Source organism: Hordeum vulgare, chromosome 3H (assembly GCF_904849725.1).
Source record: "Hordeum vulgare subsp. vulgare chromosome 3H, MorexV3_pseudomolecules_assembly, whole genome shotgun sequence".
Lineage (NCBI taxonomy): Eukaryota > Viridiplantae > Streptophyta > Magnoliopsida > Poales > Poaceae > Hordeum > Hordeum vulgare.
In genome coordinates, this window is record NC_058520.1 from 37,157,454 (window position 1) to 37,227,250 (window position 69,797).

General features: G+C 46.5%; 6 protein-coding genes and 1 non-coding gene across 14 annotated transcripts; 1 reads left to right on the forward strand and 6 right to left on the reverse strand.

Annotated features, from left to right (window-relative positions):
- Positions 1-1,205: 1,205 nt before the first annotated feature.
- On the reverse strand, positions 1,206-1,287 carry TRNAS-UGA. The gene has a single exon. It is a non-coding gene; the product is annotated as a tRNA-Ser (tRNA).
- Positions 1,288-12,793: 11,506 nt separating this feature from the next.
- Positions 12,794-13,806, forward strand: LOC123439448. Its single transcript, XM_045116159.1, has one exon. It carries the CDS (start codon positions 12,971-12,973, stop codon positions 13,616-13,618), a length of 648 nt encoding a protein of 215 aa, XP_044972094.1. The 5' UTR covers positions 12,794-12,970; the 3' UTR covers positions 13,619-13,806.
- A 5,907-nt stretch (positions 13,807-19,713) lies between these two features.
- LOC123442838 lies at positions 19,714-23,018 on the reverse strand. Of its 8 annotated transcripts, none has more exons than XM_045118999.1 (7): positions 22,801-23,015; positions 22,185-22,421; positions 21,796-21,880; positions 21,610-21,664; positions 21,144-21,282; positions 20,319-20,409; positions 19,714-20,183 (listed from the first exon to the last, which is right to left on the reverse strand). In XM_045118999.1, exons 2-7 carry the CDS (start codon positions 22,356-22,358, stop codon positions 20,068-20,070), a joined length of 660 nt encoding a protein of 219 aa, XP_044974934.1. In that variant the 5' UTR covers positions 22,359-22,421; positions 22,801-23,015; the 3' UTR covers positions 19,714-20,067. The 8 variants fall into 8 exon arrangements, 7 of the variants coding, with proteins under 7 accessions (XP_044974934.1, XP_044974930.1, XP_044974929.1 ...); XR_006630533.1 differs by having other exon boundaries at positions 20,091-20,183; positions 20,319-20,454; positions 22,801-23,017; XM_045118995.1 differs by having other exon boundaries at positions 19,714-20,409; positions 22,185-22,418; positions 22,801-23,018.
- Positions 23,019-23,088: 70 nt separating this feature from the next.
- On the reverse strand, positions 23,089-25,200 carry LOC123442837 (probable staphylococcal-like nuclease CAN1). Its single transcript, XM_045118993.1, has 7 exons — positions 25,036-25,200; positions 24,755-24,865; positions 24,483-24,670; positions 24,325-24,384; positions 24,062-24,221; positions 23,632-23,700; positions 23,089-23,499 (listed from the first exon to the last, which is right to left on the reverse strand). Exons 1-7 carry the CDS (start codon positions 25,183-25,185, stop codon positions 23,398-23,400), a joined length of 840 nt encoding a protein of 279 aa, XP_044974928.1. The 5' UTR covers positions 25,186-25,200; the 3' UTR covers positions 23,089-23,397.
- A 1,455-nt stretch (positions 25,201-26,655) lies between these two features.
- Positions 26,656-29,255, reverse strand: LOC123442835 (alpha-ketoglutarate-dependent dioxygenase alkB homolog 6). Its single transcript, XM_045118992.1, has 7 exons — positions 29,053-29,255; positions 28,868-28,928; positions 28,712-28,750; positions 27,710-27,822; positions 27,361-27,616; positions 27,207-27,253; positions 26,656-27,133 (listed from the first exon to the last, which is right to left on the reverse strand). Exons 1-7 carry the CDS (start codon positions 29,215-29,217, stop codon positions 26,957-26,959), a joined length of 858 nt encoding a protein of 285 aa, XP_044974927.1. The 5' UTR covers positions 29,218-29,255; the 3' UTR covers positions 26,656-26,956.
- Positions 29,256-32,070: 2,815 nt separating this feature from the next.
- LOC123442839 (probable staphylococcal-like nuclease CAN1) lies at positions 32,071-34,846 on the reverse strand. The gene is made up of 5 exons (XM_045119002.1): positions 34,338-34,846; positions 33,259-33,756; positions 33,007-33,166; positions 32,662-32,730; positions 32,071-32,508 (listed from the first exon to the last, which is right to left on the reverse strand). The coding sequence occupies exons 1-5, from the start codon at positions 34,811-34,813 to the stop codon at positions 32,407-32,409; spliced, it is 1,305 nt and encodes a 434-aa protein (XP_044974937.1). The 5' UTR covers positions 34,814-34,846; the 3' UTR covers positions 32,071-32,406.
- Positions 34,847-34,895: 49 nt separating this feature from the next.
- On the reverse strand, positions 34,896-38,654 carry LOC123441447. Its single transcript, XM_045117880.1, has 6 exons — positions 38,509-38,654; positions 38,297-38,358; positions 38,041-38,176; positions 37,866-37,938; positions 37,451-37,516; positions 34,896-35,123 (listed from the first exon to the last, which is right to left on the reverse strand). Exons 1-6 carry the CDS (start codon positions 38,652-38,654, stop codon positions 34,896-34,898), a joined length of 711 nt encoding a protein of 236 aa, XP_044973815.1.
- Between the last annotated feature and the right edge of the window lie 31,143 nt (positions 38,655-69,797).

Below are 69,797 nucleotides of genomic sequence, written 5' to 3' on the forward strand. Positions count from 1 at the left end.
CCTTGTTGATGGTCGACCACCGGGAGCGAAACGATCGTGCGGAGCGGTCAATTTCACTCACGTTGCGAAGATCAAAGTGTTCTTTCATCGGAGCCAATAAGCATCTCTACTTCGATCACCTCCAACGGATGGATCCCTCAACACATCCAACCAAGTATTGCATAGCACGTCATCTTCTTCGTCGGTGTAGTTGCCTCCTCTTCCTTTCGGTGCGTCGACAATGCCCTCACCATCCTCGTCCACCTCGAACTCATGGTCTTCGAAATGCATATCATTGGTTTGAGACCAATGCGAATTGTTCGAGCCAACACCCATAGTTGACATGTATGCAACGTCGTTGACACTACAAAGTATATAGAACAATGCAAATAAGCTATCTATATGTATGCATTCAAAAAATAACAAGAAAAAAAGTTAGGGAAATTTTCTACCTTTGGGGCATATCGTCGAACACATTGTGTGCGTCGGCCGCCGGCTCAACAAGTGAGCTCGTCGGCGCTTCAGTAGCCGCCTCGCCCCTCACACCCCGTGCAAGCTTCTTCCTCGACGCCTTCGAGGTGCTGGAGCCACCTGCCGCCTTATTCTTCTTCACGGATGTCTTGCCCTTCTTCGACCGCGCCGCATTTGGGAGCTTCGAGGGGGTGCATAGGGCTTCATCACGGCGGGCGCCCGCCGCCGAGGTCATCCGCGGCGGCATGAAGAGGCCGCGTGCGAGGCTGATGCTCGGAGGAGCTCCGGCGGAGGCCAGACCAACGCTCCGAGCGCTAGGGTTTGCGACGGCGGCGGCGGCGGAGGAGGAGGGTTCGCGGCTGTAGGATGGGGTGAGAGGGGAGCCGGCACGCGCGTCCATCAGGTCAGTTCGGGATGACGATTCGGACCGCCTGCTCAACTCTATATGCCGCGCGCGCGGTTATTGCGCGTCCACTGGAGACACTCTACCGATTGCGTGCGCTAAAATGGATAAATTTACGACGCGGCGTTTGTTTAACGCGGCTGTTGAAGGTGCTCTTATGCATCTTACACGAAGGGAACCTTGCAATTCTTCCTATTGAAAAATTGCTAACGAAAAAGAATCTCTTAATAACACCAACTTCGTGCTCTGTACACAGGAACTGCGCACACGCACCTAGCTAGCTGATATAAAAACTACTAGTGGAGATTGGGCAAACAGGAAGAAAAAAAAGGTTGGAAAAATAAAAAAGGAACGTCGACAGCAGGGTTCGAACCTGCGCGGGCGTAGCCCAACAGATTTCAAGTCTGTCTCCTTAACCACTCGGACATATCGACTGTTTTGCTTTCAAAATTGCAGCCTCACCTTAGAAATCACTGCACAGCACATCTCTGGGCCGGCCCATCTCAAACTGTAACACACCCAACCGCAAAATGGGCCTCAAGATGGAGGGGGAAGAATTTGCACATCTGGACGACACTACTGTACAACACTTGGGATATCGTACCTAATTTTCCAAAAAAAAAGTCTCTTCATCGGTATTCGTAAGGATAGGATGTATGTGTGCGTTTATACGAATATGTGTATGTACGTATATATGAACGCTTGATTTGCACTGTGTTAAAGAAAAAAAAAACTTGGGATATCGTAGATTGCCCGCGGAGGCGATCGTCCGAGTGCTGAACCAACATAGAAGCTAGGTACAAGATCATCATTTGCAGAAGAGCCCAAGCAATTTCGGATAGTAAAGTTTTTTTTTCTTTATCAACGACTAAGCTGAAATGACCGACTCGCCCTGTGTGTGGATGCTCTTTTTCCGCCGCGGCATGTATGATCCTTCCAGCGGGGCGAAAGCCTGTTTCAAGATGTATGGTCCTTCCACGGAATCATGGGTCGGTAATTTTTTGCAGCTTATAAGATATGTGTTCAATTTGTATTGATACTTTGAAAGTGAAGATACATGCGAATGTGCAGGGATGGCTCTTGCTATCCAACACACCACCCTTCCAGTTATTCTCCAATCAGACTCAATGGAGGCTCAGGGCATACGGGCATCTTGTGGCCAAGGCCAATATGAATGTGCTGATGTTAAACAAGGAGTTTATTCCCTACAAACTTAATAGAAATCAAAATAGAGTTATCGATTGTTTGACAAACTATAGTCGCATACTCGTATTGTGCACCACGACCGTATGATTTCTGCTAAGACGAGACAGAGGGTAGATGAAGAGTAAAGCTCTGCAGTAAACGATTACTCTACTGCCACTCCTCTATAGAAAAGGGAAAAGGAAAAGAAAATACTCCTAGAAGATCGCTCGCCTACTCATGGACAGCGTACAGCTACTCATAATCCCCTTCTCCTGCTTCTGGCATTCCCGAGGAGCAGGAGTGTATGGTTTGCAGACGCCATTGTTGTCCTGCCGTGCTAGCTATAGCCTTGCTTGGCCTCCACGCAGCCATGCCCATCGCCGGCTCCACGTACGTCGCCTTTCCATTGTTGTTACCGGACGCTACGTGCCGCTACTGGCTCATGCTACTGCCGCAGCATTCAATCCTTAACCAACCAACCGGCCGCCCGCCCAACTGCCGCCTGCGCCTGCCGGCCGCCGGGCCGGCCCTGCTGTTCCCGAGGCGATAGCTACAGATTCACGGCGGCGGCGGCAGATCGAGCGCAGGGCGGTGCGCCGGTGCGGCAACATGGGCAGGGAGAAGAACACCAGATAGTACGTGCGCGTGCCTAGTACTACTACAGGTTGGTTATACTCTGCTGCCGCAACTTGCATTCTGATCTCTAGCCACACATGTAGCAACAGTTAACGAGGATAGGTAAAAGTGAAACTGCTAATTCATTCCCATGTAAAACTAGTCCACACAAACCTCATCTAAGCATATTTTTTCACCTTCAAGTTGAAATAAAGGCCCAATCCGATGTATTCCCGAGCTTGTTGCTTCGGTGGATTGATTGACAGCTGAGTAGTGAATCCTTCAAGTGCACCGTCAGGCACACCCTAGGGGTATTGATTGACAGCTGAGTAGTAATGATCTGCTCCTAGCTTGGATGTGCGGAAGGTCATTAATGAACGGACGACCTAGATTTTTGCCATCCCCATGTCGAGCTACTCCTAGCTTAGCTTACTTGCATCAAGAATCGGGAACCCAGAAAGATTCACATTTTCGCGATGGATGGACCTATCCACAACAACGCAACACGAACCTATGCATGCATGGCACCGTCCGCGCATCAATGCAAGGTTGGCAGACCTAGGTTCAGACCCGATGTTCTATCCTCCTTTTGTTTGGCTCTTGTCTGCAAGTTGTAGAGACCTTCCGGTCTTATCTGTAACCAAGGACTGCCGTGTTTCTAATTTGTACTTTGTGCTTAAATAACACGCATGGGTGCACATTTCCCAGAAAGATGGTTAACGAGGGAGGGATAAAAGATGCTCAACCTTCAGACCTAGCCCATTCTGAATCCTCGGACAGTAGCTGTTCCAAGCCCGAGCTGTACTAATTGCAAACTGAGATCCCCCTTCCATTTCATTCCTGTTTTAGCAGGTTTACATGAGAGCGATTGGGCAGATCTGCTCTGCTATGCTCTGACCAAGTTAATTAATTAACTAATTAGTTAGTCCTACAATTACAAGCATTCTTAAGTGGGCGGTGTCGTGCCCTGACCCTGCAGGCATTGAAGGCCCAGCGAGCCGTTAGGTGAAAAGTCCAGCTAGGCGACGCTAATCGAGGCATAAACAAAAGATGGCCTTCTTTTAAGACCATCCGATGACAGTTCATCGGCCACAGTACTGCATTGATGCTCCATGCACGAGCGATCCATCGCTGTGCGGCAGCGTACGAAACCGAACCCCACTTCCATTAACAAGTTTACAAGACCATTAGGCTTTTTAATGGCGATCATTAGATTAGCTTCCCCAGATAAAGGAGGTCGAAAGCAACTCCATCCATCCATCCATCTGCAGGACCCTGCTGCAGCGTGCAGCTGGTAAGCTACGTACGTAGCCCTTTGAAATGCCTTTTTTTTTTTTTTGCTTCTGTTGCTTTTGTTGCGCAAATGATGTATGTTTTCTAAGAAAAGAAGAAGTGGGAAATATAATGGAGGACCCTTTTCTCTTCTCCTTTTTACAAAGGTTAGATTTGCCATAATGAAGGACCGGTGATGTTCTTTTGTTTATGAAAAAAAACTATGTTGTGATCTCAAAACGACAGAAATATATGATGAACGTTTGATCTCAGTATCTCTATTACTGAATTTGTGATTATATTCGTCTAGTTACATATGATTATACCGAGTACTGCGATAAGATAATTACCACATAATTATGTATATTTCTATTAAATAATCTCCGCGTAACTGTGATTTTGCCTGTTTTCATCAAGCTTTTTTTCCATGCCTTGATGGCCATTTTTCGGCATCGCATTTGTTGGAAATAACGGTTATTAGGCTAGCATTATCATAATTCTGAATTCACACAACCGCCAAGATGACAGGAGATAACAAATTCGGAACTGCAAGCTGAGCAGATAGAAAGCGAGTAGTGTCGTCTCCTCGAGCTACAAGGAGGCCGGCGAGGGAGCGCGACGGCATCGGTATGGTACTACGTATTTAATCGCTATGCTTATCATAGCAGCTGGGAGAATCCAAAACGGAGATCTATATATGTAACGTACGTCGTTGGCTAGGTCTATCCATCACCGAATTTAGTTGGAGCAAGCGATGGAGTACGCACCAGTACTACTAAATTTAGTGATAATGTCTGCTTCAGAGCTCCCCGGTGGTCCAAAATACGGAGCATTTAGGGCTGATGGGTGGTGTACTGGTGTGATGCAAGTAGAAAAAGAGGCTTCCGTCCCAGCTCAATTTACACATTAGTCCCGGTTTCATTACGAATCGGGACAAATGTTAGCATTAGTCCTGGTTCGAAAGGCAAGGGCGCCGGTCGGTCATTAGTCTCGGTTTAAAAGGGACCTTTAGCCCCGGTTCGTGTCTCGAACCGGGACTAAGGAGTTTGGAGGCTTTAGTCCTGGTTCGTGTCTTGAACCGGGACTAAAGGATAGACCTTTAGTCCCGGTTCGAGACACGAACCGGGACTAAAGGGGTTTTGCATTTTATTTTTTCCTGTTTTTAAATTTTATTTCTGTTTGTAGTTTCTGTTTTAAATTGCTTATATCTTTTAGGATATTTAAATTTTTTTTGAGTGATTCTTTTTGCATTAGATTCAAAATTTTGTCTAGTTTCTGTTTGTGCAATTAGTTTTTAAATTTGAATGGTTTAAATTTGAATTTGTTCAAATTTGCTTCAAACCCAAATTGTGAATAACTTGAGTTTACAAATAGTTTTTAATTTAATTCTTTTTTCTCCTAGTCATCTGTTAGATTGTTATCACAGTAAGATTTATTTGGTTATTTTTAGAATAATTTAAATTTGGGTTTTAATTAAAACAATATTGTTTTGCTTATATAGTTGTTTTAGTCATTTAATTGTTGTTTTTTATTATTTTCAGTTAGTACTTTCTGTAGATTTTAACATGTTATAGTATGGTGCATATTGAATGCATAAAAAGTCTGGAATTAAAATCATTTTAATAAAATATCTTTCTAGCATATGGGTTTTCGTCCGAAACCGTGATACTTCGAAGAAGATGGTCCAGTTTGTACGCGAAGTGCATCCAGTTTTTGTCGTAACCCTCTCAATTTTTTAGCACAAGTTATGTGGATGAAATGATGATACCATGTCAAGTTTCAATATTTTCAGAGTTCATTATAGTTCTTTTCAATTTCAGGGTCATTTAGCTCAACATAGCAAATAAAGTTAGAAAGGGTTAACTCTGGTTTGGTTAACCTTAGTTGTGATTCTGGCGGGGACGGTGCTAGCAAATGTAGTCGACGGGTATGATTGGACTCTTGGCTAAAGGGGGATTCTGAAATTTTCAAACTCTACCCTTCATGGACCGTCTTTTTTAGTTTTGTAGAAAATAAACAAAAATGCTAAAATCTTCAAAAAATAAAATCCTTTGAGATGTAGTTAGGTTTTACTACCTAGTTGGTATACAAATTTTGAGATGTGAATTTTGACTGTTTTTTCAAAAAAGGGGAAAATGTAAAACGGCCATAACTTTTGCATACGACGTCAAAAAAAGTGTTTAATATATCAAAAAAACTAGAGAAAATTGGGAATCGATTTCACCGGGGCTTGCCCGGTGAAGTTTTCTCACATGCTCAAAATTCCAAATGTAAAAAAATTTATGGCAAAAAGAAGTTTTTTCCACAAAAATAAGAAAAAATAATTTTATTTAAAATCTTTAGGTTGTTTTCATTGAAATTCACTATTATTATTACTTATTTTGTTTATTTTAATAATTGTTTGAATTCAAAAAATTAAATCATGTGACATGACATCAAACCCTATGTTGTTTAGGATTGATAGCTTACTATTGTCAGGAGAACAACAAGTGCAGACTTGGCAACTAGGGGCAATAGAACCAGGAAGTTAAGCGTGCTTGGGCTGAAGCAGTGAAAGAATAGGTGACCGGCCGAGAAGTTAGATGATTTGAAATGAGTAATCTACGCTAGAGCAGTGAGGATGGGTGATTAGAGATTAAATTGTCAAATAAATCAAAGATTTAAAAATTGAAATAAAACATAAAAACAAATCAAAGAAATATTCAAAAATAAAATTTGAAAAATAAATAAATAAGGTACCGTTTTGGGTCAAACAAACAAAAAAACAGACGGATCCTTTAGTCCTGGTCCGTGTTAAGACCCGGGACTAAAGGGCCTGCCCGTGAGGACGCTCCGAGGCGCCCACGTGGAGCACATTTGGTCCCGGCTTGGAACAAGGTCGGGAATAAAGGTTAGGCCTTTAGTCCCGCCTCTTTGGTCCCGGTTGGTGAACCGGGACTAAAGCCCAGTCCCCACTAGTGGCATGGGTGAGTTCTCACGCTCCACGTAGATGCACCACGCGGCAGGTCCATTTTTTTTCACAAGGTCCCATACACACTCCCTCTGTTTTGAAATACAAGTTTTTTGTAGAGATTTTACTATGAACTAGCAAAAGGGCCCGTGCGTTGCAACGGGAGAAAAAAATACCACACGCTTTTAATCTTTTTATAATCATTTTGATTTATTAGAATAATAAGCTAACTAACTAATGTAGTCAGTCCTATCCTATTTTGTTGAGAAATCAACCCGTCCATTGTTAATTCCACCATGATGAGAAATTGAGCGGGACAAGCAAAGCAAAACAAAGAGGCTAGTGAATTGATCAATGGACTGTTATCTTATTTTACTCATCGGGTAGAGAATGTGGGATCAGATGACAAACTGAAGGTGGTGTTCCATTCTCTCTCTCTACAACAATGCAATCTTACATTCAATACATTCATTCATCAGCAAACAAATTCCCACAAAACAAAATTTCTTGCCGGTGCTTGGCACACGGTTGGAGGCATGGGGAGGGGATCTCACCAGATGACGAGTTCTTGCCGGAGGAGGGGATACGATGAGGGAGCAAGGGTTAGGCGCCTCTATCTGGCCATAAGGAGTCGTCATTGCCGCGCCATACCTCGGAGTTCTCCGTGTGAGCCATGGAGGCCCGCCTTCACCTGCAAGTACTTCGTGCCGACATGCCTTATCCGCGCGTTGTCGCCTTTCTGCATCGAGCAGACGCATCATCCCAAGTCGTTGTAGCTGTCGCGTTGATTTGATCCAGAAGTTGTGCTCGAGCGCCGAAATGGGGGCAGCAAGCGGGCAGAGGTACGGCCGCGGAGGCGGGTGGGTTCAGATTGACAGCAGTGGTGGTTGAGGTCGGCCGGGGCGGCGAGTGGTGTGGCAGCGGCCTGGGCACATGCCAGGGTGGACCAGGGTCGATGCGATGCGCTCGAGCGCCGCAATGGGGGCAGTGAGCAGGGAGAGGTACAGCCGCGGAGGCGGGTGGGTTGAGATCGGCAGCGGTGGCGGTTGAGGTCGGCCGCGGCGGCAAGTGGTGTGGCGGCCGCCAGGGCACAGGCCAGGGTGGCCCAGAGTCGACGGGAGGAGGCGATGCGTACGGCTATAATTTTTGCAGCGAATCGTTTTTTCCTTTTGCGTTGCAGATAAATGATGAAGCGCAGGTTGAATAAAAAAATTACAGGGGCTTTTTTATAAAAATGATGTGGTGGGTTTTCCGATGGAAACAATGGCCGCTTTATTATTACGTATAGATTATTATGTATATATAGTCATATTTTAGAATATAGATACATTCATTTTGCCTTTAGTGAAATCATTAAAAAGACTTATATTTAAAAACGAAGGAAGTATTATTTAGGATGCAAAATTTAGCAACCGAACAACATCAACCTAGAGAAAAGCAAAAACGAAACCAAGTCCTCATGCCTCGCCACAATAACTCCATCCAAAAGACACTAACCCTATGATACAAAAGGGAATAAACAAAATACACTACTCCTAGCTACACCTTCAAGAAGACATTACCGCACGTGTGCTGATGATGACGAGCCTAACACAAGATTAAGCTTCGAATTCTCATCCCCAGGCCAAGTTTCAATCCACCACTTCAGCAAGGACACAGCGCAGGCGCGCGTCAACATAGCCTAAGTAGAGATCTTGTGTTTCCACGGGGTGCATAAAGTCATCGTTGAAGCCGTATGTACCACTATCCCTTATCCGGCCACCGACGCCTCAATAACCGAATACCTCTGGAGAAGACACCAGAAGACAGACGTCTCATACGATGTGCCTCTCGCCACTGTCGCTCCACCTTCTATCTAGCAACAACATGCTAGACATGAGGCCTCCGCCATAGCGACCATGCAGCACATGCTGGTAGCGGGCGTGACTTTATGCCCCTAACTGAGACGTCATGCGTAGCATCCGCCACAGGCTTCACCTGTCGGCGACAGGAACTGCCCGACTACTCCGAAAGAGAAGGACACACCCGTCGGTGGTCGTTACTCCTGGCGGGATCTAGACTGGCCCCATAGATTAATAGTAGTCTTTTCTGCGCCTTTTGTCCTTACTCATGCGCATTCGGGATCAACTTTTCGGTTGGTCACCCATTCTAGAAGTACTCCAAGCCAAGCACGCTTAACCTAGGAGTTCTGTTCGAACGGGCTCCCGAAAAAGAAGAAATTACTTATTGATACGAGTAGTCTGTCATCCTTAATATGCGAGGCTATCACATCACCACCCTAATTTCGGGCGATACAAGGAGCACACATCGCAACACCAGCCGCTGTTGTCGCCCAAACAACGGCAACCACAGCAGCAACCATCAAATTTGGGCACTAGATCCCAAATCTTTTGCGCACTGCCGCTGAACCAGAATAGATGTGTCGCCACATCGCCGCTTGGAAGATCCTGAGCAGCACCATCGCATCGGGGTCGTGCCGACGTGTCGGATCCACTACAAATCTTCACCACCGCCATGCGCCCGCTGCCCATCTCACGTCGTTCGGAGCACTAGAACGCCACTGGCACGAGCACACCACATCCATCGGAAGCACGTGTGGCCGTTGCACTCCTTCTCATGCTCGCCCCTAGACGACATAACACACCCGTCGTTGCACGCAGTGATGGACCCAGAAATTAAAGTTTCTGGGGCGATGTATGCTGATGAAGCTTCATTGTGTTGTGCCGAAGGTCGCTAGGCACGGGGGATACCCTGCTTTATCATCGGAGAGCCGGGGCGGCCACCCCAGCTCGCCCCAATGGTGGATCCGCCACTGGCTGCAGGATGCCCCAACGATCCGGGACCAGGGAATAGGCCAGCACCGTGGGCGCATGGCCGAACGCCCCATCCACCACCACCGACACTTTGTCGAGATCTGTCGTCGGACGCCAATGGCCACGCAAGGCCGGATCGCCGCCCATTCCCATCGGGATCCGCTCCCCCAGACACACGGGACTCTGCGAGGATCTGCCTTTGTTGGACACGCGAGCTTTGCCCTATGACATCCTACGACGATGATGTTGGGCGGGAGGGGAATGTCCGGCGGCGCGCAAGGACAACAGGGAATCGCCCCGAGTCGCCCTGAGCGAGAGCGACGGGGCCGGGTCCAAGATAGCATGTGTTCGAAATGTTTGATATTTTTAGATGAGTGCAACGAAGATGTGTATACATACCCACACGATCATCACACGAAGAAGATATGGTAGATTGACAACGTCACTATAGGTTGTTTTCAGAGGAAAGGGGCACAAGACATGGCTCAATTTCCATTGAAAATGAAACCACAAAGTTTAGATGAGCATCACCGGGAGAAAGCTTCTATACCAAGTCCAGAACAACTACAACTACACTATTACATCATCAACAACAACGACGACGACGACGACAAACTAATTGATGTTCTAATATTAAGAAACAAAATCAACAAAAACACCAAAGCCGAATATGAGATCTACATAGAAGACGGAAGCCAGCCATTTCACAACCGGTGCTCATGGCGCACCCCTGAGCCGACGCCATCGCTCAACAGCCCAGACGATAAGAATCGAGGATGCTTTTCCATTCCAACAATGATCGATTAATTGATTCCCATCCAGCAGCTAGTAGGCCAAATATCGCCGAGAGCTTCAACTATCTCTCTGTCAACCGAGCCATCTAGGTTTGTGTTTGGTTCAACCTTTTTCACCAACTTCTGCTTTAAAAAGCTAAAAGCTAACCAAAGGGGTAAATGTGCAAATCAACTTTTGAGAATCTATAGCTTCTTTCTAGTGTAAATATCAAAGCTGGGGTACCCCAACTTTTGATCTTCCAGCTTTTTCACAACATCTTTTTTAGGATCTGCAGCTTAACCAAACATAACCTAGGTCTGGCCAGAGCAAGGAGTGGTGTTCTTACCACCACCGAGAGTACACTTGTGATCTCCACGACGAGATTGCCCACTCAGAACATGCCAGAGGGGGTGTGGTGTGAATAGGACACTATTTTTAACTAAATTGTCAATTTTAGTGATATAATGGGTTCTCTAAATATGCAGCTAGATGAGAACAACCTATAAGATAAGGAAGCGAAGCAACAAGTTACTTAGCAACAAACAAGCATATAAAGCAATTAAAAGAGTGAGAATAGATTAACCACAAGTGAGTTGAGGATGTAGAATTTACCTTCAGGTTCAGACTCTTTTAGAGAGTGCCCATTAATGTTAGGGAGGTGTCAAAGACAACATTCTCGTCAACTAGGTGGTGCATGTGGTTAATTTCCTGTCAATCTAAAAAACAAGAAAAGGTGAAAGGCCATATATTAAATAGTAAAGACACTTACAAAACACCCTTTTGGGGAGAAAACTTCTGATCTACTGATCTTCAGTCATGACAGTACAACCAACATTAGAAATAATAAAAACTACATCTAAATTTATAGACCATCTAGCGACGACTACAACCAGTGAATCGAGCTGAAGGGGCCTCGTCGTCATCACCCTCCCTCGTCGAAACCAAGCAAAACTTGTTGTACGAGATAATAAAAAAGTCGTCGTGCTAATGCCTCATAGAACCAACGCAACAGAACAAAAACCGTCGTCGTTGAAGAGTAACGTAGATCGGAAGGATCTAACCTGAAGACACGCGAACATCGACAAATTACGACTAGATCCGAGCAAATCCACGAAAGACATATTCGTCGCAGGCTCGCCTCCACACACACACACCTACGATGCTAGAAGCACCAGTGGGACAACAGCTAGTGGCAGGGAGAACCTTATTTCATCTTCAGGGAGCCGTCGTCGTCTCGTCTTACTAAACAGGACACGAACCCTAACAAAACTCAAAGAAACATCTAAAAGTGAAGTCCTCCCGGCGGCAAGGGTCGTGATCTACGACGCCGCCTTGGCCTTAAGGCCACCTGAGACGAGGCATACCGACGACGGGGCCGACCAAAGGCAGAGGAACCGTAGGCTATTTCTCGGACGAGGAGGAGGAGGCCCGTTACAGGCATGGTTGCTTTGTCGGAAATTTTTCTTTTCTTTTTGCAAAACACCTTTACAGAAGTAAAAAAAATCCTCAGGGTACTCAAGTCTTCTTGTTCCTACATCCATCGATGACACGGTGTGAGTAATCTCGTTGCCGCCTGCGGGCCTCCATCTCAACAAAGTAAGTTTGTTGAAAGTCGAGAATTTAGAGCATACGCCCACGGACGCATTCGGTTAACGACCGGATAGAAGAGAAGAAAAGAAGTGACCAAACCGGACCCCCTTGTATCGTTCCTATATGTTCGGTCTGTCCGTAAACCTTCATATCCATCTTAAATATGGGGAGGATATCAGGGCTCGCGGACGCGCCCGGGTGTGTCCGGTCAATCCGTCACATAGGATGCAACCCCATTTCAGACTATATTATTTTTATTCATCATTTTCTTTCTATTTCTTCGTCTTCATCAATCACGTGTAAGTGACCGGACATATAAAATAAAAAATAAAAAATATGACTGCGCGATGGGATAAATAAGAAACACACCCAGTCAGTGACGAGGCGCTTTAAGAATGCGAATTTGCAAGTCGTGGATGTACAAGCAAACATCTGCCGTCTCAAAATTTCTCATCAGGACAGTGCATGCGTTCATTAGGGTGAATGACTGTCTGCGTATATGTACTTTGTGTTTAAAAATTCAAAGTAGTACTTGCAAAAAACGGAAAACAATGCGGTACTATGTTTGGCAACGGGTATAGAATATATACTAATCCTGGTTATTTGGATCCAAACAGTGTAAAAGTCAAGGGTCGTCTCTTCTTGGCGGAATCTTGGACAGCCGATCAGTAACAAAAGTAATCAGATCAAGATACTAGTACGTGCAAACGGCCATCCATCACCACACTTGTCATTATTAATAGTACAATTCACCCTCTCTCTCTCTCTCTCTCTCTGCTGCCGACGAGCATAAAACCCCACACTCGCTGCGCGTCTCAGTGATCACTTCCTCCTCCTCTCCAAGACTGCAATAACTCGCAAGGACACGGCCCCTCCGTCTCTCTGTGCCAGAGCAGAGACACGTCGGTCCATCCATCCATGGCGGCCACCGTCGGCAACGGCAAGGACAGGGAGGAGGCCGAGGTCCACCGGAACCAGAGGCAGGGGGGCAGGCTCCTCTCCAGGCTGCTCACCAGGGACAGCTCCGCCGCGGCGCCGTCCTTCCGGGTCTACTACGGCGTGTCCTCCGCCGGCGCGGTGCCGTTCCTGTGGGAGTCGCAGCCTGGCACGCCCAAGAACGCCGCCTCCGACACCGCCATGCCGCCGCTCACGCCCCCGCCGTCCTACTACTCCGCCGCCGCCAAGAAGCACGCGCCGCGCAAGGGCAAGGCCGCCGGGGGCCGCAAGTTCAGGCCGTCCCGCATCCTGGGCTCCATCCTCATGGCGACGCGCAGGCGGGGCCGGACGCCGCCGTCGGGGTCGCCCACCTCGTCCTTCTCCTCCGCGTCGACCTCCTCCTCCTCGGCCTCCTCGGCGTCGTCGTTCCGCCGCGCGGGCGGCGGCGGCGGCGGAAGCAGCAGCAGGCTGCACTCGACGTCGTTCTCGGACGACGAGGAGACGGCGGCGGCGGCGGCGTGCTTCAGGGTGCGGCACGAGAGCTTCCGGGCCCTCAGGGGCTGCCGCGTCGCCGTGACGGTGAGGAGCGCGCTGGCGTCCGTCGGTGGCGCCGCCGTGCAGAGGGTCTGAGCCCGACCGAACCCAATCCACAGCGTGCAAGGACGTGCGTTGTTACCTGATGTCGAGTGGAGCTTTACCCAAGTCGTGTGCTGGTTCTGAATTCTGATTGAGCTTCTGTAATCCTACTACCAGCAGCAGTGTATATGGAGAAAATAATCAATGAGCATGGCTCTGCATGATGCATGTTCAGAACTTCAGATCACATCTCACATTTCGTCTCCTCGCAGACCTTCATGGCTGTAGTGCCTGCAAATCTTACATTTTTCTTCTTCTTCTTCACTGGAACAAATGCATCAGTGGTTTTCTTTGATGTTATAAAAAGTGATGGTAATGCATGTTTGAGTAGGCCCACGGAAGAACTCGAGTGTTATCCTAGAAAGTTGATTTCATTTCTTCCTACTTGCGTGTTGTGTTGGTTGGGAAATGAAATGAATGCTGAGCAGTGTTGGAAACTGACATGTCCAGAATTCGTGGAATAAAGAATGTCAATCAGGAGAATAAAAGGTTAAAGAACCCTTGCAGCCTGCACGCCAAATCTGTGCTTTTCCTCTCCAACTGAATTATATTTTTGGCGCCGATCGAACAACTGTGTGAGCTGAAAAGGGAAAAAGAAACGCCTCTACTTAATTATCAATAGTAGTGCTCTTTGTGGGGTGTTTTCAGCAGACTGCAGCCCCCTCATTTTCCCTGCACAGGAATTGTTTTCTGCATCCTCGCAGTTGCTGCCATTTGTACGTACGCTATCCCAAGCGCACGAGGAAGCAAAAAAAAAATGAATCATTGGGACATTTCAAAACAAAAAAAAAGGAAAAAAAGGCCACTGTGACAAGTGCAACGGCACTGTGAATGCACACGACCGCAACACAGTGGCGCATGCTGAGTAGTGAGGTCCTGGGGACTGAACGCACATGGCTGCAAATCTATCTGCAATTCCACAAACCAAACCAAAATGTTCACTGTGCATAAGTGCAGTGGCACTGTGATCGCACATGACCGCTGTGGCACAAGCCGGGGGGAGTGAGGCCTAGCAGCAAGTGCATTTTTTGGCTATTCGGCCATAGGTTGCCCCATCCATGACCATGAGGGGACACGGATGAGGCCCAACAAAATAAATATCACTGTGGTTGATGGCTCTTTGTGAAGCTCAGCAAGCTCACTCGTCAAATGCAAGTATACTAGCGGCACTGTATATGCTTGCGCGATTCATGTTGAACCGGACAGGTGACAAGATGGTGAGAACTTGTGTCGCGAACGTGAATCCCCTTTCCCGTGCGCTTCAGATCCGTTGTGAGACGCTGCATCATACTACGGAGCAACGACTTGGGTTTTGTCCGTTGTCGAGATGTTTTGTATTAGCGCTGTTGACCTGGACAGAAGGATCGTTGCTGGTTTCGTGCGACCTGGCGTTTGGCTCTGCCACATGTGGCGCTGTTTTGCGTCTTCACAGTATGAGCCAAGTGATGTATTGGTATCTAGTGTGTATATACTACAACCAATTGGCCACCGAATTCAACGTGTCACCGTCACAGAGTACAGCAAGCTGAAAGGAACAGGCTTTGGTTCTGATACAAGGTGAGGATCGTTTTGCGTCAGTTAGTTTTGCGGGGCAACCATACCTTCCCCCGTACAAAATGTTCCGGCCGGTTAAGTTACAATTTAGGTCCGTTTGGAACGTCGTTTTCGCCTTAAATAGACCAGCTATCGTCGTTTTTGTTTCCGTCTGCAAATCACTCTCAGTGAGTAACTTACACCCGAAACAAAAATACACTGTTAATTATTTGGTAAACGTTTTCCGCCAGCGCGTCGGCCGAAACGTTCGGCTGGTCGCGTGGCTGGCGTTGGATCGACCAGATCGCGCGTGCACACCGCCTCCTCCTTTCCTCTCCCCCTTCCTCCATCTCCTTCCTCCTCCTCCTCCTTCTTCTTCCCTCTTCTTTCCCCCTTCCCCCCTGCAACCTCAGGCGTTGTCGGCGAGCGCTGCGGCTTCTCCACCGACAGCCACTTTTTTCCTCGTGAAGTATTTTGGTTGAAGCTTTTTTTAACGGTTGAAGCTTTTCTATACACGGTTGAAACTTTTTGATGAGTGACCACGCGAGATGCTGCAGTCGGAGCGGCGTTTGAAACTTTTTCATACACGGTTGGAGCTTTTTCTGTCAACTTTGTATTCGTTTTAGTATAAAATTATACTAAAACACTTATTTTGGGACGAAGGGAGTAATTATTAATGAACTCCATTACAAATCTGACATCAGATTTTTTTCTTGTCAGATCATGTTCTTCGAGAATGGAAAGTTCAATTGATGAGCATGTCAAATTCACTCAATTCATTTTTGTTCCAAAATTGCCGTGCCTGTAAACCAGATTTGCCAAGCCTAAAAATCCGACATGAAATTTTCAGTGCTTCCGTAATTAATTATTTCTTTCGAGGGTTCATTAGTTAAACAATTATTTTTAGGTGTTACTAAATACTTTCCTTTGTCCCATAACACAGTCAGAAAACGTTACTCAATTACTACTCCCTATATTCCTAAATATTACTGTACTCGTTATAATTATAATTAAGTAGGGATTTAGAAGTTAAGACGGCACGTGTGCGTCAACCAATATAACGGGCAAGCAGGAGCTAGCCGGTCTCGATCGGTTACTCCACTCCACTGAGCAAGAGCAAGAGCAAGAGCAAGAGCAATCACGTGATCCCGTTCCGTTTTAATTAGAGTAGTAGTAGTAACAGTCATGCACGTCAAATCGTGTGGCTGTAGAGCAACAAAACGTGCCGTGCGCTGTTGTTGATTTGGACAGATATCCGATCAGCATGCGCAGAGCCTGCCGTTTTGTGCGTGATCGGCGACTTGGGCTTTCCCAAGCGTGTCGTGTTCGGCTCTTCTTTTTTGCAAGCTATAAACCATCCAACTAACACGGTGGTCACCAGAATTAGGCGTGGGCCATTTATGAGATCCCTAAATCCCATGCGTCTACGTCTAGCCTTAGAATCCAAAAAATAATTGGCAGCCTAATCACAACACGCAGCTAAGGTTGCAGGACGCAGCATAACAGAATGGCACCGATAGGCGCCACACGTGTAACGCAAAACAACTTCGTCCAGATATTTTTAATGGTAACTTTTAGTTACTTGCAGATGACAACTTTTTGTTTGGATCAGTGTTTCAAGATTTTTTTATGACAATTTTGATTATAAAAACATCGAAGACGGTGTTACCTTGTAACATACTCTTTTCGTTCCTAAATACGCTACAGTACAAGTCTTTTTAGAGGTTCCATTAAAAGACTAAGTAGTATAGATTCACTCATTATGTTTTGTATGTAGTTCTTTAATAAAATTTTTAAAAATACTTATATTTGAGAATGGAGGGAGTATTTATAATTCGGGAGTTTACACGAAACGACGCGACGAGCGAGCGACCGACGGACGCATGCATCCAAATTCCCGGCCCGGTCCGTCTGGCCACAGGACCCGTCGCTGCTCATTTGACTTGTGATGAAGGAGAACCGGCCGGACGGCCATGTCCATGTCTGACCGACTCTGCGATGCTATGCGCTCGCTGCTCGCGTAAAAGATGGTGGGATCAGTTGAGGAGGGCATATGCCGGCCTGGTGCTCTGAACGTGGCCACGTAACGGTTCATCAATTACAGCCGTCGGTACTCATTATTACTCAAAGTTTTCCTACTCCTTCTCTTCCTAGGTGTTTCTTTACCAGAGACTACACTAAAAAGTCCCTTTTAATTCCTAGGTAAAGAAACAGGAGGAACCTTTTTTTAAGGGACTACAAAAAGATTTTATTGAAGGGACTTTTTTTTTAGTCTCTAGGACTAAAAAAAAGTCTAGTTCATGAGAAAGAAACATCATCCAAGTCTTTTTAAACATTTCAATAGAAGACTACATACGGAACAAAATGAATGAATTCATACTCTAAAATATGTCTATATGTTCGTATGTAGTTCAATAGTGGAATTTCTAGAAAGACTTATATTTAAAAACAGAGGGATTAGTTTTGAAGCTCGGGATTTCGTGGTGGCACTTGTCAACGGTTGCGATCGAGCAAGCGACGGCGCGTGTTTGTTAACATGGTGGCCGATAACCGATTGAGAGCAAGTACAATAGAGCTGAGTCAGCTGGTTATAAGGAATAAAGTAGTATATTTTTGCTTAGTTGGAGGAGAGAGAAGAGGAGAGAGAAGGTAAGCGGGCTCTTAGCTAAGAGCCAGCTCTAACACGTGTTCCTAGGCACTTTGTGAGAATGAAAAGTGGGCCATATAATAAATAAGTAGTACACTTTTCTAACCAACTATTGTACATTTAGCTATAAGATGGGCTATAGGTGACATGGCATGAGCTTACAGCCGGCAACCGGCTCTACTATTGTACTTGCTCTGATGCGTTCGCCACTACCGGTCAACCACATGCCAGAATCCCAAGGTGCGTAGACCTACCAAGCCTACCCCATATGGGATATGTTGGAGTACATGGGAAAAATGGCCATAAACTTACCGGAGAAATGAATAAGGGCACATTTAAGCGGACCCGCAAAACCTCCCGCGGCCGTTTGAACCGAAACTCGAAAGCCTTCCAACCAACATGATCATGTATCGGTCTACGCAGTCGTCCGGACGCAATTTCTTTCGCAAATTAAAGACAAACGTAGAAATTTTGTGAGTGTTCGGACCGCTACTTCGTATGATTCTGATCGTCCTGGTCCATCCTAAACCCCTTCCCCTCTCGCACACGTTCCCGCCGGACGCCTACTGTCCGCATTCATGGGTCATGACGTTGTAGAGAGGCTGCTCCCCATTGAAAAGCAGACTCGACCTTTCACTAACACCGACATTGAAGCAGTTCGTCAGTCGAGGGCGTCGCCCGTGACAAGTCTTCGGTATCCGCGCATGTTCAATGCCGGAGACGCGTGACTGGGAACGGGGCGTATATCTACCATGCTCGTTCAATGTTTCGTCCATCCGTATGTCGCTCGTAAGCAGCCTCGCCGGCCGAGAACCCACTCTGGCGTCCCACATTGACGATTGGCCTCACCGAAATCCGCTATTTAAGGGCGGCCACACCCGCCTATCTTCACAATACAACAAATCCGCTCCACATCCTCCTCCCTTGGACCACATCCACCATGACTGCAGGCAGCGAAGCTCTGTGGACAACCTTTCCCTGAAGATGAAGCGGGAGGTGGCTACCCTTTGCCGCCACCTGGAAGAGCCACCTTGCCAGCAGGATTGAGGTTGGATTGCTGGTCAGCTCGCCCGAGGTCTCCAACGATGACGAGGAGGACAACACTATTGTGATGGGCTTTGATGACACCTCCCCGGTTCCTGCTTCTCCTGTGCACTCAGTCTATACCATGGCGCAGGTGTAAGCGCACTACAACACCGCCATGACGAAGGGGCAACCTACGCCGGTGCGTACATCGGTGTTGGAGCGGGCACCGGAGCAACATCGGCCCGCGTTGGGTCAAATTGGCAGCGAGCGTGCGAGCCAAGAGGGCCTGGCCGTCATGGACGCGACGAACCCGAACTTCGTTGTGGAGCAGCGTGCCATCTATGATGTCATCAGCGCTCAAACCTCCGATCGCCAGCAAGCAGCCGCCGCAAAGGCGCAGTTGCAGGAGATCGCAAAGGAGAACAACACCAGTTGCACCTTCTACGCGCCGTTGACGAACCATCAAGCGGCCCGGTGGAACGACGATAGCCAAGGCGCCACCATTTTCCTCGTGGACTTCACGTCTACCGACGACTGACAGGGCGCAGACTCCTCTGAGAATTAGTTGGGCACGGGATGCGGTAGGGCCTGGTGTCCCATGTGGGCCACTTCATCTCCAGTGTTCTATTTTTCCTCGCGGGAGACCGCATCTTCACTTCATCGGTCTTATTGTCGGCGCTCATGAAGACAATGGATTGAGGACACACGGGCTTGAACACCGAGCGTCGCAGTCGTAAGATAGGTTTAGGGGCGGGTCTTTTTTTTTCTACATGTTTCAAATGTAATCCGTCATGTCTGCACGAAATCTCATCGTGTATGCATAAATTTTTGAGTTGTCAAAATATGTGCGGCTAGCGTTGGATGTCGTCTTCCCGCATCCGTGTATATGGATTGATCCCTTTATTTATGAACAGATGCAAAAATAAATTTAAATAAATTTACAGGTTGTGGTTGAAGATGCCCTAAAAACCGATCCAGTGATTTGATCGTGTTTTCCACCTCTACAGTCTGGTCTCTATCTAGCCACCAAAATGAGTGAACCAGACCAACGGAAAATGAGTGATCAAGGAAGAAAGAAAAACACGCTCCTCTTTAACGTTACATAAGCCATGTCATGTCATAGTGAGAAGAAGAAGAAGAAGGTGACTTTGACCCCTGATCCAGCAACAGAACCGGAGAAAACACATAAATAGTGGAAGCTCGCTCGCTGCCTTATCCTACACCATTTTTCTCTAGACTACGCAGGTGTCACCCATTGCATCGCAGAGACAGACAAGGCCATCATTGCGCTCGCATACTCAGGCCCCGCGTCGACAGTGACCAGACCCGTGTGTGTCGGTCGGATCCGCTTGCCTTCTCCGTCGGTGACACCACAAGAAGAAGAAGAAGAATCACACACCATACGATAGGATCCATTGCTAATGTTTAGTTTAGGTTTCTGATGAAAGCTGGGGATGCAAATGAAACACAGGGTGCCTGCGATATTACCTCGTGGCTTGTCTGCTCCAGCCCATGCAACACTCGTCTCAAAGAGTTCCTCGTGATGATGATGATGATGACGACGACGGCGGCGGCATGGCTGGCATGATGATGACCTGATTGGTGAGCTCTACTGAAACAGCCACTGTCAAATATTCTCGCAAAAAGAAAAAAAATGTCAAGCAATACTACAGATGATGATCCAAATCGTCAGATTTTCACATCTTCTCCAAGGAAAGAAGAAAATATTCAGTGGCCACTGATCATACGACTGCTTGCAAGTGCCCACGATTTTTATTGCCAGCAGCTGTACCCTCTGACATTATGTTGTGCATACGCAGCTGAACCGAAGAAACATTATGGCACATTGTGTTGTGAAATCTTCTTCAGTGGACAGAAATACCACATGGCCAGACTTACAAGCGGACCGCTCAGTTTCTCTGCAGCTAAACAGAAATTATTCGGTCGGTCCGACCGAAAGGATCAGAGGCTCAGACACCTGGTGGTATCACCAAAATCCTCCACTTGACAATTTATCTTCAGTTAGTGGTGGCAGCACCGAACATCCTGTTGTGACACGGCAGAGCGAGAGGCGAGTCTTCGGGGAACTATTCAGGAGTCCACGGCACCATCTTGATCAACATGCTTATGCGAATCATCCTGTCGAAGAACTAGGTAAGGACTGATGCTGCCGGAGTTTGTGAATGCGCACAGAGCCTTCCAGATTGGGAGCAACAGTTTGACGGGTGGATGGAGTTTCTGCAAACTAAGCTCTCTCATACCACAGGTTCCTGGCGTTTCACTTGAAAATCAATGAGAGCAAGCGGGAGTTACCTGAAAAACAAGCATGGTCTCGTCTTCATCGCGTAGAAGCAATGCCAAGCTCCAGTAGCATGTAACAGGGGTCACACACTCATTTAGCACCGGCTTTAGGATCTTGCCGATGGGCATGAACTTGCGATGTACTCGTCCACTGTGCAAGGTAACATAGGTGTAAAAGAGATAAAAATGATGAAGAAGCTCTGCTTTAAGTAGCTTGTATTATATTTAATAGAATAATGAAAAGGGCAAATCAGATAGTGATCATTTCTAGTTGACGCAAAAACAACTTTATCCGTTGCAAAATCTTGCCACTAGCTAAGTACTGTACTTATTTCGTTAGGTATCCAAAGCCTTTAATTTTACATATCTGTTTGCAACTGTTCAAATGCTCCAATGCCACAAAACTGAGTAACAAATGCTGACAGCAAGAGTGGAATCTGGATGCACACATGTAGACTACATACTGGTTCTTTCATACCTCCAAAAATGTGGTTCTAGCTGAATACCAAAAGCTGGCATGATCACCAATGACTCTGCATATATATAGGCATTTTCAACACGGATGATGATGAACAAGAGTATCCCTTTGTTGTGCAATTTTAAGGTGAAAGTTTACTGCAAAACACAAAATTCAGATAATAAAGAAACAACATCAACGTCCAACCTTTCTTCACAGGCTTGTATTGCAAGAATTTAGCAACGATAGCAGAAAATGGAACACTCCAAAAGGAACCAAGGCATAAACTCTCCTGAAACATTTAAACACGGCAAGTCATTAGAGTGGGACAATCAAATGCATGAAAGTTACGTTAACCTACACTACCTGGATCTAAACCATAGCATGGCGATAGCATCATCAATAAAACATTTTTAGTTTGATTTTTCCAGGAACCTAACATATTTCTTTGCCTCTGCATTTGCATTCCTAAGAGCCCAAACAGCTCATGATAACATACGAGCACCTAGCAATCAGAGCACTTAATTCGAACAGAGAAATAGCGAAAACATTAATCAGCCATACTTGGATTTGGTGAATGATTCCAGGAAAACTACCTTTGACAAGAAGGCACGGCAAACATTCGCAAGAAGACACATGGCACCGACATATGAAAACAGCACCCGGAGCGCGCTCCTCTCGACAAAGACATCATGAATATTAACTCCACTCTCGCAGCGGTGCGTGTATCTGTGCATGCCACTCGAAATCCCCTGCACTTGCCGCTTCATGGTCTCAGCGCATCAAACGATCACAAGCTTCCCGTAAAAGGTCACAGTCAGTCAAACCACCTACTGCACATTAGCATCGGGCATCAGCAACTTAATAATTATGCCATGTTGTGAAGTGACCAAAACAGCAGCAAGCACCACATTGGTACAAGAAGACAGATAATGATCTAGAAAAAAACTGAAAAGGGGAACAGATCAGGTGTTGCACAGTGCAGAGTCTCAACTACTGACGGGTGAAACATTCATGCAGCACACTGTGATGTTGAAGGAGCAATTACACTGTGACGCACATAGGAGACAGATCTGGGGACAGTTCGACGAGTGGATTTTTTCCACAGGGAATCGAGCATGGAATTAAGACTTTGGAGCGGCGGGATCAGGGACCGCGGTGAAGAGATCCTCAGGCGGGGGATTAGGGTTTGGGGAGGCGGGCGTACCGTACCTAGACGGGAGGAGCCAAAAGACGCCGTCGGCGGAATAGGAGATCCTCCCCGGCGACCTCCGTCGGCGGTCCCCGGTCCTCGGCTAGTTTGCGCGGAGGCCCCTGATGGAAATGGGATTTCGCACTGGTCATTTATTACTTCATCCACGGAGCCTGATGGTTCTCGCTTGAAATTTTGGTTTCATATTTGCGGCAACCGACCAGCGTTTCAAATCATCTTCTTGGTGATGGTCTTTCCTGGATCATGAAAATTGCACCTTTTGTTAACCATTTGTTTCTCCAGCGGAATTGGCTTTCTGTAACTAATTTTTTTTAGACTGGAAACATTTGACTGCATGGCAGTATCAATCCGTTAAGACCAACTGATCATCAGATCATGGTTTACAGAAACCATTACAGGTTTGACAACAGTCTAATGCAGAAAAGAGAATGAATGGGTCCCTGTTGGAGCTTACACCAGTCGATGCTTCCGGCTTCAATCTACAGCTGCTGTTACAACATGAAAGTGTTGAGGTTCAGAGTACACATTATACGGTGTTTGGAGCTATTGTTCTGGTCTAGTCGTCTAGAGATCTGTGGGCAAGAATCACGGATGATTCACCATTTTCTCATGCGCTTCTCCTTCCTCCATTCCCATGGCTTCTCGGGGTTGGGCAGTGCCCACAGGCCCAGCCCGCTCGCCCGCGCCTGCTTCTCCCACTGAACAAATTTCAGTCTGTCAAGGTCTTTTCAAGTGTATATACGGTAGGTTGAAGAAATGTTCAGGGTGCGTTATATTGCTCTTCAGTCATATGAACCGAACCTGTCAGGCAGTCACTGCTTAGTGCTTACCTCAGCGAGCTCAGGCCGTTGATCGTATGCAGAGTAGTGCCATGTGAGGCCTTTCTTCAACATGTGTTCCTGTTAGAAAAGCGGGTAGAAAGCTCGGTTATTTCTTCTGTGTCAAAATATCACAACGTACGAGTAGCTAACAAGACCATAAAGTATGTATCTTCAGCTGAGGAAATACAACATGTTTTTCTTGCAGAACTTAATAGTACTTGAAGCTTGTTGCTCCGGTATATGTTCTTGTAAAAGTTCTACGAATTTTCCAAATCTTGAATATATTCGGTTTCTTGTACTGTAAATGTGCAATTTCAAGATGATTGATCTTTTGAGAAAGCCAAATACCACACCGAGCGAAGATAACTCAGCAGAGCACATGCATATGTTATTTCCAGGATAACAGACCTCCAAAAGAGATAATGGTGTCACATATTACCTGCACGAAGATCCCATTGCAGTCAACATCTGCAACTAATCGACCATACCGGTCAGTATCATATATGGAAATCTTTAACGTTCTTCCCTGCACCAGCTTCACTAGCTCCTCTTTCGCCTCTCTACCATAACGCATCGAGTTCTCCGGCGCATCAATCCCTCTGTATTACATTCATTTCAATCCATAAAATCTTAACCGCGGTCCAACAATAACAAAGTGCTTCATCATCAATCGGGACCAACCGACCAAAACATGGGACGAACCTTAGCCTGACCCGGTACTTCTTTGCGAGAACCTGTTCCCCTGTCAGGTCAGGAACTTGCCTGCACCCAGAAGATGTTTCAGAAGTTTCAGACTTTCAGGAGCAGACACCACACACAAAGATCAAAGAGACTGCTGCTTGATCCAAATATGAAGCTACCTATATCCAGCATCCACTATAATCTTCTGTAGCGTGACAGCCTTCTCATGGTTCTTGGCCGCCCGCGCCTTGGTTCGCTCCGCCGCAGCTTCCCGGACTCCACGGGGCACGTTGCCGGGCTCACGATGGTCATCCGCGTCAACATACACTGTGATTGTGTCACCGTCTGCCACGGCCTTGGCATCCACCTAAGAGGCTAGAATGCAAATCTGTCAGCGATTTGAGCGCGGCCAATGCAGAAGGAGGCCCTAAGACAGGCAGGGGAGCCTTACAGGGAGCGTGTGCAGCTCATACTTCACACCGTGAGGGTGAGGCCTGGGCGTGGGAGTGTAATAAGCACCAGGTGCCGATGAATCCCTCCAAAAGGAGCCCAGGAACGGCACCTTCCCTTCCCTCGCAGGAAGAAACCAAGACATGGAATCAGGGAATGGTTCAGTCAAATGCAGCACAGTTCTTGGGCGGCTGGATCTGCAGTGCTACTGGTACCCCAGGGAAGGATCGAAAGCCTATCAACGGGATTCAGGCGTTCAGCTTCTGAGATTTATGTCAATACCTTGGGGAGCGCGTTGTGGCGAGAGCTCGCGACGAGGAGGATGGCGCCGACGAAGCACAGCAGCGACGCCGGCGCGCGCTTCCTGGCGGCGCCGCCGTGGGCAGGGGCTCCCCTGTGGCGGCGAAGCCTGCGAGTGTGAGAGGCGTACATGCCGCCGAGGATGCCCGCTGCGCGCGGAGGCGAGGCAGTGGAGGCTCGCCGGCGCCGGGCGAGGACAGGTTAGCAGCGTGCGGGTGCGGCGGCGCGGTGTTCGAGCCGAACCGGGCTGTTTTTTTTTTCCAGTGCAGCAGAACTGGCGTATGTGGCGGGTGGTGGGACGTATGACATAGCCCATGGGCCGTATGGTCGTGTGTGGTTTGCGCGCTTCCTAAAGCCATATTGGAACCGGGCCGTGCAACAAGTATCATCAGTCAAAGATGCCGTTGTCTGATTTCTCAAAAATGCCGTTGTCTCAAAAAAACAATCTCAAAAATGCCTAAAAAAAAAATCTGATTCTCCAAAAAAAAAAGTCATCCGTCATCAACATCATATTCATATACCCTGTCAAATCTGCTCAAATAAAATACCTTTGCAAAAAATACATATTTCCGTAGCCATTTTCATTATCATAGCCTCCATTCCCATTAGATTAATTACATGCAATTGGATTAATTACTTGTAATCAATATTTCATCCCGAGGTCCGTGGGATTACAATAGACCTTCACCTCCATCTTGAAGATTGCTGTTTGTAAAAATAAATCCCACTAGCCCCATATGTATGTATCCCAAGCTCCGAGAGGAAGAAAGAAAAAAAATGTGACCATTATGACAACTCATTTCTACTCCTTCTGTATCTAAATACGTGTAGTTGGGAAGAACTAGTCTAGAAAAGTATGGTGCAAATTACCGCTATTTTGAGTCTACATAGTAGAAAGCGTAATCAACTTTTATTTACAGTGCATAGTATCTTTTGATCACAGCAACATGAGCAAGGGAATTTACGATTTATTTTAAACAGACCGTAAAAATTTCCTGAAATGCAGTGGCAGAGGCAATGGGTGGCCAGGGTGGACCACGGCCCACCCTGAGTTTTAAAAATAGCTATTATATCACATAGGAAAAAGGCAAAAAGAAATTAAATAATATAGTATATGTGTATAATAACACTGTTGGCCCACCCTGACCCAATGGGCTAGGTCCGCCACTGCTGAAATGGTAAATTGGACTTGGTACAAAGCTAGACAACACAAAGGTGTTGTTGCCGGCCCGGATTAAAAGTCTCACTCTGCAATTTCTCCTATAAGAATAAGTTAGAGTGGCTTCTAGTTTCCCTGTTTTCATTCTTTTTTTAAGTTCACTTATAAATGAAGCCACGATGTCATTTCATGAATTTCATTGCAGTTTTTCTTCTTCTGAATTTCATTACAGATTTCATGGAAGAAAAACAAAAGACTATTTAGACAGGATCATGAACATATTTCCAATGATTTTCATCAGAAAATATATCATGGCCAGAATGATCTCTACTTGTATATAAAAAAATGTTTTGGTCCTGCCAAATTCGAATAATCTTAAGTTCTTAACCATGCAGTATATTCAGAAATTACTAGCAAGACTAAACATTCACTCTACCGTTAAATTCAAGAAAAATCAGGCATATTTTCTACATTGATATGATCAATCAAGGATAAACACTCCGATTCACCACATCAACAACAACATATGCGATCATGGATACACTGCAGCGCAACTGAACCCTGTCCGCCGAGGGTTCAAATTTTGGAATGCTAACCGATCAAAAGACACATACCTACCAGATCAGGGCAATACGGAGTGTGACTCTCATCCTCTAATTTTCTAGCATACTTCTCTGCATCTACTACAGTTCTTCCTTGCTGTTGTCCCACCGGCCATGCTGATGCAAGCAGGCCATACGGATACTAGAACTTGAACAGCTTACTGTGTACATTCAACACTAGCCGGCACGTCAACGAGACTCTTGTCGTGGTCCTGCGGAACGTGACACTTGGATCAGAGCTAGCACTGCTATCTGCTTTGCCTGGGCTGTAATCATGGCTTAGATGCTTGAATTGTGGGCACTGCAAGATATTTGCAACCTGTAGAATGCAAATGACACAGATTGTTAGTCTGCTCATATTCTGAGTGCTTTGCAATGGGAAAAAGTTTCACCTTGTCTAGGTTATGCAGCTCATTGTCTTGTATACCATGTAGGAAGTCTGCAAATATCATGAAAATATAAATAACTAAGGCCTGGTTTTGCCAAAAATAATAATCTGAAGAGGTTTTTATCTAGCTAATTCAGGAAAGAAACTACGGGGCTAACCTGTATAAGCCTGATCTTTGAATATTAACAGGCTGCAGTGCATTAGTAGAAGTGACGAAGAAGCAGGACCAGCTTCCTTCGTGCCTTCAACCTTATAGGAACCATTACTCTCCTGCAGCTCATCAGCTTGTATATTCTGGACATTTGTATGTTCGAGCCCTCTGAGCTTTCCATGGGGTGTGAAATCAAGCACAACTGGTGAAGCAAGGGATATGATAGCGACAACAGGAAAATAGGCAGGACCATCTTGGTGTGGCTGAAAGGTGCAGTGTTATTGTACTTCAGTGAAGCGCAAACCAATAAAAGATGTACCAATGAAATGAACAATATGGAGCTGATGATTACTGACCATGATCCCTTGATTAGGATGATACTCATTAATCAGAACATGATTGATAGCTGAAGGAAATAAACCAGTCCACTGGCAGATTCTGTCAGTTATCTTTGTAAGCCATGGAGGTACTGCAATATTAGACAAATGAACATAATTTCAATGATAAAAAACTGATGACTACCTAACTAAGAAAAACTGATGACTGCCTAACTAAGAAAATAAAATGCACAATGTTTGTAATTTTAAGTACTCATCATATTTCTAATTCCTGAGAAAACACTTTTTTTGTCTTTTGTACAACAGGAAGCATGCATAAATACCAGCTAGAAAATTGCATGAAAACATGAGATCGATGCTTATGATGCAATAAACAAAAAACAGTAATGTACACAAAAAGCGCAAGCAATCTGTTGTTGGGGATCACAAAGGAACAATCTGTTGTTGGGGATCACATGCTTGTGCAATGCCCCTACACGAACGATATGTGGCACCGGCTGGCGGCATGGTCGCTGATCGAGCATCTCATCCCGGGAAGCTACTGTTATTTTGCTCTTTGCCCTCATGTACATCCCCTCTTTTTCTTGCCTTCCTTTTCCGTGTTTCCTATCTCTCTAACCTCCCAGAGTTGAGATCTTCCCAGCTCTCTCATTGACAATGAATAGCCCGGTGCAGTTGTTTCTCAGAAATAAAATACAAACATTTATGTTTCACTACTAGAAAAGAGAACATAAGACAATGCATATTGCTTTTGCAATTTATTTAACTGAGCACACAAGATCTATTTACATGTCTCTACCACAAACTCTGATGGAAATTTCGTCATTCGTAAGGATTCTAGAGAGGGCAGCCAAACTATGTTAGCAAGCTTATCGCAGCCAATTTTTTCTAACCGCAACCAAATTATGGAGGAACGAATCCCTGAAGTAGGGGCAGTTGAGCTATGTAAAGCATGCCTGATCATCATGACACAGAATCCACAAAATTGTGCTAAGCACTACAATGTTGATGAACACTCACATGCCTGCGGCAGCAGCCCCTTCTCGTGCACCACTCCTCCTGCACAGCACAGGTCGACCAAATCAACACTTTCCCAGAGCCGAGAGAAGAAAAGAAAAGGATATCGCAAATTTCCAAGCAGGGATTCAGGCAGGGGCTGCAGCCGGCGACACGCACCCCAGTTCTGGAGCCGCCGGTTCTTCAAAACCTTCCACTTGGGCGCCGGCGCTTGGTATATCTGCAACGGAAGCCGCCGCCAGAGAGAGCCTCAAACCACACGAGCAAGACAGGAGAAATTCGAAACCAAAAGTAGGGGATCGGGCGAGTGGTAGAATAGAGAAAGAAGAGGATTCGTCCGGTACATGGTGGAGGAGCTGGGCCTGCTCGGCCTGGGAGATGAAGTCGGGGACGTATAGCACCGTGGGGATGGAGCCGACGGCGTAGTCCCCGGGGATCCTCAGGCACAGCCCCGGCGACGGCGAGGGGTTCTCCTCCCCCGCCGCTTTCTGGCTCGCCTTTTCCTCCATTGCTGCTTCGGCTGAGGATGCTCGTGCTACTTCCCGGAAAGCATTGGGTTAAGGGCAAGCCTGGTCATACAGGCCGTGCTTTTAAGACCAGCCCGCGGGTATGGCTTTTGGCCCGGCACGGCACGCGAATAAAAAGGGCCGGGGTGGCCTTCGGCCCGCCATGGATAACACACATCCCTGAAGTCAAGCCTTAAGGCCGGCCCGGCACGCATTGCTTTTACATTTTTCTGTATTTTTTTGGTCTAAAAAATATCTGTATTTTTTCTAATTCTTGTTATATTTGTATATATTTTTGGATTTTCTAGATTTTAAATTTTTAGATTTGTATGTATTTCTTTAGTTTACTAGATTCTTATGTATTTTATATTATTATTTTGGATTAGTCTGTACTCCCTCTGTTTTTTTAGTCTGCATATAAGATTTGGTCAAAGTCAAGTGATACAAAGTTTGACCAAATATATATCAAAATATATCAACATCTATAATACTAAACATATATGTTATGAAAATTAATATCATTATGCGTCTAGTAATATTGATTTCATATCATAAATGTTCATATTTTGTTTTATAAATTTAGTCAAAGTTCATGAAGTTTGACTTTGACCAAATCTTATATGCGGATCCCAAAAAAACGAAGGGAGTATTTCAATTATTTTTCTTAATATTTTGTATTTTTACTATAGAATATTAAAACATGGAAGACCCAAAATGTCAAAACGACCCAGAAGGTCGGCCCACGGGTTTGTTGGACCGTGTCGGCCTTTTTACACCGTTTGCTAGGCCGATCCCCGAGTTGAGGCCTTCAGGCCAGCACAACACGATTAGAAAGGGTAGCATGTGTCGTGTCGTGCCAAACCTTTTTTATGTGTGTCGTGCCGTGTCGGGTCATATGTGACGGAGCTAAATCCGACATATCTCAAGGTTGAGATCCCAAGCTAAGCGTCTAGGCAGGAAGATACGAGGGACACAATATTTTACCAATGGTCTCTCCGACGAGATAATACCTTATGTTTTTGCTTGTGTTTAGTATGCTGAAGTAAGAAGAGAGTACATGTAACTGCTCAAAGATGGTAACGTGTCCCCTACGAGCCTAACCCCTTGGTTTACATAGATACCTGGGAAGGGGGGAGGGTTACATTACCATAGTCGGCATGTGCGAGGAAAATGAGTCTTCTACGAATCGAGCTTCTTGTAGTATACATCAATTCTTTTGGATCCTTTCGTCGCGTCATGGGCCGCCCGATGCGGCCCACTCCGAAGCCAAAAGTGGGGGTCATCGGTCCAACCCACCAGGCTAGAAGACGACGTGGTGAGAGGCCTGGGACACCGTCGGTAGCCACTCAACTGATGTTCAAGTCTGAACGCACCTCGGTTTACCCGAGCTATCCTTCGTTTTCGGCTGTCTGTCTTGAAAATTGGTTAGACGAAATCATCTTTTGTAGTCAAGTTCTAATGTTGGGCCGCATCCGAGGCGACCTAAACTACCTCGGCTTCTAACAAGTGTTGGATATAATTGAGTCGAGCTACGCATCGAAAAGGTCCCCCCCCCCCAACTGTGCCTTAGGCGTAAAGTATTCCGGTTATTATAAATGTGCTAATACGCTTGACCGACATGTTATTAGAGCCAATTGTTTTAATGAACTTTGGTACTCTTAGAGCATCCACAAATTGGCCCCTAAAATTGTTGTTGTATGTCCGAGTGGACAACCTAGACAGGGAGAGAAGATAAAAAACAAATGACACACAACCAGTGTCCTTATTTGGTTCTCATATATTCTGATTGTCCATAAACCCAAACCATAAGTGGACAGGAGACGAGGATGTGTGGGTATTCCATCACATCGGATTTGGTCCAGCTCAACCCATCTTTTTTCTCTTTATTTGTTCTTTTTTTCTCTCTTTTCTATCCATCCCTACCAATCACATACGTGTGCCCAGACGATACATGGGATATCGTCAGATAAATAATGGCTCAAAGCGAATTCGTCCGGACGCTACAAACATATAAGGCACCAAACTTTTCCATCTGTGGTTGTAGATGCTCTGACCTCATATAGGTAAGAGGAACCATGTTAAAAGAGTGAATTCCATATTTTACCTTCTAAATATGCATTGGTGATACTAATTATCCTGTTGAGTGGAAATTCGTCTAGAATATCTCCTTTACAAGCTTTGAACTCTCATTTTTTAATGTGTGTCCATTAGACAAGGTGTGAGGTGATGTGTGGGTCTAAATATATCCGAATGACAAGGAGGAATGAAATTAATGCACAACAAAATATGATCGTCAATTGTGCCTTCCGATCATCACACATTTTTATAGAATAAAGCTACATACCGATCCTATCTAATATAAATAAGGAAATTGGAAAATTAGATAAAACCGTCTTAAAAGTCTTCAAAATCTGATATTTCTATAGAAGTCCTCTAAATGGGATAATATGTGTCACACATGCACAACTATAGAGGAAAAAGTTAAATTCATTCAAGAATGGTGTTTTGGAGCTCGGCCTATATGGAGGCCAAATTTTTTGAAATAATCAAAATTCAAAAAACTTAGTTTCAAAAAATCTGAAAAATATAAAATTAAACAAGGGTTAGATCTGTGTGTGCACAAAAATTCAGGTCGAAATACTTTGAAACGCGGCATGTACAAAGAAGACAAATTGATGGTTTAAAATGATGAATAGTAACATGTGTTAAAAAGTCTCAGATTTGTCTTTTTTGCACAGCCTTCATTTCAAAATATTTCGTTTCTAAAAATTTACACACTTATCTATTATACCTTCATCTATCTATATGTGTATTTATGTTCTAAAAATTGAACTCAACCACAGCCTACGAATCGGCTTTTCCTGTCTAGAAACAACATCATCAACAGCCCAATCCAGGTAAGAGTTGTACAGCACAATTACACAAATCAATCACCAGGTACAACAACAACACAACACAAACACGTAACCCAACCAATCTCAGTGCGTGCCCCTACTCTGCTTCACGACCCCGCGCTAGCTTTTAGCTAGTCTTTTCACTACACCTAGCTCGTAAAAAGTACGGTGGCGCGAGTGCTGCTCTGGGCTACGGATCTGCAGTGCGGCAGGCTACGAATGAATCAATCAGCTGTCCACTGTCGTCACAACACATACAAACAACGGAGGTTTATCGACATATATACTATGTCCATGATCACGCGTTGCCGTTGCGCTTGGCCTTCCTGTACTCCCACGGCTCCTGCGGCTTGGACGACGCCCACAGGCCTTTCCGGGCGGCCTGCGCCTGGCTCTGCCACTGCAGGCCGCAGATCAAAGAGATGATTAGTTTCTGTCAGCAACTTCATTGATCTGATTCCGTATTAGCACCTCATGATCTCTCAATGTTTTTTTTTTTTTTTCAGTCAGGTGATCAGTGCGTGTAGCTGTATGTGGACTAGTGATGGCTTACCTTGGCAAGCTCCGGGCGTTTGTCGTAGGCGGTGTAGTGCCACGCGAATCCTTTCTTCAGCATTTGCTCCTGCGGACAAAGCAAGAGGGGATTCGTTACCTCCTGATTGAAGTAGTTCTTCTAGAGCGTCTGACTTTCAGGAGAGGCCTAACTGTTTCTCAACGTTTCCCTAGCAGAATGGAAGCAACAGTTTGCGCAACACCGCGGTTTTCAACTAGAAGAATGCAAGATGACATGCCGTGGATGGGAAGAGATCGATGTTGCTGTTCTTTCTAAGTTGCTTCCACGGGGGGTGCTGCTCTGAAGACTGAAGCTGAAGGTGTGTGTTCTTAATTGGTTTCTCACCTGCACGAAGACCCCGCCGACGTGGAGATCCCCGACGGACCTGCCGTAGCGGTCGGTGTTGTAGACGTGCACCGTCAGGCACTTGCCCTCCACCAGCTTCAGCAGCGCCTCCTTGGCCTCCTTCCCGTACGGCATCGCGCTCTCCGGCGCGTCGATCCCACTGCATCCCATTTCATCAGAAATTTTATATAAATACAAACAAGCTAGCCAATCTTGATCACTGAAACAATGGTGTGGCAGAAGAAGATCAACCTCAGCCTGATCCTGTACTTCTTGGCGAGCACCTCGACGCCCTTGGCGTTGGGGACCATCCTGTACCCGGCGTCGGCGATGGTCTTCTGGAGCGCGTCGGCCGTGGGGTAGTTCCTGGCGGCGCGCGCCTTGGTGCGGTCCGCCGCGGCCTTCTTGATCTCGCTGGGGGCGTCCGACGTGTCCACGTACACCGTCACCGTGTCGCCGTCCGCCACCGCCTTGGCGTCCACCGGGAGCGTGTGCAGCTCGAACTTGACGCCCTGGGGCTTGTGCGCGGGAGCGCCGTGCTGCGCCGGAGGAGAGTGGTGACCGGCGGCGGCCGGCGGTGGCGGCGCTGATCCCGCCTCGTTGGGGTGCGGGAGGCCGTAGAAGGCGAGGAGGCCGTCGACGTCCGCCTTCTGGTGGTTCTTGAGCGTCAGCACCACGAGGCGGCCGGCCTCCTCCGGCGTCGTCGGGGCCGGCCTCGCCTTCTTCCATGCCACTTGCAGCTTCTTGTACCTTCACATCAGCAACACCCACGGTTTTAATTTTGTTCTAAGAAACAATCATCGTTGTAACATTTCTCATCGGTTACTAATTAACAACAAGCTGCTTCCACCAATGTTCACAATCAGTTCCAGGAAACATCTCAGTAGCTCCTACTGCAAGCCTTAGCAAGTGCTAGGAAACATCTCAGCAATAGGCCAATAGCTTAGCAGTGAAGTCTCAATTGTCTGGTTAATTTACCAGTAAGTATGGTAGTTAATTAGTTATCTCATCTGAGATTCTGCCATGGAATGATGGAAAGAAAGTAAAATCCATCCTTAATGGTTAAGTTTATCAACCAAATATCCCAGCTACCTGTGTAGTGTGTACTCCCTTTCAACAAATGCTGCTACCTAATTTCTTTCATCCAATTCTGCTTTGAAGGTCGCTTTGGCAATCGGACAGCTCGCTGGAAGGCGCGGCGAAGCTAGCCTTGGCATCCACGTTGGACAGCTAGCTCGTCGTCAGCTCCTAAACTAGACTAGCGGTGTTGCGGGAGCTCGGGAATGAAAACCAAACGCAAAATCCACCGCATACATGGATACGTAACATACCAGTTGGCCTGGGCGTTGGCGGAGGAGACGACGTGGCGGGCGAGGCCGTCGGGAACCTGGCTGGTGCGCTGGAACTGGAGGATGTCGCGGCCGAGCGCGGCGACGGAGGCGTGCGCGCCGTGCGGCTGGAAGGCGGCGTCGGAGAGGTCGGTGCAGACGCCGCAGAGGAACCTGTATATGCTGTTCCCCATGGCCCCTAGGAGGAGGAGCAGGAGGAGGAGGACGAGGCGGCGGGTGGTGGTCGTGGGCGGCGGCGGGTGAATCCGCCCCGGGATCTGTAAAGAATGGAGGTGGTGGTCGTGCGTGGATCTGCGGGGCGGATGACAGTGTGCGCGTCCTCTCACCAGAGCCGTTTCGGAAGGGATCCCGGCTCGCCTCACGAGGAAGGGAAGGCTGGAGGAGCGGGGACGGGGGAAGGGGAAGCTGTTGAGCTCTGCTGCCAAGTGGAGGTGGGCCGCGGGATTGGCTGCGGGCATGGGATTTGCTCCTGCGCAGCGGGTGGGTGTGCGCCGGGTTTATAGGACTAGTGCACTAGTAGTGATTGATTGAGGAAGGTGGTTACGTCGACGCGACTTTATCCATGTCGGCACGGTCGCTGTTGCCGACCGATCTCTTTCTTTCTTTCTTTCTTTCTTTCAGGGTTGTTCGTGGTTGATGCTTTCGGTGATTGAGATTAGCTTGCCAATTTGCCGATGATACGCTGCTAGGTGGCATGCGCAGGTGGAGGTCTCCGGGTGCCGATGCTAATTCGGGAGGGCGCTGTTGCGCCACCTCGGCTGTATCTGGCTGCACCGGATGGAAATGACGAATTATTGGGGATGGTTTTTCAACGCTTGCTGCGCGTCCGATCTTTTTTTTTTTTTTTTTTTTTTTTTATGTTTGTATAGTTGATCGATTGAGTGAGTGGAAGGGAAGCATCGCTCGTGCACCCAAGTTGTCATGCTGACATGCAGTATTCGCTGCACATCCGATCTGCTTTTCTTTTTACTCACTCGCTTTTTCACTGCGTTTGGGCCGTTGGACGGGACCACTTTTTTGGGCTGTTCTCCATGTGCACCTGGTACTGGCTCGATGGCTCCCTGTCTTCTCTCTAAGATATTTTGAAAGGTAAAAGAACCATATGTCCTAAAACTTGCACATGATGCAATTATTTAGTTCTAAAACTTGCACACGATGTAATGATTTAGTCTTAAACTTGTAAAAAGCTAACTCCACAATCCGACAACTTGCGTACAATGTGCAAATTTAGTCCAGAACCAATCAAAACGAGCCAAATGGCGTCAGATGGCCCGGTCGTTGCCTGTATTTTTGCTGATTGTAGGGGCTGTTTGGTTTCAGCCACACCTTGTCACACTTTGCCACAACTTATCTTAGACAAATTTGATCAAGTTATGTGGGTGTTTGGTTCTAGCCACATCTAAGGTAAGCATTTTTTAATGAGTACTAAACCCCACATGTCATAGACATAAAAAATGTGGCAAAATTTTTTTAGACAAGTCAACGTGTGGCTAACAATTTAAACAACTCAAGTAAGACAAGTGTGACAAAAATAATGTGATAAGATATAACAAGGATACTCACAATACAAACAACCCCACTGTTGTTTTCAATAAGTAACCCACACTACATACACATCTAAACTAAAATTGTATTTTTTCCCTACACTTCGGGTTGTGATAAACTACCTAGTTTCATTGCCAAAACACAAGATCATCGCTTGTCTAGGCTAGGCACTGGTGAACGCCTTGTTGTATCTGTCTGACTTTCACGACGATGAAAAATTTGTGTTTGCAATTTTATCGGTAGTGGCAGGCCACACAGTTTTATGTGAACGAATATTAAAATTGTTCACACGTTCGGATGCAGCTACTTCGTATCATCCAACAATAACTATTTATTCTCGGGGTCGTCGTCCCTATGGGTACCGGAGCTGGCCATGTGCGGCGGTGGATTGGAGCGGCTACGCTACGTAATGGAGGCGCGCGGCGGCGGATTGGAGGCGCCGGCGGTGGGGGGGGGGGGCTTTTCGCGGCGACGGAGGATAGGATTTCAACCTGCATCCAGCGGTCGAACCCGCAATTATACCGGTCGAGGGGTCGCGTTTACGGGCCACCGCAAAACATTTCCAGTCGGGCCGCGTTTGCAGTGTTTGTTCTGACAGAAAAATGAACCCAAACTCGCATAGTCGCCGGATTTTTTATGTGCCGGCCGTTTTGCAGGGTCTGCTAGAGTTGCTCTAAGGGTTTGTAATAATGAACAAATTTCCCTCAGGCTTTGGCATGTCGAAAAGAGCTCGCTCTTGCAGTTGATCTTCAAGTGCGCATCTGTTTTGTTGTGTCTAACTATTTGGAGGTTGTCAATGCCATCAATAATGGGAGCCGCTACCACTGTTGCACTATTCTCTCAAAGATTAATCAATAAAAGATGGACTTCACACGAGTTAATTTCAACCATGACGGATAGACCTCGAATTCACATGCTCATGATCACGCTAGGAATTGTCTTTGTCTTTACTAGCAAAAAAGCCCGTGCGTTGCAACGGAAGAAAAAAAATACCATCCATTCTAACTCTATAAATTAAATCAATGACGTCGCAATAATTTATATTAGAGGAAAGATGTAATTAAAAGAATAATTCATAAGATGGGACGTGAAACACAAATTTTTTGGAAGCTATAATAAATATTCCGGTCATTTGAAATCACCCATGAACAGACCTATATAGTTAAAAATTGAATGTCAGTTCTACTTAAATTTTTGTCCCCAAACTTTGCCCATAAATTATTTTGTCACCTTACCAAGCCCCACCAAATATCTGAACTTTTTTCAGACCTTATAAATATCTACTTCCTATTCAAATGAGTTTGAATTCAACTCTTCCATATGGGTTGAAACTTCTTTTGTTGAACTAAGTATAAATTATATGCTTTACGTTAAAAGTTTCAACATTTTCCATGCATCCTAGCCATTTCTTTTCCATCCTTCTCTATTTATACTTCTTCTTTCTAATTTCTATAAAGGAATTTAGAGAAAGAAATTAAAGGAGAGAGAAAGCAATAGTGTAGAGCCCATCTGGCCTGCCAAGGCCCAGCCGCACTATTTTCCTTCAGTACCTGCACAAACATTGTTGGAACCATCAGCTTTAGTAGTATCTCATCCCTCATTACCCTTTTCGCTCCCTGTTGAAGAAAGCAAAGATACAAAACAAAAGGAACAATTTCTTTAGTTTGTGATTCTATCTGAGAAAGTGAATTGACTGTATACAGAATGACAATGACTTATCATATAAAATATCAGTGCATAGTTGTAACAAAAAATGAGAAACAATAGCATGCACATCTGCATACAACAACCATTTTTGTGCATACATAGTTGTATTCTACAACAATTAAATTGTGATGCAGATCCAAATCAATTTCGATGTGTATTGTAGTATTGAGCTTTGAAGAACACAGGCACAACAATTCAATAAGGAGACAGACCAGGAAGCAATCCAAATACTAAGTGCACACTGTAAAGTGGGGATACCTTCAATGGATAACCCAAGCATATGACCGCAGAAGCACTGATACCATCGGAGCTAGCTACCATGCAGCTGACCCTGAGAATGTTGAAGCATCACATAAGTGTACTCAGAAGTCAGATCATATGACAAACCAAAAAGATGCACAAGCAACAACATTATCAAACCAGTAAATGTTACCTTGAACCCATAGACTTCCTCATAAGAACAAGCGGGTGACCAGGATGCTCTGCCACAGCATTCTTCACCGCACTGAGATGATGGTCGACAAGCTTGTCTGCCTTCGGGGGAGGCCTCCGTTTACCACCCGACATATCTGCAGTGTTGTTGCTTGATAAATTAATCAACCATTAAGTGAACATGGGTCAAGCATTAAGAACTGGACCTTCAGATAAAAAAGAAACAATTAGGAGTAGATGGAATTCAATAAACTCACATGGATAGTCGAATGTTACTACTTCAATGGCATCTAGGGCATCTTTCACCATCTCCTTCCAGCTAGAAGAACCAATTGTCAGTTCTTAAACATAACTATCCACATACCAAGAACAGATAGATGTGTACACAAACTGGAATCCTCGTTCAAGTGATTTCAAAAACTGCAGATCCATCAAGCGCGTGAAGAAGAAGCAGAGAAAGAGAGCTCACTAGGTCATCCAATCAGAGGAGGAGGGGGCACCAACACCGTGGGCGAATACGACCACCGGTTGCCGGTGAGTAAGTTTAGTCCAAAAGGGCGGAGGCGGTGACGGCGCCGTCGTGCGCTGATCCACGCGGCTGCGCTTGCGAGCCATGGAGGGAGGTTAGGGGCTAGCACGTGCAGGCCATGGCGGCTCCGGCAAGCAGGAACTGGCGAGGCCAGCTGAGTCCTGTGGCGCAGCGAGGAGGAGAGGCCGGCTGAGGGCTGCGGCGGCCGATGCGGGAGGCTATGGCTGGCTTGGTGTGGTTGGTCAACGCACGGATCGGGCGAGGCACTCGACCTGGATCCCGATCCAAGAGCGAGGCGAGGCGAACGCCCTGCTTGGCTGACCCGATCCAGAATGGGGCGACGGGGACTCGCAGCAGGGATCCGCGGCGGAAGGCGACCGGCGGCGGGCAGAGCTTGGGCGGCGGCAGCTGCTGCGCGGTGCGGTAGGGCGCCTCGGGCACGGGAGCTCGAGCTGGGTTGCTCGCTCGATGGGGAGGCAGGGAAGCGCAGCTCCGATGGGTTATTTTTTTTTACTCTTACACGTACCGATTCGTTGACTTATTTGAGGATTGCGGGTTGATTAGCTAAATCAACAGGGGCTTTTGTGTAAAAATGCCTCAACGGGTTTTCCGACAGAAGCGATAGCCTCTTTATTATTAGGTAAAGATTTACAGTTAGGATATGGGTCCTGAACTCCCTAGATATTTCTATTGTGTCCGATTGATTGATCAATAAAATGAGTTAGAGCAAATAAACATGTGATTGGATGGTTAGACGGACAACAGTATCACCTGCCATCTAAGTTTAAGTTCAGACTTGATATTGGTGCTTGCATTTTTTTTTAATTTATTTCAGGTCTTTCGACGATGTGCTTTTAGTGGGAAGAGTCCATGACGATTTCGTTTATCTCATGATGAAGTGACGATTCAGTCTTTCTGAGATGCTTATAGATTAGGATGTGCGTGCGTGCGTTTATAAGAATGAGTATATTTTCATGTATGTGAACGACTTCTATTGTAGCGTGGTAAAAAACAAGTTAGATTACTACTCTCTTCATCCCGAAATAAGTGACTCAACTTTATACTAACTTGAGTCACTTATTTTGAGACGAAGGGAGTAATAAAAAAGAGAGCAGCTGATCACCTAGAAAACGACCTAGAATTCAATTGTTTTTTTTTGAAACAGGCAAAAAATTGTCATTTTCATTGATTAAGAAGAAGAGAATTGTCCGGTTAATTGGCAGAAAACCGGGCTAAAACCGATACAATACACAACCCATATGACATGAGCACCACCCTTCAACCTGACCACCAACATGGGACCCGAAGCTGCAAAGAAGAAAGACATCCGTCGTGGAGTCGCTAGCGTCATCGTCATCATCGGTTGCCTCGAACGAGCGACTCCGACTTCACCATCGAGCTCCAATGTCGAAGCCATCCCGCAAATAACTGCAAAGAAACCACGATGGCACATGCCACTGGATGACCACACGCGCGAGTAGCCAACAACTCTGACCCTGACGACGAGTATCACAAGGGAAATATGCAGGAATTGCACCGACCGAGTCCTTTGCAAACGACCACCAAGCGCCCGTCATCGTCACCGCGTGGACTCGCTCCACCGCAGCTCCGACTTCAAGCAACCAAGCAACCCACGAAAGACCACCTCGGACATGCTGGAAAGAACCGAATACCAAAGTTCACGCCGCGACCCGAGCTCCTAGTAACACCATCATAGTTTCCAAACAGTAACAAGTGCCCCACCTTAGCAAACCATGCAGCGAAGATGCCACCAACCACCGCGAAGATGCCGCAACACGCTAGTCTCCTAGTCGTAGCCGGCTCCGAGGCGATGCCCCCAAGAAGGAAAAAGACGCAGTGACGCCTCCATCTCCCGATCCACGGGATCTGAGGTTTCCCACCGGAGCTCAGGCCATGAGGAGGAGCAGCACACCTCCGCGACGACGCTTCCAAGAAAGATAGCGGCACCCGCGGGCTTCGCCGTCGCCGACTTCGATGAGGATCGGAGCAAAGATTTCTCCCGGACCTGCGTTGAACACCCAGCCCCACCAACCGCCGCCCACCAACCACTAGTTGTTGAGGCTTACCTCCTTCTGACCACGGGATCCCACGATCCACCACGACCAGACGCACCGCCCCCCTGGCCGAAGCCGTCACCTCCAAATACGGGGCCACCGCCCGGCAACCGCAAACCTCTAGAGCGTGGCCGCTGCACGCCACCACGCCCCCAGCCAGGGAAACCCCCCGGTGGGGCCAGAACCGGTCGAAGATGGCCAGATCTGGGAAGCCGCCACATCCGATGACGAGCACACGCACGAGCTCGCACATGAGGAAAAGGGGCCGCCACCCTGCTGAGACCTGCCGAAGGAGAGTCGTCGAGCGACGCGGGAGACCCGTCGGCACTGGCGATGCCACGCCGCGAGAGGACGCGAAAGGGCCGACCTTCCCTGCCACGAGAGTGCACCGCAGGGCAAGGAAACGCCTCGCCGCCGCCGTTTGCCGGTCGGGCTTATCCCGCTGGCTTTCTTCGTCGACAACGAGGGAGGAGGAAGCAGTGGAGGGGCGGTGCGACTGCGACCAGTGGCGAGTCCAGTCGGTGGGCTTCGTAAGGCTCTAGCCTACCCTCCAGGAGAATGAATTTCTTTTTTACTACTACTAATCTCATCAGCTCAGCTGATTAGCTCAACAACCGACAAGAGCACATACGCAAGACTGCCCACACCAAAGGAGCGAGCAAACACTCATCCATCTCCAGGCACGCCGCAGGCACCACTCACGCTCCAGGTCGAGGGCTCCAGACCTAGGTTGGTCGGCGTTTCCACTAGTATTCATTAAAAAGTACCACTGCAGGGGCAAATTCGGACACGTTTGGCCAGATCCGGGCACGTTTGGTCAAATCTTAGGTCAACTCCACCACGTGACCCATCCTGTCCGGCCCCGTCCGTTTGGGGTAAAAGGGACAAACCTGTCGGCCCAGCGCGAGACGGCCCAGACCCATCTTGTCTGTTTTGTGTCCGGCATGACCCATTTCGAGCGCAAACTTGCGCGGGGTTTGGGTCACGGCGGACATCAAACGGCCGCACGCTCGTCCGCGTCGGGGACGCGTGGCAGGCGGCCACCTACCTCCCACCCGCCCACATCAATGCGCACGAGCGGTCGGGTCCGCCTGTCATCCGTCCCAGGGAACGGTCGCGGTCCTTCTTAAATGGGGAAGCCGTGGACCGGTCGTCGTCCGCAGTTCCCATCGCCACCCCGCGGCCTCCTCGAAACCCGACAGCCAAACCCTAGCAGCCTCCTCGAACTCGCCGGCCGCCCACCTCGCAGCCATGGGCCTGTGGAACTACAGCCGCACGGGGAAGCACGACCGCGAGGCTGGCTCCTCATCAGGACGTCGTCGCGGCTCCGTGAAGGAGGAGGCCGCATCGCCACCGCGCCGTGCCTCCGCCGCGGCTCCCTTCACCATCGCCCCTAGGCCCGTCGGCAAGCGCGACCGGCAGTACCTCAGCGCTAAGGTATGCCGGCGCTACTAGGAGACGAGGACGCCGGTCCCATGGAGCGACGTCCACCTCCCCAACGCGTGGCACCTCTCCGCCGATCGGGTCCCTATTTCGCCGGTGCCGACGAGCAGCTGTGCGCGCCGCGACGAGATCGAGCGCCGCCGCCGCCTCCTCCCCGACAACATGTACTACGAGGACAGGTACGCCTCCGACTCCACCCTCTGGGACACGTGGCTCAGGGACGAGCACGACGTGCGGCGCGCGTCCTACTTCGCCGGCACGGTCTCGGGGCCTCGGAAGGCACGGGAGGTGTGAGGGCGTACAGGGGTGTGTGGCGTCACGCCCACACCGTCGCCTTCCCCGTCTCTGTCACCACCTCCACCTCCTCGCATGAAGGAGGAGGAGGAGGCCCGACTCATGCAACACGTCATGGAGGACTCCTTGATGACGCATGATGAGCGCCAATGGACGGGCCTAGACCGCGCGATGGCCCTCTGTGCGGCCGGCGACGTCGCCATCCCCGAGCATATGGAGGAGGAGGAGGTGGCCGCGTTCCCTCCAGATCTGGTGGGCGCGTCATGGAGCTGGTCGTGCACCGCGTCGTAGATGGCGCAGGGAATGGGGGCCGTGAACTGGTGCCCCACGCCGCCGCGGTCACCGGAGCGGTACGCCTCACCACGGGAGGAGGTGCTGCAGGCACCTGCCAGCTTCCAGCCCGCCCCCGCACACCAGGGATCGTCGGCCCACCTCTGGACGCCGCTGGCCTACGTCGACCTCGTCAGCGACGACGACGACAACGACACCGGCGGCCAGTGAAGACGGCGACGGCCACGACATCAACGGGCTTTTTTATGTTAATTATGTCAAACTCGGCCGTTTTGTGGCCGTGAAAACTGGGCCGTTTTTTATGTTAATCTTATTATGTTTTAATTTTTTTAACTGCGTTTATTCACTTTTGAGTTAAGTTTTTCTTTTTTAATCACGTCCAACACGGACATGATTTGGGGTGTGTTGGGTTACGTAGCATAAATTCAAAAAAATTCCCACGCGTATTCAGATCTTCCTATGGAGAGACCAGCAACGAGAGACGGGTGAGTGCATCTTCATACCTTTGAAGATCGCTAAGCGGAAGCGTTGCTAGAACGCGGTTGATGGAGTCGTACTCGCGGCGATTCAGCTCGCGGCGTGATTCTGATCTAGTGCCGAACCACGGCACCTCCGTGTTCAACACACGTGCAGCCCGGTGACGTCTCCCGCACCTTGGTCCAGCAAGGAGGAGGGAGAGGTTGGGGAAGATCTACGGCAGCATGACGGCGTGGTGTCGGTGGAGAGACGAGGTCTCCCGGCAGGGCTTCGCCAAGCACCGTGGGAGAGGAGGAAGAAGGGGGCAGGGCTGCGTCGAGGGAGATGGAAAACTGTGTGTAAAACAGCCCCAAAACCCCCACTGTATATAGGAGGAGGGGAGGGGGGTGCCACCCCTAGGGTTCCCACCTAGGTGGTGCGGCAGCCCCCCCAGATGGGAGGTGCGGCGGCCAGGGCAGGGGGAGGGGTGGCGCACCCCTAGGTGGGCCTTAGGCCCACCAGCGCCTAGGGTTTTCCCCCCTCTCCAATTCATGCGCCTTGGGCCTCCTTGTGGGAGGCGCACCAGCCCACTTTGGGCTGGTTGCCCTCCCTCTTTTGGCCCATGCTACCTCTTGGGGCTGGTGGACCCCCGGGACCATTTCCGGTGGTCTCGGTACATTACCGGTGACGCCAAACATTTCCGGTGTCCAAAACCATCCATCCTATATATCAATCTTTACCTCCGGACCATTCCGGAGCTCCTCGTGACGTTCGGGATCTCATCCGGGACTCCGAACAACTTTCGGTAACCTCGTATAACAATTCCCTATAACCCTAGCGTCATCGAACCTTAAGTGTGTAGACCCTCGTATAACAATTCCCTATAATCTCATCGAACCGTTGGGTTTGGGAGACAGGCAGACATGACCGAGACACCTCTCCGGCCAATAACCATCAGCGGGGTCTGGATACCCATGGTGGCTCCCACTTGCTCCATGATGATCTCATCGGATGAACCATGATGTCAAGGATTCAATCAATCCCGTATACAATTCCCTTTGTTTGTCGGTATAGAACTTGCCCGAGATTCGATCGTCGGTATACCTATACCTTGTTCAATCTCGTTACCGGTAAGTCTCTTTACTCGTTCTGTAGCACGTCATCGTGTGACTAACTCCTTAGTCACATTGATCTCATGATGATGTTCTACCGAGTGGGCCCAGAGATACCTCTCCGTCACGCGGAGTGACAAATCCCGATCTCGATTCGTACCAACCCAACGGACACTTTCAGAGGTACCCGTAGTGCACCTTTATAGTCACCCAGTTACGTTGTGACGTTTGATACACCCAAAGCACTCCTACGGCATCCGAGAGTTGCACAATCTCACGGTCGAAGGAAAAGCCACTTGACATTAGAAAAGCTTTAGCATACGAACAATACGATCTAGTGCTATGCTTAGGATTGGGTCTTGTCCATCACATCATTCTCCCGATGATGTGACCCCGTTATCAATGACATCTAAGGCCCATGACCAGGAAACCATGATCATCTATTGACTAACGAGCTAGACAACTAGAGTCTTGCTAGGGACACATTGTGATCTATTTATTCACACATGTATTACTGTTTCGTGTTAATACAATTATAGCATGAACAATAGACGATTATCATGAACAAGGAAATATGATAATAACCATTTTATTATTGCCTCTAGGGCATATTTCCAACAGTCTCCCACTTGCACTAGAGTCAATAATCTAGTTACATTGTGATGTATCGAACACCCATAGCATTATGGTGTTGATCATGTTTTTCTCGTGGAAGAGGTTTAGTCAACGGGTCTGCAGCATTCAGATCCGTGTGTACTTTACAAATCTCTATTACTCCACTCTGGACATGGTCCTGGATGGATTTGTAGCGGCGTTTGATGTGCTTCGTCTTCCGGTGAAACCTGGGCTCCTTGGCTATGGCAATGACCCCAGTGTTATCACAGAAGAGTGTCATTGGACCCGACACGCTTGGAACCACTCCAAGGTCGGTGATGAGCTCCTTCATCCAAATTCCTTCATGAGCTGCTTCTGAAGCAGCTATGTACTCCGCTTCACATGTAGATGCTGCCACGACTTCTTGCTTGCTGCCGCACCAGCTCACTGCCCCACCATTCAAAACATATACGTATCCGGTCTGTGACTTAGAGTCATCTGGATCTGTGTCGAAGCTAGCGTCGACGTAACCCTTTACGACGAGCTCTTCGTCACCTCCATAAACAAGAAACATCTCCTTAGTCCTCTTTAGGTACTTAAGGATATTCTTGACCGCTGTCCAGTGTTCCATACCGGGATCACTTTGGTACCTCCCTACCAAACTTATGGCAAGGTTTATATCAGGTCTGGTACACAGCCTGGCATACATTAGAAAGCCTATGGCTGAAGTATAGGGGACAGTACTCATCTTCTCTCTATCTGCTGTCGTGGTCGGTGACTGAGTCTTACTCAATCTCATACCTTGCAAAACTGGCAAGAACCCTTTCTTTGAGTTTTCCATATTGAACTTCTTCAATATCTTGTCAAGGTATGTACTTTGCGAAAGACCTATGAGGCGTCTTGATCTATCTCTATAGATCTTGATGCCTAATATGTATGCAACTTCTCCAAGGTCCTTCATTGAAAAAACTCTTGTTCAAATAGGCCTTTATGCTCTCCAACATCTCTATATTATTCCCCATCAATAGTATGTCATCGACATACAGTATGAGGAAAGCTACAGAGCTCCCACTCACTTACTTGTACAGACAAGCTTCTCCGTAAACCTGTATGAACCCAAACGCTTTAATCACCGCATTAAAGCGAATGTTCCAACTCCGAGATGCTTACACCAGCCCATAGATGGAGCGCTGGAGCTTGCACACTTTGTTAGCTTATTGTTTCCATGTCAATAGCAAACTATTGTTTTGAATCTAATGGATCTGAACATTCATGTCACATAAGAGGAGTTACAATGGACATCTATGCTAGGTAGCATGCAATATCAAAAATTCATTCTTTACCACTTCCCTACTCGAGGACGAACAGGAGTTAAGCTTGGGGATGCTTGATACGTCCCAAACGAGACCCCCGAAGCTTTGGAAGAAGGCCAGAAGAGCCACGAGGGAGTCACAAGCCCTGACGCCGCCACCCCCCCTAGGTGGTGGAAACCAGGCTTGTGACCTCCTCGTGGACCCAACCGATGTAATTCCACCGTCATCAATTCCTATAAATTCAGAAACCCCCAAAAAGAAACCCAGATCGGGAGTTCCGCTGCTGCAAGCCTCTGTAGCCACGAAAAACCAATCTGGAGCCCGTTCTGGCACCCTGTCGGAGGGGGAATCCATCTCTGGTGGCCATCTTCATCATCCCGGCGATCTCCATGACGAGGAGGGAGTAGTTCTCCCTCGGGGATGAGGGTATGTACCAGTAGCTATGTGTTTGATCTCTCTCTCTCTCATGTTCTTGAGATGTCTTGATCTCGATGTACCATGGGCTTTGCTACTATAGTTGGATCTTATGACGTTCTCCCCCCTCTCCCTTCTTGTAATGAATCGAGTTTCCCCTTTGGAGTTATCTTATCGGATTGAGTCCTTGAGAACACTTGATGTATGTCTTGCACGTGTCTATCTGTTGTGATCAACTTGGGGGTTTGTGACAATTGGGAACCTATGCATATGGGTTGGCACACGTGGATTCATGTGAGTTCTTGATGTATGTTTTGGTGATCAACTTGCGGGTTCGTGACATTGGGAACCTATGCACAGGGGTTGGCACACGTTTTGACTCTCTGGTAGAAACTTTGGGGCACTCCTTGAAGTTCTGTGTGTTGGTTGAATAGATGATTCTGAGATTATGTGATGCATATCGTATAATCATGCCCACGGATACTTGAGGTGACAATGGAGTATCTAGGTGACATTAGGTTCTTGGTTGATATGTATCTTAAGGTGTTATTCTAGTACGAACTCTATGATGGATCGAACGGAAAGAATAGCTTCGTGTTATTTTACTACAGACTCTTGAATAGAACGATCAAAAAGAATAACTTTGTGGTGGTTTCATACCCGACAATAATCTCTTTGTTTGTTCCCCGCTATTAGTGACTTTGGAGTGACTCTTTGTTGCATGTTGAGGGCTAGTTATATGATCCAATTATGTTATCATTGTTCAGAGAACTTCACTAGTGAAAGTATGAACCCTAGGCCTTGTTTCCACGCTTTGCAATACCGTTCGTGCTCACTTTTGTTACTTGTTACCTTGCTGTTCTTGTAATTTCAGATTACAAAAACCTATATCTACCATCCTTATTGCACTTGTTTCACCATCTCTTCGTCGAACTAGTGCACCTATACAACTTACCATTGTATTGGGTGTGTTGGGGACACAAGAGACTTTTTGTTATTTGGTTGCAGGGTTGCTTGAGATAGACCATCTTCATCCTAAGCCTCCCGCGGATTGATAAACATTAGGTCACCCACTTGAGGGAAAATTTCTAGTGTCCAACAAACCTCTGCGCTTGGAGGCCCAACAACGTCTACAAGAAGAAGGTTGCGTAGTAGACATCAAGCTCTTTTCTGACGCTGTTGCCGGGGAGGTTAGCGCTTGAAGGTATATCTTTTTGTTTCTTGTTCTTTCTCTAGAAAACTACAAAAAAATGGAATTGAGGATGCCTCATATGCTCCATCTTTTCAATGTCTTTCGTGAGCATGATGGGAAGGAAAATTGTGCTCAAGTGCTGGAAGAAGAATTACATAAAATACTTGGCATAGAATATGTGAATGATGAGCATGATTGCAATGTCGTTAGCATGAATTCTATGAATACCCATGATGCTAATGATATGCAAAGCCACAAGCTTGGGGATGCTATATTTGATGAAGATGATCTTTTTAGTTCTTCCACTTTGAATGATCAAAATCATTTTGATGAAAGCATGCCCCCTATCTATGATAATTATTGTGAGGATACTTATGCTTTGAAGAAGAGGGATGATAACCCCTTTGCTAAACTTTGCTTTTTCATTGTGGACACAATTTGTAGTGCTCAAGTCTTTTACGATACTCCCATTACTATTGTTGAGAATAGATTTCCTTATGTGGAGAGTAGTAAAATTTCTATGCTTGTAGATCATGAAAAGAATGCTTTAGGTGCTGGTTATATTGTTGAATTCATTCATGATGCTACTGAAAATTACTATGAGAGAGGATCATATGCTTCTACTTATTGCAATAGTATCAAGCTTCCTCTCCATATGTTGAAATTTTTGAAGCTATGCTTGTTTTGCCTTCCTATGCTAGTTGATTCTTGCTCCAATAAATTGTTTGATCACAAAATCCCTATGCATAGGAAGTGGGTTAGACTTAAATGTGCTAGCCATTTGCTCCATGATGTTCTCGTTGTGTTTCAATCCTTACCTTTTATGTGAGCATCATTGAAATCAATGCCTAGCTAAGGGCGTTAAACGATAGCGCTAGTTGGGAGGCAACCCAATGAATAAATTTTTCTTTGCTTTTTTGCTTCCTGTTTTGTTTTCAACACACCGTCATAATTTTATTATGATTGTGTCTTTTGTGTTTCTTTATGTGTTTGTGCCAAGCAAAACCGTTATGATTAGTCTTGGTGATTATTGTTTGATCATGCTGGAAAAAGACAGAAACTTTCTGCTCGCGAAAAGAATTTTCATTTTTATTATGTAAGAGCTTTGGAGTTGATTCTTTTTGCTTCTGATTTCTATGCAATTTCTTTAGACGGTCGTAATTTTTCAGATGTTTTGAGGTAGCATAGGTATACGAAATATACAGATTGCTACAGACTGGTCTGCTTTTAACAGATTCTGTTTTTGTTGTGTTGGTTGCTTATTTTGATGAAACTATGGATAGTATCGGGGGGTATTAGCCATGGAAGATTGAAAATACAGTAACCCAACATCTGCATAAGTAGAAATTAAGTTTGCTACAGTACCTAAGGAAGTGGTGGTTTGCTTTCTCATACTAATGTTATCACGAGTTTCTGTTTATGTTTCGTGTTGTGAAGTTTTCAAGTTCTGGGTGAAGTTCTTATGGAAAAAGAGATAAATAGTGGCAAGAGCTCAAGCTTGGGGATTCCCAAGGCACCCCAAGTTGATTCAAGGATTCTGCAAAAGCCTAAGCTTGGGGATGCCCCGGGAAGGCATCCCCTCTTTCGTCTTCAATCCATCGGTAATGTTACTTGGAGCAATATTTTTATTCACCACATGTTATGTGTTTTTGCTTGGAGCGTCTTGTATCTTAGGAGTCTCTTACTTTTGTTGAGTCACAATCTTCCTTGCTGCACACCTAGAGAGAGAGACATGCACTCACCGTGATTTTGTCAAGCTTCACTTATATCCTCTGGTAGACAATTCAGCTCACATGTGCTTCACTTATATCTTTTGAGCTAGATACTTTTGCTCTATGTGCTTCACTTATATATTTTAGAGCACATCGGTGCGTGGCTTGGTAGTTGATCTATGCTTTGAAAGTAGTCTCAAAAGGGGTAGTTATCCAAAGGGATACGAAAACTTCCACCTTCATGTGCATTGAATAGTTAGAGAAGTTTGATTCCTCTCAATTAGTTTTGAGATATGGTTGTGGTAACATTGAAGTTATGCTAGTAAGGTGTTGTGGATCTAGAAATACTTGTGTTCAAGTTAGTGATTCCCGTAGCATGCACGTATGGTGAACCTCTATGTGATGAAGTCTGAGCATGATTTGTCTTTTGATTGTCATCCTTTGTGTGGCGGTCGGGATCGCGCGATGGTTTATACCTACCAACCCTTCCCCTAGGAGTATGCGTTGAATGCTTTGTTTCGATTACTAATAAAACTTTTGCAACAAGTATATGAGTTCTTCATGACTAATGTTGAGTCCATGGTTAAGATGCACTTTCACCTTCCACCATCACTATCTTCTTAGTGCCGTGCAACTTTCGCTGGTGCACAAAACCCATCATTAGCCTCCCTCAAAACAGCCACCATACCTACCTACTATGGCTCACGCTCATATATTGCGTGAGAGTTGAAAAGGTTTGAGAAAGTAAAGGTGTGAAACAATTACTTGGCCAATACCGGGGTTGTGCATGATTTAAATTCGTTGTGCAATGATGATAGAGCATAGCGAGACTATATGCTTTTGTAGGGATAACTTTCTTTTGGCCTTGTTATTTTGAAAGTTCATGATTACCTTGTTAGTTTGCTTGAATTATTATTGTTTCCACGTCAATAGCAAACTATTGTTTTGAATCTAATGGATCTGAACATTCACGTCACATAAGAGGAGTTACAAAGGACATCTATGCTAGGTAGCATGCAACATCAAAAATTCATTCTTTATCACTTCCCTACTCGAGGACGAGCAGGAGTTAAGCTTGGGGATGCTTGATACGTCTCAAACGTATCTATAATTTTTTATGGTTCCATGCTATTATCTTGTCAACTTTGGATGTTTCATATGCATGAATGTGCTATTTTATATCTTTTTTGGGACTAATCTATTAACTCAGTGCCAAGTGCCAGTTTCTGTTTTTTTTCGTGTTTTTGGCCCATTTTCAGACGGAGTCCAAATGGAATGAAACTTTACGATGATTTTTTTTGGACCAAAAGAGACCCCAGAAGCTTTGGAAGAAGGCCAGAAGAGCCACGAGGGAGTTACAAGCCCTGACGCCGCCACCACCCCCTAGGTGGTGGCGACTAGGCTTGTGACCTCCTCGTGGGCCCAACCAACGTAATTCCACCGCCATAAATTCCTATAAATTCAGAAACCCCCAAAAAGGAACCTAGATCGGGAGTTCCGCCGCCGCAAGCCTCTGTAGCCACCAAAAACCAATCTGGAGACCGTTCTGGCACCCTGCCGAAGGGGGAATCCATCTCCGGTGGCCATCTTCATCATCCCAGCGATCTCCATGACGAGGAGGGAGTAGTTCTCCCTCGGGGCTGAGGGTATGTACCAGTAGCTATGTGTTTGATCTCTCTCTCGTGTTCTTGAGATGTCTTGATCTCGATGTACCATGGGCTTTGCTACTATAGTTGGATCTTATGATGTTCTTCCCCCTCTCCCTTTTTGCAATGAATTGAATTTCCCCTTTGGAGTTATCTTATAGGATTGAGTCTTTGAGAACACTTGATGTATGTCTTGCACATGTCTATCTGCTGTGATCAACTTGCGGGTTTGTGACAATTGGGAACCTATGCATATGGGTTGGCACACGTGGATTCATGTGAGTACTTGATGTATGTTTTGGTGATCAACTTGCGAGTTCGTGACATTGGGAACCTATGCACAGGGGTTGGCACACGTTTTGACTCTCTGGTAGAAACTGGGGCACTCTTTGAAGTTCTATGTGTTGGTTGAATAGATGATTCTGATATTATGTGATGCATATCATATAATCATGCCCACGGATACTTGAGGTGACAATGGAGTATCTAGGTGACATTAGGGTCTTGGTTGATATGTATCTTAAGGTGTTATTCTAGTACGAACTCTATGATGGATCGAACAGAAAGAATAGCTTCGTGTTATTTTACTATGGACTGTTGAATAGATCGATCAGAAAGAATAACTTTGTGGTGGTTTCGTACCCGACAATAATCTCTTCGTTTGTTCCCCGCTATTAGTGACTTTGGAGTGACTCTTTATTGCATGTTGAGGGCTAGTTATATGATCCAATTATGTTATCATTGTTCAGAGAACTTCACTAGTGAAAGTATGAACCCTAGGCCTTGTTTCCACGCTTTGCAATACCGTTCATGCTCACTTTTGTTACTTGTTACCTTGCTGTTTTTGTAATTTCATATTACAAAAACCTATATCTACCATCCATATTGCACTTGTTTCACCACCTCTTCGCCGAACTAGTGCACCTATACAACTTACCATTGTATTGGGTGTGTTGGGGACACAAGAGACTCTTTGTTATTTGGTTGCAGGGTTGCTTGAGAGAGACCATCTTCATCCTAAGCCTCCCACGGATTGATAAACCTTAGGTCACCCACTTGAGGTAAAATTGCTACTGTCCTACAAACCTCTGCGCTTGGAGGCCCAACAACGTCTACAAGGAGAAGGTTGCGTAGTAGACATTAGAAGGTATACCCAATAGTTTCCTTAGGGTATCCTATGAATACGCATTTCTCCGCTTTGGGTTCGAGCTTTTCTGGTTGAAGTTTCTTCACATAAGCACCGCAGCCCCAAACTTTAAGAAACGACAACTTAGGTTTCTTGCCAAACCATAGTTCATACAGTGTCGTCTCAACGGATTTAGACGGTGCCCTATTTAAAGTAAATGTTGCAGTTTCTAATGCGTATCCCCAAAATGATAGCGGCAAGTCGGTAAGAGACATCATAGATCGTACCATATCTAATAAAGTGCGATTGCGACGTTCAGATACTCCGTTGCGTTGCGGTGTGCCAGGCGGCGTCAGTTGTGAAATGATTCCACACTTCCTTAGGTGTGTGCCAAACTCGTGACTCAAATATTCTCCTCCACGATCAGATCGTAGACACTTAATTTTTCTATCACGTTGATTCTCGACCTCACTCTGAAATTCCTTGAACTTTTCAAATGTCTCAGATTTGTGCTTCATTAAGTAGATATACCCATACCTACTCAAATCACCGGTGAGAGTGAGAACATAACGATAGCCACCACGAGCTTCAACGTTCATTGGACCACACACATCAGTATGTATTATTTCCAATAAGTCGGTCGTTCTCTCCATTACTCCTGAGAATGGAGTCTTAGTCATCTTGCCCATGAGGCACGGTTCACATGTGTCAAATGATTCAAAGTCAAGAGACTCTAATAGTCCATCAGTATGGAGCTTCTTCATGCGCTTAACACCGATATGACCAAGGCGGCAGTGCCACAAGTATGTGGGACTATCATTATCAACTTTACATCTTTTGGTACTCACACTATGAATATGTGTAACATCACGATCAATATTCATCAAGAATAAACCATTCACCAGCGGAGCATGACCATAAAACATATCACTCATATAAATAGAACAACCATTATTCTCTGACTTAAATGAGTAGCCGTCTCGCATTAAGCAAGACCCTGATACAATATTCATGCTCAAAGCTGGTACTAAATAAAAATTATTAAGGTTTAAAACTAATCCCAATGGTAGATGTAGAGGCAGCGTGCCGACGGCGATCACATCGACCTTGGAGCCATTCCCGACGCGCATCGTCACCTCGTCCTTGGCCAGTCTCCGCTTATTCCGTAGTTCCTGCTTTGAGTTGCAAATGTGAGCAACAACACCGGTATCAAATACCCAGGAGCTACTACGAGCGCTGGTAAGGTACACATCAATAACATGTATATCACATATACCTTTAACGTTGCCGGCCTTCTTGTCCGCTAAGTATTTGGGGCAGTTCCGCTTCCAGTGACCTTTTCCCTTGCAATAGAAGCACTCAGTCTCAGGCTTGGGTCCATTCTTTTTCTTCTTCCCAGCATCTGGCTTACCGGGCGCGGCAACGGCTTTGCCGTCTTTCTTGAAGTTCTTCTTACCCTTGCCCTTCTTGAAACTAGTGGTCTTGTTGACCATCAACACTTGATGCTCTTTCTTGATTTCTACTTCTGCAGACTTGAGCATCAAGTACAACTCCGGAATGGTCTTCTCCAGCCCTTGCAAGTTGTAGTTCAGCACAAAACCTTTGTAGCTTGGTGGGAGAGACTGGAGGATTTTTTCAATTATAGCATCATCCGGAAGTTCGACTCCAAGTGATGTCACACGACCGTGTAACCCAGACATTTTGAGTATGTGCTCACTGACATAACTGTTCTCCTCCATCTTACAGCTAAAGAACTTGTCGGAGACTTCATATCTCTCGACACGTGCATGAGCTTGAAAAACTAGCTTCAGCTCTTGGAACATCTCATATGCACCGTGTTGCTCAAAATGCCTTTGGAGCCCCGTTTCCAAACTGTATAACATGCCACACCTAACCAGAGAGTAGTCATCACTCCGCGTTTGCCAGACGTTCAGAATGTCCTGGGCTGCTGTGGGAGCGGGAGGGTCACCTAGCGGCACATCAAGGACATAAGCCTTTTAGCTGCTTCAAGGATGAGCTTCAAGTTGCAAACCCAGTCCGCATAGTTGCTACCATCATCTTTTAGCTTTTTTTCTCTAGGAATGCGTTAAAATTGAGGTTGACGTTGGCCATCTACAATATTTATAAAGACAACTTTTAGACTAAGTTCATGACAATTAAGTTCATTTAATCAAATTAAGTATGAACTCCCACTTAAATCGACACCCCTCCAGTCATCTAAGTGATACATGATCCATGTTGACTAACTCGGGTCCGATCATCACGTGAGACGGACTAGTCATCATGGTGAGCAACTTCATGCTGATCGCATTCAACCATACGACTCATGTTCGACCTTTCGGTCTCTTGTATTCGAGGTCATGTCTGTACATGCTAAGCTTGTCGAGTCAACCTAGGTGTTTCGCGTGTGTAAATCTCGCTTACACCCGTTGTATGCGAACGTTAGAATTTATCACACCCGATCATCACGTGGTGCTTTGAGACAACGATCCTTCGCAACGGTGCACACTTAGGGGAATACGTTCTCGAAATTTTAAGAGGGATCATCTTATTATGCTACCGTCGTTCTAAGCAATAAGATGAAAAACATGATAAACATCACAATGCAATCATATAGTGACATGATATGGCCATTATCATCTTTGCTCTTTCGATCTCCATCTTCAGGCATCGCATGATCATCATTGTCACCGGCGTGACACCATGATCTCCATCATCGTGTCTCCGTGAAGTCGTCACGCCAACTACTACTATAGATAACCGTTAGCAATGAAGTAAAAGTAGTAAGCACATGGCGTTGCATCTCATACAATAAATTAAGACAACTCCTATGGCTCTTGCCGGTTGTCATACTCATCGACATGCAAGTCGTGAAACCTATTACAATAACATGATCATCTCATAAATCATACATGCAACATCACGACTTTGGCCATATCACATCACATGTCAAACCCTGCAAAAACAAGTTAGACGTCCTCTAATTGTTGTTGCAAGTTCTACGTGGCTGATTTGGGTTTCTAGCAAGAACGCTTTCTTACCTACGTGACAGCCACAACGATGATATGCCAAAGCTATTTACCCTTCATAAGGACCCTTTTCATCAAATCCAATCCAACTAGAGTAGGAGAGACAAACACCCGCTAGCCACCTTTATGCACGGTGTGCATGTATGTCGGTGCAACCAGTCTCAGGTAAGCGTACGTGTAATGTCGGTCCGGGCTGCTTCATCCCACAATACCGCTGGAAAAGAATAAGACTAGTAGCGGCAAGCAATTGACAAATCATCGCCCACAACCTTTTGTGTTCTACTCGTGCATAGAATCTATGCATAGAAAACCTGGCTCGGATGCCACTGTTGGGTTACGTAGCATAAATTCAAAAAATTTCCTACGCATCTTCAGATCTTCCTATGGAGAGACCAGCAACGAGAGAGGGGTGAGTGCATCTTCATACCTTTGAATATCGCTAAGCGAAAGCGTTGCTAGAACGCGGTTGATGGAGTCGTACTCGCGGCGATTCAGATCATGGTGTGATTCCGATCTAGTGCCGAACCACGGCACCTCCGCGTTCAACACACGTGCAGCCCGGTGACGTCTCCTGCACCTTGGTCCAGCAAGGAGGAGGGAGAGGTTGGGGAAGATCTCCGGCAGCACGACGACGTGGTGTCAATGGAGAGACGAGGTCTCCCGGCAGGGCTTCGACAAGCACCGTGGGAGAGGAGGAAGAAGGGGGGCAGGGCTGCGCCGAGGGAGATGGAAAACCGTGTGTAAAACAGCCCCAAAACCCCCACTATATATAGGAGGAGGGGAGGGGGGTGCCACCCCTAGGGTTCCCACCCTAGTTGGTGCGGAAGCCCCCCCCAGATGGGAGGTGCGGCGGCCAGGGCAGGGGGAGGGGGTGGCGCACCCCTAGGTGGGCCTTAGGCCCACCAGCGCCTAGGGTTCCCTCCCTCTCCACCTCCTGCGCCTTGGGCCTCCTTGTGGGAGGCGCACCAGCCCACTTTGGGCTGGTTGCCCTCCCTCTTTTGGCCCATGCTACCTCTTGGGGCTGGTGGCTGATACGTCTCCATCGTATCTACTTTTCCAAACTCTTTTGCCCTTATTTTGGACTCTAATTTGCATGATTTGAATGGAACTAACCTGGACTGACGCTGTTTTCAACAGAATTGCCTTGGTGTTATTTTTGTGCAGAAATCAAAGTTCTCCAAACGTCCTGAAAATTTACGGGGAGCAGTTTTGGAAAATAAGAAAAATATCTGCGCCAAGTTCCACCTCAGGGGGTGGGCCAGTGGGCTACAAGCCCTGGCTCCGCCACCACCCCCTGGTGGCGGTGGGCAGGCTTGTGGGGCCCACACGGCTCTGCCGCCCCCAACCTCAGGTCTATAAGATCCCTTTCGTCCCAGAAAAAATAAAAAGAGAAGTTTTCGTCGTGTTTTCGATACGGAGGCGCCGCCACCTCCTGTTCTTCATCTGGAGGGCAGATCTGGAGTCCGTCTTGGGCTCCGGAGAGGGGAAATCGTCGCCATCGTCAGCATCAACCTTCTTCCCTCTCCAATTCCATGAAGCTCTTCGTCGTTCGTGAGTAATCTATTCGTAGGCTCGCTGGGCGATGATGAGTAGGATGAGATCTATCATGTAACCGAGTTAGTTTTGATGGGGATTGATCCCTACTATCCACTATGTTCTGAGATTGATGTTGCTACTACTTTGCCATGCTTAATGCTTGTCACTAGGGCCCGAGTGCCATGATTTCAGATCTGAAATTATTATGTTGTCACCAATATATGTGTGTTTTAGATCCGGTCTTGCAAGTTGTAGTTACCTACTATGTGTTATGATCCGACAACCCCGGAGTGACAATAACCGGAACCACTCCCGGTGATGACCATAGTTTGAGGAGTTCATGTGTTCACCAAGTGCTAATGCGTTGGTCCGGTTCTTTATTAAAAGGAGAACCTTAATATCACGTAGTTTCCTTTTGGACTCCGCTGCCACGGGAGGGATGGGCAATAGATGTCATGCAAGTTCTTTTCCCTAATCACGTATGACGACACACGGAATGCATGCCTACATCACATTTACGAATGGGAGCTAGCCACATATCTCTCCGTGTTATAGCTGTTGCATGATGAAGATCATCCAAACAAATCACCGACCCATTGCCTACGAGTTTGTCCCACTGCTGTTACTTGTCTTGCTCTGATGCTGCTACTACTGTTGCTACTACTGTTGCTACTGCTGTTACTTGTTTTTCTCTGCTGCTGCTGCTACTTTTGCTATTACCGTCGCTTGCTACTGTTGTTCCTTGCCGCTGCTACTGCTCGTTACACTGCCGTTACTCGCTACTTTGCTGTTACTATTGTGCTTGCAGATACTAATCTTTCAGGTGTGGTTGAATCTGACAAATTCAGCTGCTAATACTTGAGAGTATTCTCTCACCTCCCGTCGTGCGAATCAACAAATTTGGGTCGAATACTCTACCCTCGAAAACTGTTGCGAACCCACGCGCTGGTGGGCCATCAACAACATTCTTCTAGTTTCGTTACCGGGGAGTGCTAGCAGCATTCTTCTGGTGCTATTGCAGGGGAAGATTTGTTGTCATCAGCATTCGTCTAGCCATCGCCAGAGATTGCAATCAGCATTTTTCTGGCACCGTTGCCGGGGAAGGTTTATTGTCATCAGCATTCGTCTAGCCATCGCCAGAGATTGCAATCAGCATTTTTCTGGCGCCGTTGCCGGGGAGGTATTGCTATATTCTTTGAGTTACTTGGGATTTATATCTGCTGATCACTATGAAGAATCTGAAGGATCCGAAGACCAAAGTCTTGCCCTCAACTATGAGGGGAGGTAAGGAATTGCCATCTAGCTCTGCACTTGATTCACCTTCAGTTATGAGTAAGTTTGCGACATCATCTCCTGCTAGAAATCTTGATATGTCGCCTGTGCTTGATGATGCTTATGATGCTACTGCTAGAGATGCTATGCTTGATACTATGCGTGATGATACTATGCTTGATACTGCTAGAGATGCTATGCTTGATACTGCTTTGCCTGATGATGCTAGAGATGCTATTTTGCCTAATGATGCTATGCTTGATACTGCTAGAGATACTCCTTTGCCTGATGTTCCACTAGGGGTGTTCCTTGATGCTCATATTGCTAGAGTTACTGCCAATGCTCGTGATGCTTCTGATACTGCCGATACTATTGAGATAGAACCTGCTTTTGCTCCTGCTAGATCTAGCTCTCCTAGATATGAATTGCCTGATATACCTAAGGGTTACGTTATGGAGGGAGAGATAGTTGAGGATTTTCTTGCGTGTAAGGATGCCTATGACGCTGAGAAATTACTTCTCAAGTGGAAGGAAAAATCTCGGGAAGCTAGGATGAAAAATGACCCAAAGTTTGCCACTTCGCCTATCTTTGTCACCGATAAGGATTATGAATTCTCTGTCGACCCTGAGATAATCTCTCTAGTCGAATATGATCCTTTTCACGGTTATGAGTCTGGGACGGTCATAGCCCATCTTGCCAAACTATCCGAAATAGCCAACCTCTTCACTAATGAGGAGAAGATCCGCCACTACTATATCCTTAAGCTGTTTCCTTTCTCTCTAAAGGATGACGCTAAAGTCTGGTTCACCTCTCTTGCTCCTGGATGTGTGAGCAGTCCCCAGGAGATGATCTATTACTTCTGTGAGAAATATTTCCCTGCCCATAAGAAGCAAGCTGCCTTGCAGGAAATATACAACTTTTCTCAACTCCAAGAAGAGAGTCTTCCACAAGCTTGGGGGAGGCTCGTCTAGCTACAGAATGCTTTGCCTGATCACCCTCTTAAGAAGAATGAGATACTTGATATCCTCTATAACGGACTTACCGATGCCTCTAGAGACCACCTAGATAGTTGTGTCGGTTGTGTTTTTAGGGAACGAACTGTAGAACAAGCTGAGACCCTACTGAATAACATCTTGATCAACGATAATGCTTGGACTATTCCCGAACCACCTCCTAAGCCAACTCCGAAGAAAAGAGGTATTCTATTCCCCAGTCCCGAAGATATGCAAGAAGCCAAGAAATCTATGCAAGAGAAAGGCATTAGATCTGAAGATGTCAAAAATCTACCACCTATCAAAGAGATCCATGGTCTCGATAACCCGATACAGGTAGTAGAAGTGAATTCTCTACGTAGGTTTGATGAGAGTGATATTCCTTTTGATAAACCTGCTAGCCTATGCTTCGATGAATTTGACAACTTTGTTGCCAAACAACAGAGTTTCAATGATTATGTTAGCAGACATTTGGAACAAAGTAATCGTATGCTTGTCCATTTAAGTGCTTGTGTAGACAGAAATGTCAATGATCTGAAGCTTCTGAGTAAACATGCCTCTATGATTACTACTCAGGTAGAACAAGTACTTATAGCTCAGAATGACCTGCTCAATGAATTAAATGATAACTCTGTCAGAGTCATTACTAGAGGAGGCAAAACGACTCAGGAACCTTTGTATCCTGAAGGTCATCCTAAGAGAATTGATCAAGATTCTCAAGGAATCAATGCTGATACACCTAGTCATCCTAAGGATAGGAAGAAGGATGATAGAAACCTACATGCCAGTTCACCAAATACTGTCACACCTGAAGAACCTAATGATATTTCTGCGTCTGATGCAGAAACACAATCTGGTGATGAATATGAACCTGGTGACAATATGGACAGTGATGTTCATAATAATGATCAACCTAGCAATGATGAGGATGTGGAGATTGAACCTACGGTTAATCCTGATAATCCACGATCTAAGAAGTACGATAAGAATGACTTCACTGCTAGGAAGCATGGTAAAGAGAGGGAGCCATGGGTTCAGAGACCTATGCCCTTTCCTCCTAAGCCATCCAAGAAAAAGGAGATGAGGATTTTGAGCGCTTTATTGAAATGATAAGACCCGTCTTTCTCCAGATGCGGTTAGTTGATATGCTCAAAATGTCTCCATATGCCAAGTACATGAAAGATATCGTGACCAATAAATGGAAGAGACCAGATCTTGAGATCTCCACCATGCTTGCCAATTACACTTTCAAAGGTGGAACTCCTAAGAAACTTGGTGATCCCGGAGTGCCCACTATACCTTGCTCCATTAAAGGAAACTACGTAAGAACTGCCTTATGTGACCTTGGAGCCGGTGTTAGTGTTATGCCGCTCTCTCTTTATCGTAGACTTGAACTGGATAAGTTGACACCCACTGAAATTTCTCTGCAAATGGCCGACAAATCAACTACTTTCCCTATCGGCATTTGTGAGGATGTGTCTGTTGTGGTTGCTAATACTACTATCTTAACAGACTTTGTTATCTTGGATATTCCCGAGGACGATGCCATGGCTATCATCCTCGGAAGACCCTTTTTAAACACTGCAGGGGCTGTTATAGATTGCAACAAAGGCAATGTCACTTTCCATGTCAACGGTAATGAGCACACAATGCACTTTCCGAAGAAACGATATCCATTACATTGCATCAATGCTATCGAAAAGACTTCATCGATTCTCATTGGGAGCTTTGAATGCCCTATTCCTCGGGTCAAGATGAAGTATGATTTGCTTGTTGGGGAGATACATATCCCCATTGAGGTGACTTAGTGGCTATTCGGAAATTCTCCGTTCTCTCTTGCAATTCGAGAAGGTTTTGTCATAAGGACTTGATCAACCCCATTGACGGATTTCTTTCGATGACCATGAAACAGGTGAATCAAAGAGTCACATACCTCTGTTTTGAGCTTTCATTTTCTTTTGCTTAGAAGAAAAATGATAGAATTAGTTTAGTTTTTCCTGTTTTCTATTTTAGCGTCCCGGAGAAAAATAGCTCGAAAATAAAAGTTCTCCGTTGGTCCTGAAAATTTAGTATGATTTTTTCTAGAATTTTTGAAAATTTCTGGGCATGAGAACTGGCCTGGGGGCCAGATGTTGGGGAACGTCGCATGGGAAACAAAAAAATTTCCTACGCGCACGAAGACCTATCATGGTGATGTCCATCTACGAGAGGGGATGAGTGATCTACGTACCCTTGTAGATCGTACAGCAGAAGCGATTAGAGATCGCGGTTGATGTAGTGGAACGTCCTCACGTCCCTCGATCCGCCCCGCGAACAATCCCGCGATCAGTCCCACGATCTAGTACCGAACGGACGGCACCTCCGCGTTCAGCACACGTACAGCTCGACGATGATCTCGGCCTTCTTGATCCAGCAAGAGAGACGGAGAGGTAGAAGAGTTCTCCGGCAGCGTGACGGCGCTCCGGAGGTTGGTGATGATCTTGTCTCAGCAGGGCTCCGCCCGAGCTCCGCAGAGACACGATCTAGAGGAAAAACTATGGAGGTATGTGGTCGGGCAGCCGTGAGAAAGTCGTCTCTAATCTGCCCTAAAAGCCCCATATATATAGGAGGAGGGAGGGGGACCTTGCCTTGGGGTCCAAGGGATCCCCAAGGGATCGGCCGAGCCAGGGGGGAGGACTCTCCCCCCCCCCCAAACCGAGTCCTACTTGGTTTGGTGGGAGGGAGTCCTTCCCCCTTCCCACTTCCCCTTTTTTTTTTTCCTTTGTTTTTTTTCTTCCTTGGCACATAGGGGATTGGTGGGCTGTCCCACCAGCCCACTAAGGGCTGGTGTGACCCCCCCAAATACCTATGGGCTTCCCCGGAGTGGGTTGCCCCCTTCCGGTGAACCCCCGGAACCCATTCGTCATTCCCGGTACATTCCCGGTAACTCCGAAAAACCTTCCGGTAATCAAATGAGGTCATCCTATATATCAATCTTCGTTTCCGGACCATTCCGGAAACCCTCGTGACGTCCGTGATCTCATCCGGGACTCCGAACAACATTCGGTAACCAACCATATAACTCAAATACGCATAAAACAACGTCGAACCTTAAGTGTGCAGACCCTGCGGGTTCGAGAACTATGTAGACATGACCCGAGAGACTCCTCGGTCAATATCCAATAGCGGGACCTGGATGCCCATATTGGATCCTACATATTCTACGAAGATCTTATCGTTTGAACCTCAGTGCCAAGGATTCGTATAATCCCGTATGTCATTCCCTTTGTCCTTCGGTATGTTACTTGCCCGAGATTCGATCGTCAGTATCCGCATACCTATTTCAATCTCGTTTACCGGCAAGTCTCTTTACTCGTTCCGTAATACAAGATCCCGCAACTTACACTAAGTTACATTGCTTGCAAGGCTTGTGTGTGATGTTGTATTACCGAGTGAGCCCCGAGATACCTCTCCGTCACACGGAGTGACAAATCCCAGTCTTGATCCATACTAACTCAACTACCACCTTCGGAGATACCTGTAGAGCATCTTTATAGTCACCCAGTTACGTTGCGACGTTTGATACACACAAAGCATTCCTCCGGTGTCAGTGAGTTATATGATCTCATGGTCATAGGAATAAATACTTGACACGCAGAAAACAGTAGCAACAAAATGACACGATCAACATGCTACGTCTATTAGTTTGGGTCTAGTCCATCACGTGATTCTCCCAATGACGTGATCCAGTTATCAAGCAACAACACCTTGTTCATAATCAGAAGACACTGACTATCATCGATCAACTGGCTAGCCAACTAGAGGCATGCTAGGGACGGTGTTTTGTCTATGTATCCACACATGTAAATGAGTCTTCATTCAATACAATTATAGCATGGATAATAAACTATTATCTTGATACAGGAATTATAATAATAACTATACATTTATTATTGCCTCTAGGGCATAATTCCAACAGTCTCCCACTTGCACTAGAGTCAATAATCTAGCCCTCACATCACCATGTGAATTACATTGTAATAAATCTAACACCCATACAGTTCTGGTGTCGATCATGTTTTGGCCGTGGAAGAGGTTTAGTCAGCGGGTCTGCTATATTCAGATCCGTGTGCACTTTGCATATATTTACGTCCTCCTCCTCGACGTAGTCGCGGATGAGGTTGAAGCGTCGTTTGATGTGTCTGGTCTTCTTGTGAAACCTTGGTTCCTTTGCCAGGGCAATGGCACCAGTGTTGTCACAGAACAAGGTTATTGGATCCAGTGCACTTGGCACCACTCCAAGATCCGTCATGAACTGCTTCATCCAGACACCCACCTTAGCCGCCTCCGAGGCAGCCATGTACTCCGCTTCACATGTAGAATCTGCTACGACGCTTTGCTTGGAACTGCACCAGCTTACTGCACCCCCATTAAGAATAAATACGTATCCGGTTTGCGACTTAGAGTCGCCCGGATCTGTGTCAAAGCTTGCATCGACGTAACCTTTTACGGCGAGCTCTTCGTCACCTCCATACACGAGAAACATCTCCTTAGTCCTTTTCAGGTACTTCAGGATATTCTTGACCGCCGTCCAGTGATCCACTCCTGGATTACTCTGGAACCTACCTGCCATACTTATGGCCAGGCTAACATCCGGTCTAGTGCACAGCATCGCATACATGATAGAACCTATGGCTGAAGCATAGGGGACGGAGCGCATATGCTCTCTATCTTCATCAGTTGCTGGGCACTGAGTCTTACTCAATCTCGTACCTTGTAACACTGGCAAGAACCCTTTCTTGGACTGTTCCATTTTGAACCTCTTCAAAACTTTATCAAGGTATGTGCTTTGTGAAAGTCCTATCAGGCGTTTTGATCTATCCCTATAGATCTTAATGCCTAGAATGTAAGCAGCTTCTCCTAGGTCCTTCATAGAGAAACTTTTATTCAAGTAACCTTTTATGCTCTCCAAAAGCTCTACGTTGTTTCCAATCAGTAATATGTCATCCACATATAATATTAGAAACGCCACAGAGCTCCCACTCACTTTCTTGTAAATACAAGATTCTCCAACCACTTGTATAAACCCAAATGCTTTGATCACCTCATCAAAGCGTTTGTTCCAACTCCGAGATGCTTGCACCAGTCCATAAATGGATCGCTGGAGCTTGCACACTTTGTCAGCATTTTTAGGATCGACAAAACCTTCGGGTTGTATCATATACAACTCTTCCTTAAGGAAACCGTTAAGGAACGCCGTTTTGACATCCATCTGCCAGATTTCATAATCGAAAAATGCAGCTATTGCTAACATGATTCTGACGGACTTAAGCATCGCTACGGGAGAGAAAGTCTCATTGTAGTCAATTCCTGGAACTTGTGAAAAACCCTTTGCCACAAGTCGAGCTTTATAAACGGTCACATTACCGTCAGCGTCCGTCTTCTTCTTAAAGATCCATTTGTTCTGAATAGCCTTGCGGCCCTCAGGTAGCATCTCCAAAGTCCACACTTTGTTCTCATACATGGATCCTATCTCGGATTTCATGGCTTCTAGCCATTTTTTGGAATCTGGCCCCACCATTGCTTCTTCATAATTTGCAGGTTCATTGTTGTCTAACAACATGATTGATAAGACGGGATTACCGTACCACTCTGGAGCAGCGCTTGATCTCGTCGACCTACGTGGTTCAACAGAAACTTGAACTGGAGTTTCATGATCATCATCATTAACTTCCTCCTCAACCGGCGTCGCAATGACAGAGGTTTCCCCTTGCCCTGCGCCACCATCCAGAGGGATGAGAGGTTCGACAACCTCGTCAAGTTCTATCTTCCTCCCACTCAATTCTCTCGAGAGAAACTCCTTCTCGAGAAAAGTTCCGTTCTTAGCAACAAACACTTTGCCCTCGGATTTGAGATAGAAGGTGTACCCAACTGTCTCTTTTGGGTAACCTATGAAGACACACTTTTCCGCTCTGGGTTCCAGCTTTTCAGGCTGAAGCTTTTTGACATAAGCATCACATCCCCAAACTTTAAGAAATGACAACTTTGGCCTTTTGCCATACCACAGTTCGTATGGTGTCGTCTCAACGGATTTTGATGGTGCCCTATTTAAAGTGAATGCAGCTGTTTCTAATGCATAACCCCAAAATGATAACGGCAAATCAGTAAGAGACATCATAGATCGCACCATTTCCAATAAAGTACGATTATGACGTTCGGACACACCATTACGCTGTGGTGTTCCAGGCGATGTTAACTGCGAAACAATTCCACATTGTCTTAAGTGAGTACCAAACTCGAAACTCAGATATTCACCCCCACGATCAGACCGTAGGAACTTGATCTTCTTGTTACGATGATTTTCCACTTCACTCTGAAATTGCTTGAACTTTTCAAATGTTTCAGACTTGTGCTTCATCAAGTAGACATAACCATATCTACTTAAATCGTCAGTGAAGGTGAGAAAATAACGATATCTGCCACGTGCCTCCACGCTCATTGGACCACACACATCGGTATGTATGATTTCCAACAAGTCACTTGCACGCTCCATTGTTCCGGAGAACGGAGTCTTAGTCATCTTGCCCATGAGGCATGGTTCGCACGTGTCAAGTGAATCAAAGTCAAGTGACTCCAAAAGTCCATCAGCATGGAGTTTCTTCATGCGCTTTACACCAATATGACCCAAGCGGCAGTGCCACAAAAATATGGCGCTATCATTGTTTACTCTAACTCTTTTGGTCTCAATGTTATGTATATGCGTATCTCTATCAAGATTCAATATGAACAATCCTCTCACATTTGGTGCATGACCATAAAAGATGTTACTCATAGAAATAGAACAACCATTATTCTCAGACTTAAAAGAGTAACCGTCTCGCAATAAACAAGATCCAGATATAATGTTCATGCTCAACGCAGGCACTAAATAACAATGATTTAAGTTCATCACTAATCCCGATGGTAGTTGAAGTGACACTGTGCCGACGGCGATTGCATCAACCTTGGAACCGTTTCCTACGCGCATCGTCACTTCGTCTTTCGCCAGCCTTCGTCTATTCCGCAGTTCCTGCTTCGAGTTGCAAATGTGAGCAACAGAACCGGTATCGAATACCCAGGTACTACTACGAGAGCTGGTTAAGTACACATCAATAACATGTATATCAAATATACCTGATTTTTCTTTGCCCGCCTTCTTATCTGCCAGATACTTGGGGCAATTGCGCTTCCAGTGACCCATACCCTTGTAATAGAAGCACTCTGTTTCAGGCTTAGGTCCAGCCTTGGGTTTCTTTGGCGGATTGGCAACAGGCTTGCCGCTCTTCTTCGAATTGCCCTTCTTGCCTTTGCCGTTTCTCTTGAAACTAGTGGTCTTGCTCACCATCAACACTTGATGCTCTTTACGGAGTTCAGACTCTGCGACTTTCAGCATCGCAAACAACTCGCCGGGAGACTTGTTCATCCCTTGCATGTTGTAGTTCAACACAAAGCCTTTATAGCTTGGCGGCAGTGATTGGAGGATTCTGTCAGTGATAGCTTCTTGCGGGAGTTCAATCCCTAGTTCAGCTAGACGGTTTGAGTACCCAGACATTTTGAGCACATGTTCACTGACAGACGAGTTTTCCTCCATCTTGCAAGCATAGAATTTATCGGAGGTCTCATACCTCTCGATCCGGGCGTTCTTCTGAAAGATGAACTTCAACTCCTGGAACATCTCAAATGCTCCATGACGCTCAAAGCGACGTTGAAGTCCCGGTTCTAGGCCATACAAGACTGCACATTGAACTATTGAGTAGTCCTCCTTACGTGCTAACCAAGCGTTCTTAACATCCTGATCAGCCGTAGCGGGTGGTTCATCTCCTAGCGCAGCATTAAGGACATAATCCTTCTTTCCAGCTTGTAAGATTTGCTTAAGATTACGAGCCCAGTCTACAAAGTTGCTTCCATCATCTTTCAACTTAGCTTTCTCTAGGAACGTATTAAAATTCAGGATGACACTTGCGTGAGCCATGATCTACAACACAAATATATTCAAAGTGGACTTAGACTATGTTCAAGATAATTAGAGTTCAACTTAATCAAATTATATGCTAAACTCCCACTCAAAAAGTACATCTCTCTAGTCATTTGAGTGGTTCATGATCCACTTACACTATCCCAAGTCCGATCATCACGTGAGTCGAGAGTAGTTACAGTGGTAAGCATCCCTATGCTAATCATATCAACTATATGATTCATGATCGACCTTTCGGTCTCATGTGTTCCGAGGCCATGTCTGCACATGCTAGGCTCGTCAAGCTTAACCCGAGTGTTCCGCGTGCGCAACTGTTTTGCACCCGTTGTATGTGAACGTTGAGTCTATCACACCCGATCATCACGTGGTGTCTCAAAACGACGAACTGTAGCAACGGTGCACAGTCGGGGAGAACACAATTTCGTCTTGAAATTTTAGTGAGAGATCACCTCATAATGCTACCGTCGTTCTAAGAAAAATAAGGTGCATAAAAGGATTAACATCACATGCAATTCATAAGTGACATGATATGGCCATCATCACGTGCTTCTTGATCTCCATCACCAAAGCACCGGCACGATCTTCTTGTCACCGGCGCCACACCATGATCTCCATCATCATGATCTCCATCAACGTGTCGCCATCGGGGTTGTCGTGCTACTTATGCTATCACTACTAAAGCTACATCCTAGCAAAATAGTAAACGCATCTGCAAGCACATATGTTAGTATAAAGACAACCCTATGGCTCCTGCCGGTTGCCGTACCATCGACGTGCAAGTCGATATTTCTATTACAACATGATCATCTCATACATCCAATATATCACATCACATCATAGGCCATATCACATCACAGTCATACCCTGCAAAAACAAGTTAGACGTCCTCTAATTTTGTTGTTACATGTTTTACGTGGTGACCAAGGGTATCTAGTAGGATCGCATCTTACTTACGTAAACACCACAACGGAGATATATGAGTTGCTATTTAACCTCATCCAAGGACCTCCTCGGTCAAATCCGATTCAACTAAAGTTGGAGAAACCGTCACTTGCCAGTCATCTTTGAGCAAATGGGTGTTACTCGTAACGATGAAACTAGTCTCTCGTAAGCGTACGAGTAATGTCGGTCCAAGCCGCTTCAATCCAACAATACCGCGGAATCAAGAAAAGACTAAGGAGGGCAGCAAAACGCACATCACCGCCCACAAAACCTTTTGTGTTCTACTCGAGAAGACATCTACGCATGAACCTAGCTCATGATGCCACTGTTGGGGAACGTCGCATGGGAAACAAAAAAATTTCCTACGCGCACGAAGACCTATCATGGTGATGTCCATCTACGAGAGGGGATGAGTGATCTACGTACCCTTGTAGATCGTACAGCAGAAGCGATTAGAGATCGCGGTTGATGTAGTGGAACGTCCTCACGTCCCTCGATCCGCCCCGCGAACAATCCCGCGATCAGTCCCACGATCTAGTACCGAACGGACGGCACCTCTGCGTTCAGCACACGTACAGCTCGACGATGATCTCGGCCTTCTTGATCCAGCAAGAGAGACGGAGAGGTAGAAGAGTTCTCCGGCAGCGTGACGGCGCTCCGGAGGTTGGTGATGATCTTGTCTCAGCAGGGCTCCGCCCGAGCTCCGCAGAGACACGATCTAGAGGAAAAACTATGGAGGTATGTGGTCGGGCAGCCGTGAGAAAGTCGTCTCTAATCTGCCCTAAAAGCCCCATATATATAGGAGGAGGGAGGGGGACCTTGCCTTGGGGTCCAAGGGATCCCCAAGGGGTCGGCCGAGCCAGGGGGGAGGACTCTCCCCCCCCCAAACCGAGTCCTACTTGGTTTGGTGGGAGGGAGTCCTTCCCCCTTCCCACTTCCCCTTTTTTTTTTTTTTCCTTTGTTTTTTTTCTTCCTTGGCGCATAGGGGATTGGTGGGCTGTCCCACCAGCCCACTAAGGGCTGGTGTGACCCCCTAAATACCTATGGGCTTCCCCGGAGTGGGTTGCCCCCTTCCGGTGAACCCCCAGAACCCATTCGTCATTCCCGGTACATTCCCGGTAACTCCGAAAAACCTTCCGGTAATCAAATGAGGTCATCCTATATATCAATCTTCGTTTCCGGACCATTCCGGAAACCCTCGTGACGTCCGTGATCTCATCCGGGACTCCGAACAACATTCGGTAACCAACCATATAACTCAAATACGCATAAAACAACGTCGAACCTTAAGTGTGCAGACCCTGCGGGTTCGAGAACTATGTAGACATGACCCGAGAGACTCCTCGGTTAATATCCAATAGCGGGACCTGGATGCCCATATTGGATCCTACATATTCTACGAAGATCTTATCATTTGAACCTCAGTGCCAAGGATTCGTATAATCCCGTATGTCATTCCCTTTGTCCTTCGGTATGTTACTTGCCCGAGATTCGATCGTCAGTATCCGCATACCTATTTCAATCTCGTTTACCGGCAAGTCTCTTTACTCGTTCCGTAATACAAGATCCCGCAACTTACACTAAGTTACATTGCTTGCAAGGCTTGTGTGTGATGTTGTATTACCGAGTGGGCCCCGAGATACCTCTCCGTCACACGGAGTGACAAATCCCAGTCTTGATCCATACTAACTCAACTACCACCTTCGGAGATACCTGTAGAGCATCTTTATAGTCACCCAGTTACGTTGCGACGTTTGATACACACAAAGCATTCCTCCGGTGTCAGTGAGTTATATG

What these genes read in the sequence shown, in the direction of transcription:
- LOC123439448 (XM_045116159.1), top strand. Translation starts at nt 12,971, where the DNA reads ATGGCGGCCACCGTCGGCAACGGCAAGGACAGGGAGGAGGCCGAGGTC.
- LOC123442838 (XM_045118995.1), bottom strand. Translation starts at nt 22,358, where the DNA reads ATGAAGCGGCAAGTGCAGGGGATTTCGAGTGGCATGCACAGATACACG. An exon ending in ATACAAGCCTGTGAAGAAAG is followed by an intron (nt 21,665 to 21,795) that starts GTTGGACGTTGA and finishes ATATATATGCAG; the next exon opens with AGTCATTGGTGATCATGCCA. An exon ending in CTAGAACCACATTTTTGGAG is followed by an intron (nt 21,283 to 21,609) that starts GTATGAAAGAAC and finishes TACCTTGCACAG; the next exon opens with TGGACGAGTACATCGCAAGT.
- LOC123442837 (XM_045118993.1), bottom strand. Translation starts at nt 25,185, where the DNA reads ATGTACGCCTCTCACACTCGCAGGCTTCGCCGCCACAGGGGAGCCCCT. An exon ending in ATGAGCTGCACACGCTCCCT is followed by an intron (nt 24,671 to 24,754) that starts GTAAGGCTCCCC and finishes CTAGCCTCTTAG; the next exon opens with GTGGATGCCAAGGCCGTGGC. An exon ending in GCAATGGGATCTTCGTGCAG is followed by an intron (nt 23,701 to 24,061) that starts GTAATATGTGAC and finishes CTTTTCTAACAG; the next exon opens with GAACACATGTTGAAGAAAGG.
- LOC123442835 (XM_045118992.1), bottom strand. Translation starts at nt 29,217, where the DNA reads ATGGAGGAAAAGGCGAGCCAGAAAGCGGCGGGGGAGGAGAACCCCTCG. An exon ending in GGGGCTGCTGCCGCAGGCAT is followed by an intron (nt 27,823 to 28,711) that starts GTGAGTGTTCAT and finishes CTAATATTGCAG; the next exon opens with TACCTCCATGGCTTACAAAG. An exon ending in CAAAGATCAGGCTTATACAG is followed by an intron (nt 27,254 to 27,360) that starts GTTAGCCCCGTA and finishes TGATATTTGCAG; the next exon opens with ACTTCCTACATGGTATACAA.
- LOC123442839 (XM_045119002.1), bottom strand. Translation starts at nt 34,813, where the DNA reads ATGCCCGCAGCCAATCCCGCGGCCCACCTCCACTTGGCAGCAGAGCTC. An exon ending in GCCAACGCCCAGGCCAACTG is followed by an intron (nt 33,757 to 34,337) that starts GTATGTTACGTA and finishes GCTGATGTGAAG; the next exon opens with GTACAAGAAGCTGCAAGTGG. An exon ending in TCGGCGGGGTCTTCGTGCAG is followed by an intron (nt 32,731 to 33,006) that starts GTGAGAAACCAA and finishes CTTTGTCCGCAG; the next exon opens with GAGCAAATGCTGAAGAAAGG.
- LOC123441447 (XM_045117880.1), bottom strand. Translation starts at nt 38,654, where the DNA reads ATGGCTCGCAAGCGCAGCCGCGTGGATCAGCGCACGACGGCGCCGTCA. An exon ending in GCTTGGGTTATCCATTGAAG is followed by an intron (nt 37,517 to 37,865) that starts GTATCCCCACTT and finishes TTTCTTCAACAG; the next exon opens with GGAGCGAAAAGGGTAATGAG. An exon ending in TTCCAACAATGTTTGTGCAG is followed by an intron (nt 35,124 to 37,450) that starts GTACTGAAGGAA and finishes CATCCGGTGCAG; the next exon opens with CCAGATACAGCCGAGGTGGC.